The following is a 70,094-nucleotide window of genomic DNA, read 5'->3' as shown; positions in this document are numbered from 1 at the left end:
CTTGTGAATCGAGGTGCTGAGGCCGTGACCTGAGGGTTTGAGCACCAGTATCTCGTGTTTCTGTGTCACAGATAAAAAGCATACTCCTTGGGGCCAGTGCTGTGGCGTAGCAGGTAAAGCCCCCATCTGCGGCACCAGCATCCCATATGAGCACCGGTTCAAGTCCCGGCTGCGCCTCTTCTGATCCAGCTCTCTGCTATGGCCTGGGAAAGCAGTAGAAGATGGCCCAAGCGCTTGAACCCCTGCATCTACATGGAAGACCCGGAAGAAGCTCCTGGCTCCTGGCTTTGGATCGGCGCAGTTCCAGCCGTTGCGGCCATCTGGGGAGTGAACCAGTGGATGGAAAACCTCTCTCTCTGTCTCCCCTTTTCACTGTAACACTACCTCTCAAATAAAATAAATTTTTAAAAAAAAAAGCATACTCCTTTCCACAAAATGTGATTCTAGAACCAGGTCCCTCTGGCACCAGCTGCCGTGTGTCCGAATGAAACCGCAGGATTCCTTACGATGTGCCCAGCGTGTTTCAGCCGGCGCACGTGTGGGAAATTCCACTTCTCTGGGTGAGACGTACACTGAGTCTCTTTAACCCAGGGGGGCTTAGCTCTCCACTCGGAATCTACATCCTCAAGTCCCAGCTCCCCTTCAAGGCCTGCGTCCTGCTCGCGTGCAGCCGGGGCACACTGGTGATCGCTCCAGCGGCCGAGTCCCCGGCTCCCGCGCGGGGCCCTGACTCGCTTCCCAGCTCGCGGCTTCAGCCTGGCCAGCACTGGCTGTTGCGGCCGTTTGGAGAGCGAACCAGCAGATGGACGTTCTCTCTGCCTTCCAAGTCAATATTTGTAAAAGTCTCTTAAAGGCACTCACGCCAACCTCAGTGTTTCCATCTCAGGGTCCCATTTTATCCCGAATGGGGGCGCTGAAGTTTAATTATAAACATTGCCAGTGAAAACACACACACCCAGTGACAATGCAGGTCTGTAACAACGCTCAAACAATGCAGCTCAGGTACAATCCATAGGCACCCATCTCAGCGCTTTGGAAATTGGTGGGGTGACTTTTTTCGTGGAAAAGCCAGTGCGAGCCGAGGTCTTTGTAATAAGCTCGATTCCTCTTTGACAGGGTCCAGCGCAGCAGCAGGGTCCCTGTCATTTTCCTCACGGTTGGGCACGTGACAGCTGACTTGCAGGTAGCCAGGGACACAGCATGATGGGTATGTTGTTTGCATGAGCCATGGCCCTCCCTGGGGAGGGGCACCTTCTTGTCAAGGTCACCCCCAGTCTTCCTGCCCCTCACAATTCCAGCGGCTCCAGGAATGCCCATTCTGAGCCAAAGGCGTCCCTGGAAAAACACCAGTTAAACCCCAGCCAGCTGCTACGGGGCCGTGACGCGACTCAGCACCACAGCACCGCAGCAGGCAAAGCCGAGCCAGGCGGGAGCCGCGGGTGCTGGGACAAAGGCCCCAGGGAGCTGCTCCGCTTCTCAGAGGCCCCTCCTGGCGCACCTCGCACCCTCCTCTTCTCCCTGCACCCACCCTGCGCTCTGCACTCCTGGGATTCTGTTCTCCATTAGGAATGGGATCGAGGGAGGAGGCAGCATTTACTCTAAGGTCAGCCCAGAAAACTCTGGGGAGAGAGCCGGTCGTCACAGGACAGGAGAGCGTGTGTTTTCCGAGGAAGAAATGGATAGCATGCTGGCCAGCCCCTGCACCCTGCCCCACACAGCGCCCTCTGCAGGCTGCTCTGCCTGCCCGCACCACCTTCCCTGTTCCCAGTACACAGCAGGCTGATAACACTGTTGATTTTTCCAAAACTACAGTGGGAAGACAAGCTTGGGCTTTGATGAGATCATTCCCAGCACAGGTAGCCGGAACACTGATAAAGGCGCGCAGTGGACACGCTGTTCTTTGAACTATGGCCCTCGCACAGAAGGCCCGATAGCACTTTAAAGGCACAAGGGTGCCGCTGGACAAGTCCTCGAGAGTGACGGCGTAGTAAACTGTCTCTGTAAGAGGCGTCGGATCGCGACAGCCAGGGCTGGGGGAGGAGAGCCATCTAAGTGTGACAGGTAAGCTGAATGTACGGCATTGGGAAGACGGCGCTTCTGCACGGCTGCTCTAATTACAGCTCAGAAGACGAGCTTGTCAGCTCCACCTTCGTGAACCTGTCTGGAGACGTCTCCATTAATTTTCATGATCGACGCCTCTCCAGGGAGCTCCAGTGCCCTGACATCACCCAGGCCCGCTGTGAGGCCATGGGTGGGGACAGAGCCCACCTGCCCCACAGTGCTCAGTGGCCGGGGAGGGTCTCCAAATGAGGACTGAGGTCAATGGACATCTGCTCAGGCTCAGTGGCTCCACCTCTTGCCTGTGCCAGGCGCCCCATCTGCCCCAGGCCACGTCCGCAGCACTGGGCACCTGGGCACCGATCCCCGACATACATCGCTGTTGAGCAAGAGCCGTCTGACTCACTGATGCCTTTGTCATCTGATGCTTGCAAAGGACTATGTGCAGGGAACATTTGGACACACCTCTCAGAAAAGCCCAATAATACATGCAAATACATCCCCTCTGCCAGGTAGGGCCTGGCCCCACCCTGCCCCGTCCATTGTGGGCTCAGCGAGTGCCCCTCTTCCAAAGGGCAGCGCATGGACAGGGAAGGTAGTGACGTCACAATGGAAACCTGGCAGCCACCCCCAAGCCCAGCAATGTCACCATGACTCCATGGCCCCCTGACCTGATAGAAAGGAACCTACCTTTGTGGTCGTCCTTCCAACAAATCCTCTGAAGCCCAGTGTGCACCAGAGGACGACAACAGAGAAGCAGATGAAGGGCCATTTATAAAGTCTCTACCCAGCATTCCCCCGACCTGCCCAGAGCAGGAGAAATGAACAACAGAGAAGCCAGATGAAGGGCCATTTATGAAGTCTCTACCCAGCATTCCTCCGACCTGCCCAGAGCAGGAGAAACGACAGGACAGAGGAGACCAAGGGGACGCGGGGACGAAACACCTGTGGCACCCCAGACAGGCCTCTATGCCAGACGTCAGCAGGAAAACTGGCGAAATCCCAAGAAAGGCTGGTGTCTGACTGTTGGTGACATCTTAGCTCTGACCTCCGGACCATGGCCGGGTAAGGTATCAACACGCCCGGAAACTGCTGGGAGGGCAACGGAACAGAGCGAGGCGAGCAAGGAGAGCAAGGCATGGAGGGTGCCGCGTAAGGAGGTGCCTCTTTCCAGGATTCTGCCCCCTCCCAGCCCCGCAAGGACCCTGTCACCCTCTTTGGGTACAAAGAAATACCTTCTCGGCAAGAGGAAGAGGGTTGGCCACCTGCTGTCCCGTGAGTGGAGGGGCCGGGCAGGTGCACACAGACCTGCAGGCCAATGCGCAGCTTGCATCATGATGCTGCCTGGGCCCCACATCAGAATCTCGGGTGCAGCTCGAGTAGGAGTTTCCCAGCTAAGGCTCTCATGTTTGAAATCAGCCACAGCGGGAGTCCTGCACTGGAGGTCTTCTGTGCCCAACCAAAGCACCTGGGTATTCAGACTGTATGCACCGCCCCCCCACAGCCCCGGGTGATCACTGTGAGCTCAGGTTACAACTGCCGTTTTCTCCTGCTTCAAGGGGTACCCAAGCCCCACATCAGACACTCAGCACCCAGTCAGGTCCTGATTTGGGAGGCCCACTGGTTTCACGGGGTCTGGGCCGGCTAGGCTGGCACCATTGCTCCCCATGGGACCCCCTGCCTACACAGCGGGACCACCCTCGTGATGCACCAGGCACAGCAGGGCTCTCTCCCTTCTCGCCCCACCTGCTCTTGCATCTTTCTGGGGACAGTGTTGTCCCCTCCACCGTGTCCTGAACACACCGCGAGCAGGCATGGGGCTCGCCGGAGAGGCAGGGAGAGGGGAGGAAGAGGAACCACCTCCTACTTGAATTGAGAGCGAAGACCGAGTTCTCCAGTGTGTGCCACACCACACAACTTCCGGTGCCATGGCACCCAGCACCCACACACGGAAAACACAGCTGCCCGTTCCTCCTCCACGGCCCAGCACTGGGAGCCAGGGCGCCAGTCACCCTGGGAGCAGCAGTGCCAACGTCCACGTGGACTTCACATGAACACAGAAGCGTGTTTGAAAATAGACGAGGTGCAAGAAGACTTTGGGTGGGCAAAGCATGTCTTTGAGAAGCTGGATGTCGGCGAGGAGAAAGAACACTGAATAAACCGAAAATACATCTCAGGAACCCCCCAAAAACGCCAAACGCCTTCCGCGTGACGGCACATCTCTCTCTGCTAGAGCTGCCAGTTTTGAGTTTCTCACTATTTTTATTTTCTTGAGAAATGATCATTTTTATAAATAGCCTTTTAAATGTCAGACTCACTGGTTGAATAATTTCTCCCTACTCCTCATCCTGAGTAACTTAAACCGTGCTTCGTCTTCCGGGTGAAGCGAAAGGTCCGGGGGAGGGGTCTCGGAAGGAAGCACGCGGACTAAAGCGTGTGACACGCCCTCCTGCCGCTGCTGGTCCCCGCTTCCGTGTCCTGTGTCTGCTTGCCTCTGGTCACAGTCCACGGTCGAGGTCAATGCAGACGAAGCACCGGGAAGCGACTCACCAGGGGCCCTGGGAGCCACAGCACGGCCTCAACTCTCACCCCGCAGAGCAGCAGGAGGCACCTCCGGGTGCACCTGCCAAGAGAGTGGTCAGGGCAGATACCTGCCCTCCTGCAGGCTCTGGACGCATTTCTCAGATTCAGCCACGGGCTGAAGGGACCAGGAGGCTTAGGCTGGCCTGGGCCACACCACCGGCATGAGCAGGGACCCTGGGAAAGCGCAGAGTCTCGGGACCCCCTCCAGACCTGGTGGCCACCGGTGACAGAGCAAACCCTCCAGGCAGCTCCAACACACCCCCAAAGGCCAGAACCCCAGGACTGCGTCCCCGGTTCCCAAACTTGGCAGCTCATTAAAACAATGCCATCACCACCATCACCCGAGATTTTGACTCAGTGGATGGGATGTGGTGTGGATGTCCCTGATGGACAACATGAGCCTGACACCTCCCGCAACTCTGAGCCAGGTCCACCCCAGCGCCCACACCTTGCTGACTTCCGGTCTTCTCTCTGAAGGCGCTAGATAAGGTTCACTGCTCTAGCTGTGCCCTGCGCAACCCAGGGAGACTGTCTTGTCTTTTCCGTGGGTGTTTTTAATCCTTATTTCCCGGGTGATCCAAGGTGCCACCACGGGAGCAGTCAGGGTCTCCCCGGTGCCTATTCCCGGGTGGGGAGACGTTCTCCTCTCCCGGCAAGACCCCAGATTATCTCTGAGAATACCCAGGGGTTGCCAGTGCCGCTCGTGGGCTGTCTGGGTCCAGGTCCTCATGGCTGATGTGTCCAGTGAGCCCCTGGCCCCGAGACCTCAGTCCCAGTGAACGGGGCCCTGTGGGGAACCCCTCCAGGCATATGCGGCCTTGACACCCCCCCCCCCCCACGGAAAACTCCCTGCTCTCTCCTAGGGCCTGACTCCTCCACAGCACAGCAGGAGGAGCCTCCGCCCTGTTTGTAAACAGGAACAACCTGGAGGGGGTAATTTTATGAAAATCCTCAAAATAAACAATCCCAGCCAGTTTCACTGTAAGTAAGGGGTCCTGGTAGACGTGGATCACCTAGGGAGAAGTGAGGCCTGCTTAACTTTCTAAAGCAATCATGCACGTTCTTTTTAAATGTTTATTTGAAAAGGAGAGAGAGAGAGAGAGATCTTCCATTCACTGGTTTACTCCCCAGTGACTGAAAGAGCCACGGCTGGGCCAGGCCAAAGTCGGGAGCCAGGAACCCGTCCACATCTGCCCAGTGGGAGACAGGGACGCAAGCCCCTGGGCCGCCCTCCTCTGCTGTCCAGGGCACACCAGCAGGGAGCTGGGCAGAAGCAGAGCAGCCGGTCTCCGACCCAGCACTCTGATTTGCTTAATCTGCGCTGGCCCCGCGAGTCCTTATTTAAAAGCTTCTCAGCCCAGCTCTCACCTCCACCAGGAAGCCCTCCCCAAACTCCAAGTCGATAAAACTTGTGGTGGAAGGCCTCCGGCTCTGGGGGCCTTTCCTCCTGTAGCCTGGAGGCATGGTGACCAGATTCCTCTCTGTCCCAGGGCAGGGTCTGGCCACGTGGCTCCCCGTGTATGGGCAGAGCTTGGCCCAGTGGCAGGCACGGCTGTCATACAAGCAAAGGGCCATGCCTCCTGCCCCCGGGAGAAGGGAGCCTCCCTCCCTTCCCGACAGCTTGCCCTGCGAGGAGGAATGGCTGCACGTGACGCAGGGGAGCGTTCGGCCTCCCCGCGGGAGTTGAACCCAGGACGGCCCTGCACCACGGGGCTGCTGGGGGGTTTGCCCTGCGGGTCACGCTTGCTCAGGATGGCCTGGCACAAGGCAGGGAGCAGCAGTGGGGGCAAGTCAGAGAGAGGCTGGGCGGGAGTGGCCGCGGCCCTCCGGATGGAAACGTGAGTGCTCTCTCTCTCTCAAATAAGTAAGTAAATAAATAAATACTTAAAATTTTTAGGGGTTGGCTCTGTGGCGTAGCCGGTAAAGCTGCCGCCTGCAGTGCCGACATCCCATATGGGCACCAGTTTGAATCCTGGGTGCTCCTCTTCCGATCAATCTCTCTGCTATGGCCTGGGAAAGCAGTAGAAGATGGCCCAAGTCCTTGGGCCCCTGCACCCACATGGGAGACCCGGAAAAAGCTCCTGGCTCCTGGCTTTGGTTCGGTGCAGTTCTGACCGTTACAGCCAACTGGGGAGTGAACCAGTGATGGAAGATCTCTCTCTCTCTCTCTCTCTCTCTCTCTCTCTCTCTATATATATATATATATTTATATACACACCTCTCTCTATAACTCTATCTTTCAAATAAATAAAATAAATATTTTTTAAAAAAATTTTAAATCCTGCTGGTACATCAAAGCTATGGATGGTGGTACTAGCACTTGGGCGCGATTTTCACCTTCTAAATTGATAACTATGGGGGTTGGTGCTGTGGAGCTATGGGTTAAACCGCTGCCTGCAATGCCAGCATCCCATGTCGGAGTGCTGCTCTGAGTCCCGGCCGCCTTGCTTCCGATCCAGCTACGGGCTGGTTAGGTGAGCCCCTCTCCTGAGACTCCTCCATCCGCACACCAAGGCCAGGCCTGGAGCCGCCGCAGTGGTTTCCTGGAGAGTCCGTGGAGGCAGCTCAGAGCCCCGCCTTTGCCTGGGGCAAGCAGACAAGGGAACTCTGCCCCTGGCCCCGCAGCCGCCTGGAGCTCACTGTGTGCACAGCTGTGCTGAGCACCCGAGGAGCTGCCCGTCCCTTTGTCTGTCTTGCCTGGGGGAGAAGCTCTTATTCCTTTGAGAAAACAGGGGCACAAGGCGGACCATGGGGTCTGGCCCTCCTTCCACTGTAACCAGCTGTGGCACCCGGGAGACCCCGAGCTCGTGAGGACAGCCAGTGTGGGGCCTTTCCCCCTGCCTCTTTCCTTCCAGCAGTCACACCGGTGAGGCCGGGGTCAGAGGTCAAAGCCTGGCCCTGGAGTTAAGCTGCTGCAGAGACCTGGGCCCAGGCAGCTCATGGCTCCAGGTCTTCATCTAAAACCCAGCGAAATGCAGATGATGTCCCAGGCCCCTTGGCAAGTGCAGCTCCGGTGCCCGGAGGCCCTTCCCAAGGACCCCCCGGCAGGAGGCTGTCCTTGGGGTCCCTGGACAAGGAAGGCTGGCTCCAGCAGGGAGGGGTGTCTCCCAAGATGCACTTGGGAAAGTGGATCCTGGGGAGGTGGGGGTTCTGCAGGAGGACGGGCACTCATGGCTGCAGAGGGGTCGGCACAGGAAGGCAGCGTGAGTGGGCCACGGAGTTGCTGTCACGCAGGCCAGGTGTCCACAGAGGAGGTGCCCACAGACCCTGCAGCCCTGGCGAGCCTGAAGAGCCACGTTGTGGACGGGACTCGGGTTCTGGGAAATGTCAGGCAGGTTCTCTGACCCCACTGCCCACCTACAGGAAAGCGAAAGGCAGGCACCCTGGGCAAAACAGGCTATTCGAGGATTTGCGCAGCACCCCAATAGTCTCCTTCGGTGGCTCTGGGGGCAAGAGGAAAGGCAGGTGCAGGTGACAAAGCCGTTGGTGGGACCCAAGGCTTAGCTTCTGCATTGTCAGGATGCTTTCAAGCCCCACAAGCGTGGCCCTAGACCCAAGAGGACGCGCTGACGTATTTAAATGATTACCTGGCTGAGTCTGTTTAAAACAAAGTCCGTGGGAGAAAGTAGAAAGGAAGGAAACCAGTAATCATTACCTCTCCAGTCAGCACTCGATAAAATTGGACAATCAATCTTATCACAACGCGGCGTAAATAAAAAATGAGGTCCCCAACAAGAGGAGTGTTCTTCCGACTCCGGCTTGTCACCTTGGCACACCGTGACACGTCTTCCATCAGCAGCCGTGGCGAGAGCCCAGACATTCGCGCGGTAAACACGTCAGCCGATGGAGAGGCCCCTAATTACCCCAGGCAGGAGACCGGGCTGACCAAATTACATGTTTCCCAGCTCTGCATTTTAGAATTTCCTATCCGCTCCTGCGATGGCACACAAGCTCCGCTCTCTGCGGGTTTTTCAGCGACCAGGCTGCACCCAAATTCTCCCCCAAGCTTCGAGACGCCTCGTCTTTTCCTTTTTTTTTTTTTCTTTTTTTCATAGCTCTAGCTAATAAAAATAGAGAGGGAGACAGCGCGGCTGCTGCTGTAAAGGGCACCTTCCCGTGGAATGTTTGCACATCCGCTGGCCTGTGACTGCTGCCACCTTGGCAGGGCTGAGAGCCTTGTGCCAGGCCTGGGCGGGACCCACAGAGAGGACAGCCCGGCTGGGGGTGCACCCCGGAAGCTGCGTCCCAGGTCTGCACTTAGCAGCCATGCCATGGACCTGCAGCGCGGGACTTGAGCATGGTCCTGGGGTCTGGACACTTGAAACCAGGGGTGAGAAGGACCCCGCCCCCTCTCAGGTTCCGAGGGAGCCCCGTAGCCCAGCGTGCAGATGCCTCTGTCCCTGCCTCCTCCTCCCTCGTGTCTGGACACAGTGCACATTCCCCAGTGGAACCCCACGGCACAGGTTAAAAGCGCTCCCATTCGTCTCCAAGGACATGATCGGTCCACACAGCCAGGAGCTGTAGAACTAGGAAAATGGGGCCAGCGCTGTGGCGCAGCGGGTTAACGCCCTGGATTGAAGCACCGGCATCCCATATGGGCGCAGGTTCAAGTCCCAGCTGCTCCACTTCCAATCCAGCTCTCTGTTATGGCCTGGGAAAGCAGTAGAAGATGGCCCAAGTCCTTGGGCCCCTGCACCTGCGTGGGAGACCCAGAAAAAGATCCTGGCTCCTGGCTCCTGGCTCCTGGCTTCGGATCGGTGCAATTCTGGCCATTGCAGCCAACTGGGGAGTGAACCATCGGATGGAAGACCTCTTTCTCTCTGCCTCTCCTCTTTGTGTAACTCTGACTTTCAAATAAAATAAATAAACCTTAAAAAAAAAAAAAAGGAAAAAGACGGCATCTGCCCGATTCTTAAGCTCAAGCCCTTCCCAGCCCAACCTGCGCTTCCTCCTGCTTGGCTTTATCCTGTAATTACAGTAAATCCGCCTTAATTTATCTCTGATAAGCATCTGAGAGCTTCCAAAGCCGGCCAGGAACCCGTAGTGTCACAGATGTGCCTTCCAGAAGCTTCCTTTTTCAGTTTTGCACTTTTAACTTCAGGCCAAGCATTACCTTGAGTTATCTTACTAAATCCCATTAGGACGGGATTAGAGATTCTGTGTCTGATTGTCTTCTGGCTTTGTTAAGGGCAGAATTCCTCGCCTTCGGAGCAGGGGGTGGCGTGGCACTCACTGCTGAATCTCGGGGACTCCCAGGCCTGGGGCAGCCGTGCGGTGCCCGCCCGACTTGGAAGTGCAAACCCCAGATGAAGTCATCGCCTGCTCCCCGCGTGGCTTCTGCTCACCTTGACCCAGTTCCCCTGACCGTCCGAGCAAAACTCCACCTGGAAGACAGACCTGTCCGTGTAGATTCGGTCAGCCACACAACACCACGTGCACACGTGAGACAGCGTGGGATTGGAAACCAGGGCGGGGAGGGCTGGCAGGAGTCGGCGTCTCCGCCCAGCAGAGGGCCTCACTGTCCCCTGAGAGCTCCCTCATGCTGCTCCCCACCCTCCCCTTCCCAGTCCCTCCTCCGCTGGCCACCACGCCAATAAGATTCTTTTATTTCTCTTCCCCTGATGGGTTGAAGTGTGTCCTGTCCCCCTGCCACCCCCACCCTAAAATATATGCTGAAGTCTTAACCCCTGGCACGTGTGTGAACGTGGCCTCCTTTGGGTCTTTGCTGATGACGTCATGTGAAGACAGGGTGGCCTCCAATGCCATGACAAGAAGTCAGGGACACGGGGAAGAAGGTCACGTGGACAGCAGGGCTTGGAATGCAGCAGGTGAAAGAGAGCCGCTGGACCCCGGGGAGCCAGGCTCTGCACCCACCTTGTTCCCGGACTTCCAGTCCCCGGGCCTGGGGGAGGATCCATCCCCACCACCTGTAGGCAGCCCCGGGAGCCTCTCCTGTCTGCCTTGATCACCCTCCATGGCAAGATTCCGCCCCTACAGTGGTGAGGCGCGCAAACCCACTTCCAGGGGAAGGGGCGAGCAGTTCTCTGAGGGGGGAGGTGCCTGCTTTTGTCCTTTCCTGGTCTCTCCCACTGTTGTGATTTTCCACGTGGAGCTGCGATTGGGTGGGGCTCGAGGCCACGTGGTCCCAGGGACAGCCCTCAGGACCTCCATCAACGCCCCTGGCCTGGGAAGACCCCCAGGAGCCACCTGCCCTCAGGGGTAGGAGGTGACAGGGCGTTGTCCCAGGTGACAGGGCCAGGCGGAAACCCTGGATCAGCAGAGATGCAGGGACGCCCGTGCCCAGCCAGGCGCCTCTGGTGGGGGCAGTGTCCACACAGGGACCCCTCAAACCACCCACCCTGATCACGGAGGCCACATCACGGCCACGCAGGAGGCTCATGCGACGTGAGCACGTGCAGGCGTGCGTGTGGAAGGGCTGTGGCTCACTAAACAGGGGCCACGTGGGCTGTGAGAGGCCCTCCCTCGCCCTCCCCTGAGCGCCCGGCCCTCGGCACATCACAGAGGGAGATCTGCTTACTGCCTGTCTCACCAGCCCGGCCCCACTGTCCTCTAAGCCTGGGGACATCTCCCATCACCCATGCCTGAGCCTCACCCGGGAGCTCCTGCTTAACGGGCCCTCAGGGGCCAGGCAGCTCCAAGATGGCCCCACACTTGTGCAGACCCAAGCCCCAGCTCGCGGGAGCAGATGAAAGCCGGCGAGCAGGAGCGAGGGTGTGGAACACGATGCCTGGGAGTGGCGCGGCCAGCGCAGGGGCTGTGGGCCAGGCGCGGTGGGACGGGGTCCTGGCCCTTTCCCACTCTTTGTGCAGGAAGGGTGGTGGCTGGAGGACTTAGGTGTCCAGCGTCACACAATGGCATCTCACGAAATGCACACAGAAAGGACCTTCCTGGGAGCCAGAGAAGTGAGCCTGAAAGGGGTAAGCAGGGAATGAAGGAAGTGAGAGCGGATCGATGAGCTCGGCCGGGAGGCAGCCCCACGCTCCGCTTGGAGGACCCAGCAAGAGCACAGGAGAGGACAGACAGTGCCACTGCGCAAACAGGCCCCCCACTCACCTGAGTTCTCTTACGGAGACAGCAAGGTGGGGCTACCCATCCGTCCTGTTCCTTCACAGAAAGCTACGTATTCAACAATGTTCTTATGGTCAGCTGCTCTCTTTGTTGGAGATACGCTGTAGGTCTACACTATGCGCCACTGGATTAAAATGTCTTCCTTCCTAGTATGTTCTGTGCCCAATGCCATTTTACCTAGAGTGTCTGATCTAAATTATATCATTTGTGATAATATACAATGTGTGTGTGTTATGTAAATAGCCTTGTATATTACAGAACTATGGACACTTAAAGATGTGTAATCTTTGAAGGGTGATCATATTGGGGCTCTAAGTCTGTCTGCACTTGACTAAGACACATTTAGCCTTGGTCTTGTAAAACAGGTCATCCCAGAGGGCCTTGACAGAGGGATGGATGAGTGGGTGGGAGGGTGGGTGGGTGGATGGATGGAATGGATGGAAGGGTGGATGGATGGATGAGTGGATGGATGGGTGGGTGGGTGGGTGGGTGGGTGCAAGGAAAATTACTCCATATTCACAAAAAGCTAACACAGCTAAGAATAAATAAAGCCACAAACAAACAAAAAAATCACAAATAATGTTCCCAATGTCGTTGTCATGGGCAAACAGACTCTCTGGGGGACAGTGATGACCCTGACCTCAAGAACAAACATTCTTTTTTTTTTTTTTTTTTTTTTGACAGGCAGAGTGGACAGTGAGAGAGAGAGACAGAGAGAAAGGTTTTCCTTTACCGTTGGTTCACCCTCCAATGGCTGCTGTGGCCAGCGCGCTGCGGCCGGCGCATCATGCTGATCTGAAGCCAGGAGCCAGGTGCTTTTCCTGGTCTCCCATGGGGTGCAGGGCCCAAGCACTTGGGCCATCCTCCACTGCACTCCTGGGCCACAGCAGAGAGCTGGCCTGGAAGAGGGGCAACCAGGACAGAATCCGGTGCCCCTACCGGGACTAGAACCCAGGGTGCCAGCACCGTCGGTGGAGGATCAGCCTAGTGAGCCGCGATGCCAGCCAAGAACAACCAGTCTTCTGAAACCACCTCCAGAGCAGGTCTGGCCTTACACTCAATAGTCCTATAGTCAATAGTCAATCAATCACTGTCCAGTTAATCTGAAGTTCCGGTTCTTTGGTCAAAAACAAAATTAGGTTGAATGGGTCAATGGGTTTTTCCAGGTTTGGCTGGGGAAAGAAGGGAGGGAGGGAGGGAGGGAGGGAGGGAGGGAGGGAGGGAGGGAGGAAGGGACAGAGGGAGGAAATTAAATTAAGCTGATTGCAGCTGAGTTAATCTAGGGGCGCTAGGACACTGGGCACTCACATCGGGAATAAGTCAGCAAGTCTCCTGCGGCATTTCTGGAAGCCTCCTTCAGACCAGGCACTTTTCCAAGGCTGTCGCCATTATTGCTAGTTCAATGCCATGTTCAAATCGGAATATTCTGATACTTTTCCCAAATGTGCCTATTTATAGACTGCACTGTTTCGTGAAACCCAGCAGATGCTGGGCCTTTAAATGATCAGCCTCCCTTGTGTCCTCACAGCCTGGGACTCGGTGACGGCTGCGCGTCGTCACAAGGTGCATCTTCCTGCTGCACTCGGACTCCGTCTGTGTCACCGCAGAGCTCTTATGCACATCTTTCTAAAATAGCCCACTTGGGTTCCAAGCCTGAGCTGGCTTGTCACTGCGCCTGCATCGCCTTGGAGAGCTTCCCAGGCTGGAGGCAGTGGCGACGTGCAGGGCCCTGCGGCACCCGGCCAGACGGAGCCCACGCGGGCTCAGGGGTGCTGCTGTCGGCCAGGGGACCCGGGCACCGCTTCTGCGGCAGCCTCCCAGGCCGATCTCGGGCCAGAATTGTTCCTTAGGAGCCTTAGATCCAGGCGGCAGGGGTGGGGGGCTCCTCCAGCTGTGAGACGGGGAGCAGCCAGCTCCCAGCCTCAGGGCTGATTCTGCAGGCACAGGAGTTCCCTGTTGAGCACCCATGGGTGCCAGGCACTCTGCTGGGCACTGGGGGGTGCAGGCAGTGCATAGCCCACTTGGGGGCAGAGAAAGAACAACAAAGTAGTTGTTGAACAACGGATGCTGCCGCCCCTTCCCGGGTCCCCTCTCGTGTTGGCCCCACGGCCTGGGACGTGCCCGGGGAAGTTGGCAGCAGCGGCAACCCAACAGAAAGTAGGGCAGCGCCTGAGACGGAGAGAGTGCGCAGAGCAGCCAGGACGCGACTCCACGTCTCCGCGTCTGAAAAGCTGCTGTGCGCAGTCTCGGGCTGTTACGTGTGACAGGACACAGCCGTGAGCTCTCTAACAGACGTTAGAGCTAACCTGGGCGACGCAGCGCTTCGCAAAGTCGGGTCCACCTGTCCTGTGTGCCGTTTGCCACACCAGCCGGGTAGGAAGGCTCCAGGTGTTTGCAGAAGCCTCAGCCGTCCAGAGTTAGCGAGGAGTCCACGTCAAACGCCAAACGCCGCTTGGGTTCAAAGACGCCTTTGGGGGCAGAATGAGTCTGCTCAGGCTGCCACGCAAGTGCCCAGCCTGCGGCTGAGACCTCGGAATTCACCGTCTCGCAGCTCCAGGGGCCGGCGTCCAAGCTCAAGTGTGGACAGGCGGTTCTCCCCCCACCTCTCTCCGGGGCCTGCCTTCTTCCTTGTCCTCACCCGGTCGGCCCTGTGTGTGCCTGTGCCCTAACCCCTCTTACAGGTGTCACAGAGGGGGAGGGTCCAGCTTCAGGACCTGGCTTACCCCCTCAAGGCCCTGTCTGCAGACACAGCCACATTCTGACACAGTGGGCTTTAGGATTTCAGCACATGGAGTCGGGAACATCTATTGCTGCATCTGTGCTGTCCTAACACCTGGCCCTGGACACTTTATAAAGAAAAGAGGCTCCCTCAGCTCCATCCTGGTGGCTTCAAAGTCAAGAGCAGGCAGCCCCTTCTGTTCTGAGGGCCCCTGGCCACGTGACACCATGATGGGGAAGCTGAAATGGAACGGCCGTGTGTGCAAGCTGCTGCGGGGACAGAGGTAGGCAGGGAGGAGATGAGGTGTGCCGTCTCCTTGCTGACCTGCACAACAGCACTGGCTGGTGACTGACGGCTCCAGCCAAGCTGCAGCTGGACAGCTCCTTGCTGGCCCTAGAGACTGGGAGGCTCTGTGATTGACAGCTCAGGCAATTCGCATTTTGACAGCCACAGCTGGACCTGCCACAGGACAGCTGTCGCCCACCCATGCATCACCCAACCTTTCTTCCCTGCCTGGGCACAGGCCAAGCCTCCTTTCTGTGCCCAGGGCAGGCCCAGCCCCCTGCACCAGCTAGCTGTATCCCCTCCCCTTTTCCCAGGAGCAGAAGCCACACATTCCACAATGCTGGGACCGTGGAACCAGCACTAGCTGGAATTATCCAACATGGCTGCGGGATGCATCCCCCACAACCTTTGGGCCATTATAATGTCATTATAATAAAATTACCATGAGGCACACCCACTCCCATCATGCACCTGGTGCCATGACACTTCCTAAAAAGGACACAGATAAGGTTGGTGCTTGAGCCCTGGCCCAGACTCCGCCCCCTTCTCAATATGACCACCAGACTCCGCCCTTTCTCAATATGACCACCAGCTAAGCCTCAGTGGCCACAAAGGGAAGGCCCAAGCTTGTCGGACGTTTTTCCCTGGGGCGTTTGTTTGCCTTTGTGGCTGTTTGCTCTCGCGTGACATGGTTCCTGAGCGTGCACTCTGTTTCGCTCTGAATGAATCCTGCTGTCCTGCACCTCTCTGGGCCTCACCACACACGGAGAGAAGGGCCTGCAGTGACACCCAGCCAGGAGTTCCCAGCCTGCGACAGGGGACCATGGGCATGGGTCCAGCTCCCTGCTAATGTGCCCAGGAAAGCCATGGAAGATGGCCCACGTACCTGGGCCCCTGCCCACCAAGTGGGATGCCCAGATGGTGTTCTGGGCTCCTGTCTTGGGCCTGAGCTAGCACTGGCTATTGCGGCCATTTGGGGAGTGAAACAGTAGGTGGAATCTACCTGTGAACCCTCTGCTGAGGGTTTCTCAGCCCTGAGAGCCCTGGCAGCTCCCACCTCTTACAGCTTCCAGCACACAAAGCTTTAAGGGACACAAGCAAACCACATGCAGACCGCAGCTGTGGGGACACGGCTCATCCCACCACAGGGGAAACTGTGCACACGTGTCTAGTATGTGTGTGTGGGGGGAGAGAGACACATCACCCCACTCCACGCGTGCTCCTTTAAACAGATAACTGGCACTCCTGTAGACCAGAGGAAACCAGGGAAGGCCAGCCAAAGACAACCTGGGGACAGGCGCAGGTCTCGACTTGAGGAATGAGGGGAACATTTGCAAGACCAGAGGACGGGAGCTAGGCAGGGGACAGATAGACAGACAGTGGGGGTGTACGGAGCAGCCCGACAGGAGGGAACAGTGGGGACAAGAGGTGGCAGTGAGGCCTGGGCCCCACACTGCTCCTGGAGCCCAAGTCGGCCCAGGTGTGTAGAGGCAGCAGGCGGCTCACCACGTGCACCGGATGTGAGTACGGAGGTGACCGGGATGGAAAAGGACCCGGCTTCCCACTGGAGACGCTCCTCCACCTCTCAGAGCCCGCCTCTCTGCAAGACGGTGCTCCACACCCCACATTTCTCCCGCTAGAACCAGAGTGCTGTTTACATAATGAGCTGGAAAATAAAAGGAAAATATTAGAAGAGGTTCTTCCTGAATTCTGATCAGGATATTATTCTGTTCCGAGGCACCCTAATTATAAAACCACACAATAAACCTCAATTCCAGCAGAGTTCTTCTCTATCAGGCAGATGGTAATTGCTTTAAAAAAATATATGTGCACAACTCATGTCTTATCTGTTGAAGTTATAGGTTTGGGGAAGTAATATCTATCTTTTTAAATTGCCTAACTTTTTTTTACTCTGCACAGGCTAACTCTGAATAAAATCTCTTTTCAGAAAAATATTGCTGGCCTAGGCAAAAAAGCAGCACTTTAAAAACAAAGGAATATTTTCTCGGAAAAGATGAGATTGCAAAGCACTAAGGCTCAGGGGGAAGTACTGCAAATGTTTGCTCCTCAGCTACTTGAGAAGGCACAGAGCAAAACAGGGCGTCGGGGCCGGCCGGGGCCAGCCGGGGCCAGACGGGGCCGGCCGGGGCCGGCAGGGCGGGCGAGGGAGAGGAATGACGCCCTGTGCCTGTTCCCACTGCGTGACCGGCACCATTCCCTTCCTACGCATCAGAGCCCAGAACGACGCCTTCGTGCCGACACACGGATATTGTGTGATGTGGGGGGGACAGGAGGCTGTTTTTATTGGAGGAAGATGATGCAGTAGGATTTCAACACGGCAGATCACACCCTAATAGAAGGCAGCAAATTACCAAGTCAGCATTTTCTTGAAACTGTGATGTTAGAACACCAGGACTGGATTAGGATAGGACAAATGAAAGAAGCCCAGTGCTTTTTTAAAATTTAATTCATAGTTTTAAATACTGGATTAACATGTAATACTTGTGTATTTTTGTAGGACACAGTGCAAGATTTCAACACTTATACACAGCATAAGCCAGTCCTACCAGACAATTAGCCTTTATGGCAAGTAAAATAAGCTAGACAGTAGGAAGACAAATACCGCGTGTAGAAGCTAAAAAAAAAAAAAAAAAGAATTAGTCCACCTGAACATCAAATAGTGATTCCTAGAGGCTGGGAGGGTGGGTGGGGGCACTGGGGCCAGGCTGGACCCTGGGGATCAGAATGTACCCAGGTGGAAGGGACGGGTCCCAGCGTTCCTCAGTGCAGCAGGGTGACTGCGTCCACAGCGATGCATTCTGTTCCACGTAGCCAGCTGCACAGGGGGAGCTGGCAGGCTCCAACCCGCAGGAAAAGATCAGGAAATCACACAGTGCTGTGCTCGTGGGGAGGGAGGCAGCTGGTGTGAGGCTTTCAGGATCAGATACCGCACTCGGCTGTTCACTCACCCAACGCAGAGGTGGTCAATTTCACCTCCAGGCTGATCTGTGCCAAGACAACGCACACAGGAAGACCTGGAGGGTGGCTTAGAGGAGCAAGCGCCACGTCCCAGGGACCAGGAAGCTCCGTGGGAAGGGACGCGCAGGACCAGAGGGCGAGACACAGAGCCCCTGCTTGGGTGGGTGCAGCAGGAGCAGCAGGCAGGCCAACTCAGCCTTGTTGTTGTCTCGGGAGCTGCTTCCAACAACGAGTGAAGCAAGGATGAAGCAAAGGAAGAAGGAGCAGCGTGGCACCCATGTGCCCTGAAATATGTATCTTTTCAAAACCGGAAATGAGGCATTGCAGCCATTTTCAGAGTCTGCTTACTTTTTCTTTAAGATTTATTTTATTTATTTGAAAGCTGGAGTTACAGAGAGAGAGATCTTCCACCCACTGGTTCACCCCCCAAAAGGCCACAGCAGCTGGTGCTGGTCCAGGTGGAAGCCATGAGCTCCTTCTGGGTCTCCCATGTGGGTGCAGGGACCATCTTCTGCTGCTTTCCCAGGCCATTAGCAGGGAGCTGGATCAAAAGCGGAGCAGCCGGGACTTGAACAGGTGCCCATATGTGATGCCGGCACTGAGGTAGCGGCTTTACCAGCTATACCACCATGCCATCCCCTCGATTCCATTTACTTCTGGTGAAATGCAATTGATTTCTGTTTCCCTGGTGCCTGTGGATGCTACAGCCCACACCCATACTCCTAGAGTCCAAAAATTACATAAAACCCTTGCAGAAAGGTATACAGCTAAAATTCCGACTTCTAACAGAATCAAAGGTGAAATGAAACTCCAATACGGGGGTGCAGAGGTAAAGAGGCAATGGGAGGCCATTCAGCCAACCCAAATCTTTTACTTCTGGGGAAAATGTCTGGGCTCTGCAGCCACCAGCATCCACCAGCCCCAGAGAGCCAGCTTCCACAGTAGAACAGCTACCCTCGCACTTGGGTGAGACAGGAAGAGCCGACAGCCTTAATCATGGCTCTGCGCGCCGCCGGAGTCACAAGCACATTTGATGTGTTCGGCTTTGCGCACATATTCCTCCTTAGTTAACATTTCATCTAGATTAAGCCAGATTTCAGTTTATTGCTCTCCAGCCTCAGCCCTGTCGCTGTATTGGGAAGGATTCAGCGCTGTCCTGCAGGCTGACGTGTCCATCGGAAGCGGCTCTACTGCACCCCAAGGACAAAGCCCTATTCTAGACCCTGTGTCGGGGGCTCTGGGAGAACAGAGCTCGGGAAAGCTGTGACATTGCGAGGTCTTTGGTGCCAAGTGGCAGGCACGGCTCGTTCCACCCCGGGACAATCAGGTGGCTTCCCTGCCCCATACTGCCTGTTAAAGGTCCAGCTGCCTGTGCGGAGACCACAGAGACTCCCTCCCTAGGAAGCCGCTACAGGGGACCGCGTGGGCCTTGCAGCTGAAATGCCAGCCACAGCAAAGCAGGGCTCCAGCAAGTGAGGACTCACACAGGAAAAGCTGCCGACACATCCCCCAAGGTGGTGTCGCCAGTGAGGACGGCTCTGCTCGGGACACAGCAACTTCTCCCCCATACTCATTCCGGGATTAATTCACCCATGCAAGCATTCAACCAGTCATACGCATGTCTCCAGAAATGCTAGGCACTGAAACGGAACAGGCCCAAGTTCACCGCAATCTTTCGCGAAGATATTCACTGTGTACAGGAATACTCTCCCCCGTCCCCCTCTCTCTCCACAGCTTCCTTCCCTGCTGCTCTGGTTAGCGATACTTCCTGGTGCTGTGTCTCCTGTGATCGCAGCCTGCTTCCGAAGGTGGAATTAAATCTGAGCTTACTGTGGTGCACAAACGTGTTGAAATTCGTGCGCTTTTCCCAGAGCACATATTCACGAACTTGTGGCAGACCCGTCCTATTGGACTGTCTGGGAATCTGCCCACAGTGGCTGGAGACTGCTTCTGTGATGGGGGATGGGAAGAGAGAACGGCTACTCCACACCTGGGTGGGAGTGTCCACTCCACAGTGCAGTCTCCAGATGCAGCGCCCCGTCTGTCCACTGTGGGCACAGCAGGCAGCACCTTGGAGACGGCAGTCCCTGTCCTGTCCCTGTCCCTGTCCCGGTCTTTACCCCCACTCGCTCTGGGACAGCCCCGACCTCTCCTGCAGCACACACTCAGGACGGCTGTCTCTGGCTGTCAGCTCCGTCTGCTATTGTCTTCTGGACCCCTTCCAAATGTCAGGTCCACAGGAGGCCCTCTTTCTTGTTTTCATGCAGCTTTGCTGGTGGCAAAAAGAGCGTGGATACTTCTTACAACTTAGAATAAGTGTCCAGCCTTTGATTCAGTCATTCTGCGCCCTAGCACTTATCCAAGGACATACACACGTGTGTCCTGAAAGACTTGCCAGTGAGTGTTCACAGAAGCTCCATGTACAATACCCCAAACCCGACGCCACCCAAATGTCCTTGGATCACCGTGCTTTCATACAATGCACACGACACAAATCAAAGGGCCGACACACCTGGCCACCTGAACCAGAATCACCAGGTGATACATATAAATTCAAAGGCATTGGATATAAAAGAACACACTGTGTCATCACATTTGCGTACAGCTGGAAAACCAGCAAAAACAAATCGTGACAGAAATCAAAACAGAGAGCGCGTGTGGTGGGGGGCTGGGGTGGATTCCACTGGAAAGAAACGTGGGGGAGCTTCCTGGAGGGCTGAAAACATTGCACGCTCCACAGAGGTGTAAGTCAAGTTTTCAAAACCCGCTGAGTGTTTACTTAGGATCTGTGCAGTACACACCACATCAAACTTAAAATAGGCTTAAAAATTGGTACTATTTTTAAGCAGTGAAGTTGCAGAATTTTTTTAAATTACATTTTTCAAAGCTGACATTGGAGCAATAAGACATTTACTGTCATACACTTCTGGTAGGATTAATAGCAAAAAGATTACATTCGAATACCTGGAAAACTCATAATACACACATAATGCATGCTCTCAGTTTCAACTAATTATAATATTTCACTCAGCACCCTTGAGCTGAGCCAGGAAGTAGGATTGACTTTCTCTTGTCAGAACACCACATTTGGACCTATATTTAGACCTAATATTTAAGGCAGCAGTGAATAGAGACACCACCTTGACATACAATATCAGCTGTCATTTCACACTTCCACCCAACCAGAAAGTAACTGTCTTTGCCTCAAGCAAAGATGAAAAGGACAGGAAAAGTGAGATTATTATCTCTGGGAACCTCTTTAGGACCAGGAAGTCTCTTCTTGAGAGAAGAATGGGTGACTCATCTCATCACTCAAGAACTCCTTCAACTGCCAGAGAAAATCTATATTCCAGCATTAGAGCATCCGCCACAGGTCCCTGCTTCTCTGCTCCAATGGCCAAGCACAGCCCAGGAGGAGCCGGCCCACACAGGTCTTCCGGGGGCCCACCACCCCCTCCGCTTGCACGTTCCCGCTAGCTCCTGGCAGCTGGCAGTGAAGCCACTGTGGACTCAAGAGCCCCTGGTGACAACGCCTCTGGGGCTGCCGCGGCGCTGACAATCAGGGGCCGCCTTGCACTCTGGGAGGTCCTGGCGTGAAATCACAATGCACAATGTCCCTCAACCTCCGTCCATCAGCACCTACATTCCACAGTTCTTCTTTGGGGCCCGCTGAAACCCTTCTGTTGAAGCATCCAGCGCATGTCTGTGGTCTTGATTGGACCCTGACTAATCCAGGACTCAGTGCCAGGAGTGGGGTCAACGATTGGGAGGACTGGCTCGTCCACTTCGACCTTGAACCCTGTAATGGTGTCAGTGGAAAAGCTGCAGAGCGGTGGAAAGCGTGAAGCAGCATCCCACCTCCTGCTGTGGCTGCCTGGGAGAAGGACACCCCGAGAGGGAAGCTTGGGGAGAGCAGGCCCTGCTGCTCGTGGTGTTGATCTCGCTGGCAGGAGCCTTGTGTCCTGCGGGGTGGCAGAGTGGAGGATTATTCCTGTGCACAACAGACAATGCCGAATCAAGAGTGCGTCATCTCCAGCCCTTCATGTCACAGCTTGGCTTTCTGAAATCCAGCCACTAAAACAGTCCACCTAGGACAGGCATTTAGCATAGGGGTTAGGATGCCAGTCGAGACGCCAGCATTCCACATCAGGGTGCCTGAGTTTAAATCCTGGCTCTGGGTTCTAACTCCAGCTTCCTGCTAATGTGCCAAGACACAGTGAGTGATGGCTCCAGATCCCACTAAGCCAATCCATCACTACCCCTCACCTTATCTCAGCAACTATTTGTCCCACCTTAGCAACTGTCAACAGAGCTGCTGACGACCCTAAGACTCACCTTACGTGGTACCTGCCACGGCTCGGCCATCAGGTTTGCCCAAACAGCTTGTCTAGACCTCTCTGTCGTAACCTGTCCTTTGTTCTCCGGACATACCAGGAGCTGCCCCAGTCCGTGCACGCATCTCCCCAGTCACCACCTAGTCTTTGTTCCCAAACCAAGTCTCCCATACTGGAAATCCACCTCTCCAGGTCTGTCTGGATTTGGCAGAGGACAGCTTGCTGTGCCCCCCAGTGACCGGAGCCTCCGCTGGCAGCCCCAAAGGCCTGCAGCAGAAACCATCAGAAGTTTTGATCCCTTGTGTGTCTACAGGGTGTCTGCAAAGACCTCAGCTGGGCTGACCGCCAGGACAGGCACACCCGCTACTTGGGCTTCCTCACAACATGGCGTCTGGGCTGCCCTGAGACCAGGCCAGTGGCAGCCATGTCTGTTGTTGACCTAACCTCCCAATGCACAGGGCATTCCAGCACCTCTGTACCCCACTGATCGGGGCAGCAGGAAACCACCCACCTCTCTGAGAGAGGAGTGACACTCAAAGCATTTGGGATCGGATCGATGAGTTGGCGTGGCCACTTTTGGAAAGTACAACCTGCCCCGGGGGTGATTCTCCAAGCACACGAAGGGGGCACTATGATGGGCATGGGCCAGGGGCGGAACAAAGCCCTCCACCATGCAGCCCAGGTTGGCAGCTCTCTCCCACCCTGCCTGGCTTTCCCCTCCCAGACCCTCCTCCCCGCCTCTTCCTGTCCTTCTGCCCTTCACCCCTAGAGGGGGCTCAGGAGCTTGTGCAATTGCTTGGTGGGAACAGCCAGGGGAAAGGCAGCAGGATTCAGGGGCCCAGGCTCCCTCTCCCAAGATCTCTGCACGACTCCAAGAAGGTCACTGACTGCCGCCAGCTCAGAGGCCGGCACTGGGCTTCCAGTTCAGCCAGGGCAGATGCGGGTGTCCGTCCTGAGCAAATGCGGGGTGAGGGGGCACGTGCCCTGCTGTCCGCCAGCTCGTGCTTCAGCGTCTGCAGAGCGATTATCTACAGCACAATTAGAGCGTAATAAAGATGTCCCTCTGGAAGCTCAGCGCCCCGGGGACGCGGCTTCCCTCGCGGAGGTCTCTGCAGGGACTGCCTGCCGGGCTGCTCACGGGGCAACAGTCATAAGCACCACCCGGAGCCGCAGCTCCGCGTTTGAATCTTGACTCTGCAGACTACTCACCCATTGCATTGGACCAGGTCCTTAACTGCTCTGTGCCTCAGCTTACTCGTCCATAAAGTAGGAATAAACAAGAGTGCGTGCTTGACAGCCCTGCTGTGAAAATCAAACAGATGGCACATATAAGATACGGGGAGCGCCATCTAAACGCTAGCTTTGCGGGCGGGGGAATCATGGCACGATAGGCGTGTGACCTGGTGAAATGGACATCACAGAGCCGCGGCTCGCTGCTGCACAGGGAGTTCCCCTGGTAGACAGCGTGGTTCCGTCTCCACGGAGCTTCACACCCTGGGGAAGAGAGGAGGCCAGCATCACGCACGAGTGTGGGGCAGGTACTCAGTGGTGGTGCCGTCCCTGTCTGGGTGACTGCAGATCGGGAGAGGGAACGGAAAAGGTCGGGAGGCAAAGAACAAATGGGAACCCCAGTTCTGTGCCTCTGTGAGAGGTGGCAGCTATTGGCGGCCGGCGCCATTCTCAGGTGTTAGGTACGGTGATGACCTGGGTGATGACCTGGGTCCCTCTCCCTCCTCTCAGGCTGGGCTGGCTCAGGGTCTCCAGCCATTTCCTTACCTTACCCCATCATCGCTGAGAATACAGGAGCCAGAGACTCAAGATTTCCTTAGATTATTTTCTTTAACGCACTCAAACTATCCCAATGTTGCACGCTTAATCTTCAACAATATTTTTTTAAATTTGGTAGCTATTTTTTTTTGCTGTAACTACAATATACTCCTTTTCAGAATGTCTGAATATCACATAAAAGGGGGTGACCCTAACAGCAAAAGGCACCTTCTAGACCGCTACATTCTCCTGGTGAGGGGGACATTCTAGAATCTTCTGGGGGCAGGTTTATAAACCACTCAAGTCCCTCCTCCCACACCTGAACTTACTGTCCCATTATGCATCAATGTTTGGATCCATGGGCTGCAGAGGGTGAGAAAGTGGAGAAAACCAACCTGTGCTAACGCAACAACCAGCACCCTCACAACTCACCTTCCGGTCTTTCTCCTATGTATGCTGTAGTCTCATCTGGTTGTACCTACAGTGTAGACACACTGTAGTCTTGTCTGGTTGTATCTACAGTGCAGACACGCTGTAATCTCATCTGGTTGTATCTACAGCACAGACACACAGTAGTCTTGTCTAGTTGTACCTACAGCATAGACACACTGTAGTCTCATCTGGTTGTACCTACAATGTAGACACACTGTAGTCTGATCTGGTTGTACCTGCAGCGTAGACACACTGTAGTCTGATCTGGTTGTACCTGCAGTGTAGGCACACTGTAGTCTCATCTGGTTGTACCTACAGCATAGACACACTGTAGTCTCATCTGGTTGTACCTACAGTGTAGACACAATTTTGCACTTTGCCTGGTCACTTAAAATTATTATGTGTCTCATAAATATATCCACTTGGCTATAGAATATTCACAAGTATAATGTTATTGCTGCATAATACACTCTCAGGTAGATTTGGCATAATTCACTCAACCCTTGCCCTCTTGTTGTCAATTTAGGTTGTTTCTAATTGAACCTAAAAAATTTTTAAAGCTTTGCATGCTAATTTTGTTTACTTATTTGAGGGGCAGAGAGAAACAGAGTGCCCAGCCTCTGGCTCACTTCCTCAGTGACTGGGCCGTGCTGAAGCTGGGGCTGGGACCCTACTCCAGGTTTCCCACCTGGGTGGCAGAAACCCCACTACTTGCGCCATCTCCACAGCCTCCCAGGGTCTGCATTGGCAGGAAGCTGGAGTCAGTAGCCAGAACTGGGAATCAAACCCAGGCACTCTTATGTGGACGTGGGTATCCCAGGTGGCATCTTAGCTCTAGGCCAAATGGTAGCCCCTGAATCTACTTTGTAACTAACATTTGGCTTTAGCTTTGCCAGCAGTGGAGCCAAATGCTCTAAGTGTGGTGGAAAAAGGACAGGTGAGGCGACCACCATCTCAGGTTGACCTGTTGTCCCAACCGCAGTACTAATCACTGCCTTTTCCCTCTCAAAAACCACACTCACAATCAGATAGTGAGTTATGCAATCACCAACAAAAGCCCCAGCGGCAGCTGCCTGGGGTTTCGGCTAAGCCATTCCCAAGTCGTCTCGGTGGCACCCTGGTCTGTGGCACCCTGCTTCAGGGGAGTGGGCACCATCGCTGCCACAAAAAGCCCCTGGGAGGCACACAGAGTCAGCTGGTCCTGAGACCCAGGTAGCAATGCCCGCAGGCGGGGGCTGACCCTGCACCTGGGGGTCTGAGGCTGGCCTGGCGGCACTGGCCTAGAGGCACAGCAGGGTCCTAGCGAAGGCCTGGACCCCAGCTGGGCCTCCCTTCTGAGCACCGAAGCCCTGGGCCGAGCCTCACTGGAACCAGGCTCTTCGCCAATAAAATGGGTCGGATAACACCTGGGAAGTTAAAAATTTAAACACCGAACCCCAGCCCCTCCTCCTTCAAGGTCAGCGTTCCACCTTCCTAGGCCCACAGCTCCCTGCAGGTAAATGACCCCACGAGGACACAGTGCCACCTCCCTTCTCTGGCTATCTTGAAAAAACAAAACACAGCCAGGCGGACAGAAGCGAACTGCGAGGGCAAACGAGAGACCAGGACAAACATGTCTTCATTCTGCTGCAGCGGGCCCCTGGTCTCCAGCCTGCGGGGTGGGGTGGGAGGAGGCAGGTGCGCGGGCACCTCCTTCTCTTTCCGCACTCGCTTTCCTGCTGGACGACGCCCCCAGACCCAACCCCTGGCCCCCCCGAGGCCTCATGTGAACGTCAATCCCTCATCATCGGGGAAAGTGGAAGTGATAAAAAGATACCAGAAACAAGAGGCCGCCCTGCGCGCGCGCGTCACCGCCAGCCTCAAAGGGCAGCAGCCAGGGGCTCCCCGCGAACGCCGCAGCCTCGCGGCGCCCGGCTCCTTCCAGTCCCTGGGGTCGGGCCTGGCTTTTTACCTGAAATTCCACCAGACTAAAATATGAGAGTTTGCACGGGTAAAGGGAGGAGGGGGTGGGAGATGAGAACTCCCGGCCGAGGGCGACCCCTGCCCTTCCGCTGGCGGTACTCGGGGGCGTGCGTCACCGGGAGGGGTCCGCGGACCGCAGCCCCGGCTGGCGAGGGCGATCGGCGAGCGAAGGGCACCGCATTCAGCCTTCGAGCAGTCATGGCCCCGGAGAGGTCTTGCGGCGGGCTCACTTCCCGCACCCCCTCCGCAAGACGGCCCCGCAGCCAAAAGCTGCCGTGCGGGTACGCTGGGCCCCAACGCGCCCCGAACGAGTTAATCAACAGCCCCCTGGGATTGTCCCAGCGAGGTTAAGTGGGGTCCGGGCCCAGGACCGGGCCGCGCACAGGGGCCCAGCATCTCCAAGCCCCCGCCCCACCACTGGCGCCCGCAGGCACAGCCCGGTCCCTGCCCCGCGTGGCGTGCGGCGCCCCCGCAGCCTCGGCGCCCGGCTGGCCCGGCGCGCGCCGCTGTCTCCCCCCAGCGGCCGAGCGCGGGGCGCCGCGGGAGCCGGGCGGCGGGGGCGGCGCGGCGCAGGCCAGCTCGCGGCTCCGCCCCGCGCGCCCCCCCTCCCGGCCGGCAGGGCCGCCCCCTCCGCGCCGCGCTCGGCTCAGACGGAGCAGCCGCCTCTGCAATGTCAGCAGCTGCAGCGGCCCGGGCCCCGCGGTAGCCGCCGGAGCCGCACGGCCCGGCAGACGCGCCCCGCGCCACACCGCCGCCGCCTCGCTGCCTCCGGGCGCTGCGCGCGGCTCTGCGAGCCCCGGCGCGCCGCTCGGTCTCGGGGCCGGCTCGGCCGCGGCCGCGCACAAAGAACCGCGGACAGCGGCGCTCCCGGGGCTCCGCCGAGGGACCGGCCGGGGACCGGCCGCGCCGCACCGCGCCTCCTCCGCGCCCGTCCTGCCGGGGCGGCCAGAGCCCAAGCGGGCCCCGTCCTAGGACGGCGGCCACGCTGCAGCCGGCGAGCGCGCGTGCTGCCCGCTCCGCTGCGCCACGGCCGCCGGCGGTGGCCCTCGCCGCGCCCCGCTGAGCCGCCGCCGCCCCGCGTCCCTGCCGAGGGGAGCCCCCGGCCGGCGCCGCGCCTAACATGGCCACGCTGCTCCGCAAAATCGGGCTGATCCGCCTGCACAACCGGGACACGGAGGACCCCAAACACCCGCACCACCACCGCGGCGGCGGCGGCCAGCAGAGCGCGTCGCTGCGTTTGGGCAAGGGCGCCAAAAGCGGCGGGCACAAGCCCCCGCCGCAGCCGCAGCAGCAGCCGGGGGGCGCGGGCGACGCGAGCCCCGGGCCCGGCAAGGGCCGGCGCGCGGCGGAGCCGGCCCCGCAGCCGGCGGCGGGCGCGGCGGGCGCGGCGGGCGCGGCGGGCAGCGGGGGCCCCCGGGAGCGCGCGGCGGGCGCCAGGGCGGGGCCGGGCCCCGCGGCGGCGGCGGCGGCGGCCTCGGGCGGCAGCCTGGTGCCCGCCGCGCGCCAGCAGCACTGCACGCAGGTGCGCAGCCGGCGGCTCATGAAGGAGCTGCAGGACATCGCGCGCCTCAGCGACCGCTTCATCTCCGTGGAGCTGGTGGACGAGAGCCTGTTCGACTGGAACGTGAAGCTGCACCAGGTGGACAAGGACTCGGTGCTGTGGCAGGACATGAAAGAGACCAACACCGAGTTCATCCTGCTCAACCTCACCTTCCCCGACAACTTCCCCTTCTCGCCGCCCTTCATGCGGGTGCTCAGCCCGCGCCTCGAGAACGGCTACGTGCTGGACGGCGGCGCCATCTGCATGGAGCTGCTCACGCCGCGCGGCTGGTCCAGCGCCTACACCGTGGAGGCCGTCATGCGCCAGTTCGCCGCCAGCCTGGTCAAGGGCCAGGTAAGGCCGGCGGGCCGCCCAGGGGGCCCCGGGCGCGCGAGGAGCCGGCGCCGCCGCTCCGGGGCCTTTCCCTGCCTCTCCAGCCGGAACCCAGGCGAGCGCGTCTCGCTCTGCCGGCCTCTGGGGTCCCCGGCTTGCCCCCTTCCCGGGTCCAGTTCCCTCTCCGCCTCCTCCCCAGCCTCCTTCCGTCCTATCTCCCCTCTCTCCTCGCCCTGCCCCCTCTCCCCTCTTCTCCACCCCCACACCCCTCCCACCCCGGTTTCTGCCCCTCTCCCTCTCGCCTCCACTGCCTGTCTTGCGTCCCTGGGGTCTCCGTGAAGGCGGAGACTTCCCTCCAGCCTCGGGGCCGAGGGGCGCCACTCAGTGCATCCCTCCCACCCTGGCAGGCACCCTGAGCTCTGCTTCTGGGCCGGGGTGGGCTGCAGCTGGGCGCTGTGCGCGGGGCCCCGCGCTCTCCTCTGAGGCGCACCTGTCCCTTGTCGGTGACATCTCGCTCTTGAGAACTCTCTAGAGGGTCACAGTGTGGTCTCAGTGGCAAGGCCAGACCCTGTCAAGGCGGTGCCTGTTAGCCCTCAGCGCGCACCTCCCTCTGCCTTCCAGACTAACAGGTTTCTTTTTGCCCCCATCTTCCCCTCTTCGGGGGAGTTAAATGCTTTATCGGAGCTAAAAACCCCGCCTGAGCCTTCTCGCCTACTGCACCAGGTGGCGGCACAGAAACCGGGAGCCTGTGAGGGCAGGGCATGGATGCATGGACGCTGTGGTCCCACAGGGCCCTATAAAATCTTCCCCCAGGATACCGCCTTGGCCGTGTTCACGTTCCCTGGTGTTCTAATCAGTGTTAAACGTTACTCACTTATGGGCATCTTCCAGATTTATTTCAGTGTTTTCTGTAGAAGGCCCTGAATGACCTGGGCCAGCAGAGCAGAAGGGGTTGATTCTTCCCTGCCGCCTGCTGGCGTCTCCTACACTGCAGGACGTGGCGGAGGTGGCACCCCCGGGACTCCAGACAGACAGCATCCCAACCTGGCAGAGGAGGCCTTGTCACCCGCGGTCCACCCAGCGCACTTTGCTGGGTTAGGGTTGGGTGGGTGGAACAGCCCTGGAAGACATCTCTGTCTGAGGTTGAAGCCTTGAACACCAGCGGTTCTGCCCTTGACCCTGCAGGGGCACCCTGGCTCCGACGCAAGGTGCCAGTGAGGGGTGGGTGAGGGCTCAGTCGCTTTTCTAACCAGGATTTATGCAAATGAGGAGGGAGGCTGTTGTGTGGAATGTCTTGGTTGCTTGTTTCTTAGGTCACTGCCTAAGCACTGGGTGGCACTGGCTCTTGCTTCACAGGGAAGATGAGTTTGGGGCTGGGGGCTGGGGAGGGTCACTGTGCCTGCCTGTGGAACCACAGAATCATAGCATTTTACACTTGGGGGAGACTCAGGGCGTGCGAGGGGCACAGCCTTTATTGTGAAAGGTGCAGAAATGTAAAGATTTCAAATGAGGAGCGAGGAGATTCCTTTTAAACAGAGAAACACCTTAGTACTTGCGGTGTTCTCTGTATTCGCGTTACTGCTCTGAATCCTAATAGTTCTGCGGGTGTACCTGTGCTTCTGTTCAAACAGGTCCTGGGGTTGCACACTGCTTTTCTTTGTCGTCAAAACTGAGCGTGTGACATAGAGTGTGCACGTCAGGGGCTTCGTTTATCGATTTGATAAAATCTTAATGAAACTCCGTGCCCGCTACCTGGTGTATTGTATTATAGTATCTGCCCAGTATCTGAAATGAAAGTTAAAAAAAAAAAAAAAAAAGTAGCACTTGTTCAAATACCGGTCCAGTCTCTTTGCGTTTTCCGTGCTGGCTTCAACATGCAGCTCTCGAAAAGGAAGCCGTGCATAACGCACATGAAATATTCAACAAGCAGTGAAAGACTTGAAGCAGTGGGCAGCCATGCGCGGTCTAGGGTTCTGTGCGTGGAAGGGCGCTGGTGGTGTTGCAGGTAACCCGAGTGTGATCGTGCCTTTTTGTGTTGTTGTTCAGGGTGCACACGGCACTTATCCAATTATTTCCATAGTTAAAGGTAATATGCTTTGGGCAGGCAATCAAAATGCCTGATTAGACATTCAAAGAGAACTGGCACTGCTACCAAGCCAATAATTGCTTTGAAGGAAACAGTGGCTGTGTTGGAGCTCCGCTCCTCTGTTTATCGGGATTCCTTCGCTGAGATTCCTCTCCTTGAGCCACAAAGCTGGGAAGAGCTGGTTTGGCTCTTGCCTTACAGGGAAGCACTTACTAGCTGGCGTGGCGCTCTGAGTGGGGGGCGCAGTGGGTCTACAGCTTTAGAACACACTAGAGCGGTTTGAGGAGCTGTGTGTGTAATAGCGTGAGAAACCTGTGTGACAGCTTTGGGCACAGCCCATAAAGTTTAGGTTTGTCCCAGGGTAGGACAGATTCGGTCCCTTACTTGGGCTTGTACCAGACTGAACATCTGCCCTTGGTACCAGAATCTCTGGCGTATTATATTATGAATCATGGTTGGTTTAAATTAATATTTAGATTTCTTGCCGAATACAGAGAGGATTAAAAATGGGCGGGGGGTGGTATTAACAGACAACGTGCATGTCCATGAGCTGCTGGACGCCTCTTGTAGTCTATGTAGAACTAGTGGCTCACATCTCTGCCTTATTTGCCTCTTACTACACCCTCTTTTGCTGAAACAGAGGCACTTGGGTGATCCTTTGGGTTCTCTGTAATTGAGTGGAAATTTTCTGTGCTTCAGAAACTAACTGGTTTCACATCATGGTTTGTATGTCTTATCATTCAGCCAAGTGAATGCAGTCTGTAGCTCCAGTGTAGCGTCTGTCTGTCTCTCAGCATTCCAAAGCTGTGACATGTTGCTCTTGAAACCAAAGTAAACCCCTGTGCTGGCACTGTCCCTGGCCAGCGACTACAGAGAACAGACTCTGTGAGTCTTGCTGAGCGGCGTGCTAGCGTGCAGGGCCTAGCCATGGAGAACCTCGGAGCTCACCAGTTTCTGCTCTTGGGTGGAGCCCGAGACGGTTGTAGCTGGTGGAGTCCCTGTTCCTGCAACCCTGTGAGCAGCAGGATCCCCAAAAGCCTTGGTGTGCCCCTTTGAATGACTTGGCCACCGCCAGGGGCAGGGAACCAGACGGCTCCTCCTGCCGCTCAGAGCCCACCACCCAGCTCGGCATGAAAATGACGTTGAAGTACTGACAGCATCAGCAGTTAGCATTTCCTGTTTGCTTGTGCCTAGCGCTGGGCTGGCTGCGCACACGGGATGTGCAGCCTCACTGGGTTCTCTGCGGCCGGCGGTCACTGCACAGATGAGGAAGCTGCCGCTCCCTGCCGTAGGGTTGAACTCACCCTGCACAGCTTCAGGCCTCGCGATAGCCACACCTGCTGGCATGAGGGCGCCAGGCCTGGGGCCACCGAGGCACCCTGCTGTTTCCAGCGGCTGTGGATTCGTCTCGATCTGCACAGAATCGCTTGTGTCTATGCAGAAGGGGTAGAGAAGCAGCCAGGAGCAGGAGACTCACACAGCGGCAGGCTCGTGTCTTCGTGCTTGGTGAGCAGTAGAAGACAGCATGTTTTAGCTGGCGCCGTGGCTCAATGGGCTAATCCTCCACCTTGCAGCGCCGGCACACCGGGTTCTAGTCCCGGTCGGGGCGCCGGATTCTGTCCCGGTTGCCCCTCTTCCAGGCCAGCTCTCTGCTGTGGCCCGGTAAGGCAGTGGAGGATGGCCCAAGTGCTTGGGCCCTGCACCCCATGGGAGACCAGGAGAAGCACCTGGCTCCTGCCTTCGGATCAGCGCGGTGCGCCGGCTGCAGTGCGCCAGCCGTGGCGGCCATTGGAGGGTGAACCAACAGCAAAAGGAAGACCTTTCTCTCTGTCTCTCTCTCACTATCCACTCTGCCTGTCAAAAAAAAAAAAAAAAAAAAAAAAAAAAGACAGCATGTTTGCCCGATAGTGCCAGTTCCTGGGATTTCTTTGATAAAAGATACTGGCCAATGTCACCGCCAGTCTGGGTATAACACAGAAGTGTGGGCTTTTCTGTAGCTTGGCTTGGGTCAATGATACGCATCACTAAGACCCACTCTCGGGCTTCAGGGGTCCACACCATGGCATCCCTGAGATGTACACAAGCACATGTGTGCATGATCATGTGCGCACACACACATACACACACACACACACATGCTTTCACAAGGGTGTCAGTCCAGCCCAACTTCCAAGCAGCTTCCAAAGCCTTAGGCCTAGAAACAGCATTTGACTTATGACTGTCAAATTGCTAGGTCTCACCAGGAAGTGACAGAGATGAGAAGCCCTCTCAGCTCCTGAAACCATGGGTTTCTCACCTACTGTAAAACACAACATGTTTTTTGTTTTGTTTTGTTTGACTGGCAGAGTTAGACAGTGAGAGAGAGAGACAGAGAGAAAAGTCTTCCTTCCGTTGGTTCACCCCCCAAATGGCCACTACGGCGGGCACTGCGCTGATCCAAAGCCAGGAGCCAGGTGCTTCCTCCTGGTCTCCATGCGGGTGCAAGGCCCAAGGACCTGGGCCATCCTCCACTGCACTCCGGGGCCACAGCAGAGAGCTGGACTGGAAGAGGAGCAACCGGGACAGAATCCAGCGCCCCAACCAGGACTAGAACCTGGGGTTCTCTGCCATAGGCAGAGGATTAGCCTAGTGAGCCGTGGCACCGGCCAAAACACAACATTTGTAAAAGCGGGCTGCGCGGTGACGTGTCACGGATGGACTGTCTCGTGGTTCTGGAAGCTGCAGGGCGAAGTTCAAGGTGTCTGAAGCCTTTCTTGCTCCTGCAGCCTCCGTCCTCGGTTTCTGCACATTGCCCTCTCCGGGTGTCCTCCTGGAGTGGTCCCTCTGCCCAGTGGTCCCTGTGTCCCAGTCTCTTACAGACTCACCCATCATGGAGCATTAGGACCCCCCACCCCCACCATGACCTCATTTAAACTTGTCCCTTCCTGGAGGCCCTTTCTCCAAGTAAGGCCACACTCTGGGGTGCTGAGGTTTAGGAGCTCAGCATAGAAACGGGGAGATGGCAGGGACCCCGTTCAACCCATGACAAGCCCAGACAGAGTTATGGACCAGTTCAAAGTTTGTTGGTCTAGAGGTTGCTGGGTTTAGAGCAGCTTAAGCGAAACCACACAGAGGAAGGCACAGGATGACAAAGGTCACCTACAGCTTGAATGGAGAAACAGCCGCTCATTGGAGGGGACCTGGGAGACGCTGGGGCGTAGCCAGTGCTGAGCAGGCAGCATAAGCCATCCGATTCACCAGGGATGGGGTGCAGGGTAGGGTTCCCGCACGTCACCGTGCACTGTGCCCAGGGCTGTGTGGAGGGCACAGAGATAATTAGCACTGGCGATGACGCTGCAGCCAGAGGTATCGATACGCCTGACTGCTCCCAGAAAAAAATAGCTACTTGCCCTTCCACCAAGTAGGACAGGCGGGAGGAGCAGGCAGGACTCTGAGTCCTAAAAATAGCCCCCCAGTGGAGCCCAGCGGCTCTCGCCAGTGAGGGCTGGCGTCCCATGGTCCAGCTGACAGTGCCCAGACTCTGAGCTTGCAAGATGTGGCTGCAAATGGGGTTTTGTTTACTTTTCTGGTCTATGGAGGGGTTTGCTTCCATTTTAAGGTCTGGTGTGGGTTTGCTGCTTCATAGGACGTGCCCAGGTGCCCCGGAAGTTGAAGTTCCTAGGAAAGCCTGGCCCCTACAGTCCCAAGTCTCCCTGCTTTTCCTCGGGGCCAGGCTCAGCTGGCTCCAGATGTAGAAGTGAGGGGAGAGACTAGGAAGCAGCTAGATGGTGGCTCTCTGTGCCACGCTCAGGTCTCTCACTGCCCTAGACACGTCAATCAGGTGGAGGGGAGGGGTGGTGAGGGTGGGCGATGCAGGTGTTAGCCCTGTCCCCTGTGCCAGTGGTTCCCAGTGTTAATTAGGTGCCCTGGGGAGCCTGCCAGTTATCCCAGCACCAGGGCCCTGTGGGCGGAGAGCCAGACTTCACGGCCTAGGGCCCGCCTCTGGCAGGGGCTTATTGGAAAAGCTCCTTGGTGTTCCAGTGGGCAGCCAGGTTGGAAGGGCTGCCCTGTGCCACTCAGGGCACCTTTGTCCTCTGCTCCAGCAGTGCAGGTATAGCCTGACCGCCGGCCCTCCCCCACCTTGACCCCACCCACTGCCCTGGGTGCACCTTGCTCTGCAGCCCAGCTGTCTTTGGTGCAGAAGGCCATCCCGAAACCCAGCCTTCCCGCCTGGGCCACTGTTCCCATGAGAAAGGAAGTGGCCTCAGCCAAGGGGCCGGGCCACCCGGGCTGTCACAGGGCCATCCGTCGCTGAGCTCGGCACAGGGACCCAGGACCCACCCCGCCCAGGACCTTCCTAGGCAGCCATGGTGGGCAGGTGCGGCTGGTAGGACAGCGCACAGCCTGCTCTCATTGGTCTCTGCCTGCTGGGCAGCTCCGCAGTGACGTTCTCGTCACTCCCTGGTGATGTGCTCTTTCCTCGGCTGTCCGTCACCCCAGCAGTTGACAGAGGCCTGGGCGAGCACCGAGAGGACTTGGGTGAGGTGGGGTCCCTCTGCTCCGCGGTGGGCTTCACTCGTCCTCATGGGGGATGGTCAGGTGCTTTTCTGAACAGTGTCACATTGTTAGTGAGAGGACAGGTGTGCCGGCACCCACCACGAAGCTGTCGTGATGGTGGGGGAGTGACCACAGTTTCCCACCTACCGAGTCAGGAAGGAGGACTTCATTAAGCCAGGGCCAGACTGCACGGCACAGTGCTCCCGCGTTGCCCCACAGCTCGGTCACCTGTTCATCCAGCCCCTCCTGTGGGGTCCACCCGTGATCCGAGTGCAGCAGCGCCCCCCTCAGAAAGCCCGTGGCCGTGCTTCCCTGTTCTGGGTCCTGTCCCTCGCCCAGTGGTCAGCTGAGGCCAGAGGGAAACAGGATGAGCGGGAAGACCCAGGCCCCGGAGTGGGAAGGCGGGGGAGGAAGCCGATTTGGGAGCAGCCAGGTGGCAACAGACGGGGAGATGAGGGCGGGTGTGACTGAACAAGAGCAGGGCCAGGTGTGGGGAGGAGCTGGTGTGCACGGAGGCTGTGCCGTGCACGGCCCTCGCCTGGTGTGCACAGAGACTGTGCCATGCACGGCCCTCGCCTGGTGTGCACAGAGACTGTGCCGTGCACGCCCTCGCCTGGTGTGCACGGAGACTGTGCCGTGCATGCCCCTGCCTGGTGTGCACCGAGGCTGTGCCGTGCATGCCCTCGCCTGGTGTGCACAGAGACTGTGCCATGCACCCCCTCGCCTGGTGTGCACAGAGACTGTGCCATGCACGCCCTCACCTGGTGTGCACAGAGACTGTGCCGTGCACGCCCTCGCCTGGTGTGCACAGAGACTGTGCCGTGCACGCCCTCACCTGGTGTGCACAGAGACTGTGCCATGCACGGCCCTCGCCTGGTGTGCACAGAGACTGTGCCATGCACGGCCCTCGCCTGGTGTGCACAGAGACTGTGCCGTGCACGCCCTCACCTGGTGTGCACAGAGACTGTGCCGTGCACACCCTCACCTGGTGTGCACAGAGACTGTGCCGTGCACGCCCTCGCCTGGTGTGCACAGAGACTGTGCCGTGCACACCCTCACCTGGTGTGCACAGAGACTGTGCCGTGCACGCCCTCACCTGGTGTGCACAGAGACTGTGCCGTGCACACCCTCACCTGGTGTGCACAGAGACTGTGCCGTGCACGCCCTCGCCTGGTGTGCACAGAGACTGTGCTGTGCACGTCCCCTGCCTGGTGTGCACAGAGTGTGCCGTGCACGCCCTCGCCTGGTGTGCACAGAGACTGTGCCGTGCACACACACACACACACACCCCCGGCGCTGCCACCTCCCCCTCTGCTGGCCATCTGCCTGGCTTCCAGCAATGCCCTCCCCCAGACCCCCGTCCCTTCCCTGCTGTTCCACTAAAATGCACACCTGGCTTTCTCACACTCCTGACCGTGAGCCGTACAGAGCAGGGCTGTGTACCCCAGCACAGCCCACCCATGACACCCCTCCATCTGCCAGGGCCCCTGCACAGCTCCTCTGCCAGCAGCCCTGCCTGGAAGGCCCTCCCGCTCCTGCTCCCCAGGGCTGGGAGGCCTGGCCATCAATCAGAGCCCTGCCAGGACTCCCAAGCCCTCTGCAAGTGGCCCTCTCCTGCCCCTGTAGCTGGGTCAGCCACTTCCTCCTGGAAGCCCTCCTTCTGTGCATATCCTGCCAGCCTGCATTTACGTGTTAACAACACCATAGCCCCTTCTCTGCACCAGACACAAGATGGGTTTATCTGAGCAGACGCCACTCCCGTTTGCCTTGCCCCTTCCATCAGTGCCGCGTGAGAGTTGGAGGCGTGGATCTGATGCTTACTGTGGGCCAGCAGCTGGGCTGCGAGCTTCGCGCCCATCAGCTGATTCCATCCTTGCAGGAGCCTGGGAGGTGGGTGCTGCCATTACCCCCATTTCTCAGGGAAGGAAACAAGCTCACTGAGGTCGAAACACATGCCAGAGACACACGAGTAGCGAGAAGCCGGGCTGAGCACCACCAAGCAGTCCAGTGCCAGGGCCCCCAGGTCCAGGGAGCTGTCTCGCTGGCAAGTAGAAGCCCCTCCCCACCAACCCCGTCCCCTAACCAAGTGTAGTGCAGCCTGGTTGCTCCCTGCAGGTACCTCTGGGTGTCAGGAGCATCTTGGTGGCCACAGTAGGCGTTCAGGCACCTGGAGAGAGGTCCACATCCATCAAGCCTAATGTGGTGCTCCGTGCTCAGCCAAGCTGGGCAAATGTCTTGGTCCAAACTCAGCACCGGCTCATTGTGTCTGTCGAGTAAAGGAAAGGAGGTTTTAATTCTTTCAGACTGTAGGGGAGGGATAATTATTGCTGTTTTTTTTTCTCCCATACACAAAAGGGAAAAGCATTTTAAAGATTCTGAAAATAACTCGAGAGATAAATGCTTGTTGAGCATAATTATTACATTGGTAGAATCACTCAGATTGAAGAAATTACTACTTTAAAAATAATTTCTGGAAAATAAATACTAGTTCTCCATCACAATATTTGGCAAGCATTGCTGAGGTTTTGTTTTTTTTTTTTTTTTTTTTAATCGAGTCCTTTGATGAAGGAGATAAGGCAATACTGTTTCCTCAAGGACCAGCTTGCTTGGGAATTGAAGGGAACTTTTCCAGGAAGACATTGTAAGGAAGCCTCCCGATTTTTGATCTGGAAAATCGGACATTTCCAAATATTAGGGTATGGAGTATGGGGTTCGTTATTTTCTTGTTACAGTGAAAGGCGGCTGCTAGTACTGGTTTAACGTGGATGTCCAGTGATGCTGGACCTACCCATACTCACACACAGGGGCGGCGTTTGAAGTCAGCCTGGGGCCCTCGCTGCTCCCCAGGAGCTGCCCGTCAGGAATGAGCTGTAATTGTGCTAAATGGATATCATCGCCACAAGGATTCTTCTGTGCTGGGGTCCTCGTGATGGATGCATGCCCTACTCAACTCTGCTTCCCAGGGAGGAAAGAGTAGGATACCACAGGAGAAACGTAACTGGAGTCGAATTTGTTGCAAGCTTCGTGTAATCGGAAGTAGCTGGATACGGCAAGCCTGTAAACTGTTACCTTTTGAGAGTCATGAGAACACTCAGAACACTCAGTGAGTCCCCAGGGTTTGTTTGTTTGTTTGTTTGTTTGTTTTGGACAGGCAGAGTGGACAGTGAGAGAGAGAGACAGAGAGAAAGGTCTTCCTTTGCTGTTAGTTCACCCTCCAATGGCCGCCACGGCTGGTGCGCTGCGGCCGGCGCACCATGCTGATCCGAAGGCAGGAGCCAGGTGCTTATCCTGGTCTCCCATGGGGTGCAGGGCCCAAGTACTTGGGCCATCCTCCACCACACTCCCGGGCCACAGCAGAGAGCTGGCCTGGAAGAGGGGCAACTGGGACAGAATCCGGCGCCCTGACTGGGACTAGAACCCGGTGTGCCGGCGCCGCAGGCGGAAGATTGGCCTAGTGAGCCACGGCGCCGGTCCTTGAGAGTCATGAGAACACTCAGTGAGTGCCCAGGTCTTTAACCTCAGGGTTTGCAGGGAGGACCTTCTTCCTCAAAGTCTTCCCTGTAGCTCAGGTGTGCACCTGCCCCGCCCCTCCTCACCCTCCACCCCCAGGTTGAGTGTGCAGCCAGGAGCCGTGCCCACAGTGGCAGGGCAGGGTCTTCCAGGGAGGACGCCCTCCTGTGATTCCAGCAATGCCTAAAGCCAGCTCAGGCACGCTGCCCAGAGTGGCATCTGTGAGCCTGCCCCTCGGGACCTGCCGCCTGAGCACCTCTGAGCACTTCCAATGCACGTTGTGAAACGTCTGAATCTTAGAGAATGCCTGGGAGATTGTTACTCTAACCGTTGAGGATCAACCAGTGAAATTAGATAAAGCTTAAAAGACATTATCATGATTCATAAATAAAACTAATCCAATAAAAAGTGAGTTTGAACTCTGCTGAATCGAATTAGGGTGATGAGTTTATTAGTAATTTTATTTAAAGGGGGATTCTGGCATCTGCCTTTTCATAAGTTAGAGAGATGGAGAACTGTAGTTATTCTTGGAAGATCAAAGAGCAGTGGGAGCCCCAGGAGCCCCTTCCTGCTCTGTCTGACCCCCATCCGGCCACCCTCCTGGGACCTGGGACACCTGTGGACAACCTCTTCAGAGCAGTGCTTTTAATGCACAAAATACAATGCACAGGACTCCAAAGGAAAGCAATTAGACAAGTTCAGTTATCACATTTCTTAAAATGTGACAAAAAGAAATGTGATCATAAAAACACCTCATTAACACACTAAATGTCGAGATCTAGGATCAAGGCTAACAACTCCCCTGACCTGGCAGTAATGAGCAGCAGTGCCATTTCAGAATGTCTGCCGCTAGGATGTGACTTCCTAAAATCTGGATTCCTACTGGAGACGAAGCCCAGACACTATTAAAACTGCCGTTTGTTGACTCTCAGTCACACTTAAAGGAAGTGCTAAACTGCAGTTGGAGGTGAGTGACAATAAAGACTTTTTTTCCACCCAAATTTACGGTCTCCTGCAGGTGCGTGGGTCCTAGGTTGGGACAGCAGGTGGCGCATGGCTCCGAATGTTGGCGGGTGTCTTGGGAAAGATCTTAAAGCTTATTCTGCGCTCACGGCCAGACCCTCTGGGAATAAGCTCTAGGAGCTCAGTGGGGTCTCGGTTCTGCCGTGTGTCTGATGGGGAGTGCGTGGGGCTGGAGGCAGAAGCAGGGCTCCTGTCCTGTTCCCTCCCCCCGAGCGTGGCTCCCTGCTGGTGCCTCAGCTGAACACGAGGAGCACAGGCCCCACCGCACAGGTGAAGCGTCATGCACAAAGGAAGTGGCATGCGCAGCTTCCTTGCACGGAGGAGCTGCGACAGCTAGTCCTTCCTTTAAAGAAGTGGAACGTTATTGAAATAACCATGTAAGTCCACCTGCAGTGCCGACATCCCACGTGGGTGCCAATTCGAGTCCTGGCTGCTCCTGTTACAAGCCAGCTCCTTGCTAATGGCCTGGGAAAGCAGTAGAAGATGGCCTCAGTGCTTGGACCCCTGCATCCGTGTGAGAGACCCAGATGAAGCTCCTGGCTCCTGGCTTCTGATCAGCCCAGCTCTGGCCATTGTGGCCATTTGGAGAGTGAACCAGTGGATGGAAGACTCTCTCTGACTGTAACTCTGCCTCTTAAATAAATATTTTAAAAATATTTCATTTATTTAAAAAAAGAAATAGCTATAAGGGAGTATGACCCAACCCCCCAACATTACGCTTACAGTCAACAAAGAGCAAAGCGCTCTGTGTGTCTATTAGTATTCCAGGGCCATAATCACATCCGGCTGACTCCAGTTTCTCCGTAATCTTAGATATTCACAAGAAAGCTAGGATGGCCTCCTTTTAACCCGCTCAACGTTGCTGCGTCTCTCCGCGGAGCCTGGGATGCCTCTGCTGGGTTTCCATCGTCCCCTCAGTGTGCATCATCAGGAGTCGGCTTCTGATAACTACCATGATCATGTTAGAATCCTACCAGGCCAGCGCCGTAGCTCACTAGGCTAATCCTCCGCCTTGCGGCGCCGGCACCCTGGGTTCTAGTCCTGGTCGGGGCGCCAGATTCTGTCCCGGTTGCCCCTCTTCCAGGCCAGCTCTCTGCTGTGGCCTGGGAGTGCAGTGGAGGATGGCCCAGGTGCTTGGGCCCTGCACCCCATGGGAGACCAGGAGAAGCACCTGGCTCCTGGCTTCGGATCAGCGCGGTGTGCCAGCCACAGTGCACCGGCCGCGGCGGCCATTGGAGGGTGAACCAATGGCAAAGGAAGACCTTTCTCTCTGTCTCTCTCTCTCACTGTCCACTCTGCCTGTCAAAAAAAAAAAAAGAAAAAAAGCATCCTACCACAGATGGATTGTGGATGCTCCACTTTCTCAGCATTGGTCTCTTAATCCCGTTTTATTCAGGCCATCTTGAAAGTAGCTTGATTTCCTTTGCTGGTTTAACGTAGAAAACTACGTAACACACTGTTGTTACTTCAAACATTTACCTCTGTCATCTGTAAATTCATGCCAAATATCCTTGTTATCTGTTAAACGTTGTTGTAATTTCTTTTCTTTTTTTTTTTTCTTTTTTTTTTTTTTTTTTTTTTTTGACAGGCAGAGTGGACAGTGAGAGAGAGAGACAGAGAGAAAGGTCTTCCTTTTGCCGTTGGTTCACCCTCCAATGGCCGCCGCGGCCAGTGCGCTGCGGCCGGCGCACCGCGCTGATCCGATGGCAGGAGCCAGGAGCCAGGTGCTTATCCTGGTCTCCCATGGGGTGCAGGGCCCAAGCACCTGGGCCATCCTCCACTGCACTCCCGGGCCACAGCAGAGAGCTGGCCTGGAAGAGGGGCAACCAGAACAGAATCCGGCACCCCAACCGGGACTAGAACCCGGTGTGCCGGCGCCACTAGGCGGAGGATTAGCCTAGAGAGCCGCGGCGCCGGCTGTTGTAATTTCTTCTTCACAGAATACGACATCCACTTGAATACGTTTTCACTACCATTTGTTTCAAGGTTAAAACCAACTCATACATCAATTTTTTAAAGATTTATTTATTTGAAAGAGTTGGAGAGAGGGAGAGGGGGCAGAGAGAGAGAGATTCCATCCACTGGTTCACTCCCCAGATAAGTGCAACAGCCGGGGCTGGGCTGACCCAAAGCCAGGAGCCAGAAGCATCTTCCAGGTCTCCCACGTGGGTGCAGGAGCCCAAGGACTTGGACCATCTTCCACTGCTTTCCTGGTACATTAGCATAGAGCTAGATTGGAAGTGCAGCAGCCAGGACTTGAACCGGCACCCACGTGGGATGCCGGCATCACAGGCCATGGCTGTACCCACCACACCACAACACTGGCCCCCTACATCATAGTTAAAAATCTGTAAAAAGTTGTGGATTCCGGGAATCACCACAGGTCACACGGAACACATATGAGTTGCCACGGTACAGTTGAAGGACTGTCGCTGCCAACAGTTCCGTTTTACCATTCTGGTACTTTTAGAAAGCATGCTTTCTGGAGTGGAATGCAAGGGAACTCCTGGAATTGTGGACTTCCCTCAGAAATGCCCGTGAGGTTCTAGACGCTACAGTGGCAGGCCGAGGCTCATTGCAATGAGATAGCCAGGCCTGCCTCACTGCCCCTGGGAGCTGGGGCCCTGCAGGCTGGCCCAAGTCTCGGGTTAGGCTCCCGCACTGGGGACGTTGACCCTGACTCGAGCATTGCCCCCAGCTTGCTGGCCAGGCAGGTGCAGCCATCCGTCTCACAGGACAGGAGTTGGAGGACACTGACTCAGCCCGGTTCTCCAACGTGTGGCCACACTGCAGCTCCCTCAGCCGAGGTTCCTGCGGGCACGGGGCACCCTCTCATCCCCAGCGCTGCTCAGCCTGCCCACGCACCCTTCTAAGAGGGGACAGTATCTTTCATGTGCAAATAGAGCCTACCACAAACTCTACATCAGCTGATGCGGCCGGAGTGCTGTTGCCATAGCTACTGCTGGTTTTGGCCTCTCGGTTGGCCAGTAGACATGGTCACACCCAGCAGCTCGACTGTCTCATCGTCACGTTTGTCCCTTTCCGCTGTGTCAAATACGTTGTTTGCTGTCATCCAAGCTCTTTGCTGAGAACCTTCACTGGCTCATCCTAAGACAGATCTTGAAGGTCCTCCTCCCCACCTTGACCCCTGACCACAACACACCTTGGGGACGAGGACTCTGTGCCACGCACGGCTGCCCGGCTCCACCAGGTGCCCCATCCATGTCAGCCACGGGGCTGCCCAACCCCCAGCTCTCCCAAGCTGTGTTCAAAGGGGAAAGCTACTGGTTTCATGGCCACTAGAACTGGGCTTTATTACTGCTGGGGGCCAGGAGGCTGGGCACGCAGAAGCAGGGGTAACGTGGTCTAACCCTTCCAGGCTGTCAGACGAGCCACACCAACTCTGTGGCCAGGAGGTGCTCAGGGACTTCAGAACCGGGTCTTGGTCAGCTCCCAACTGGGACAGACACCCACACTCCAGGACCTAAAACCCAGTTGTGGGAGGTGGTGTGTGAAGGATGCAGCTGACCGGCTTGCCAAACCCGTGCATCTGGCCTCAAAGGAGTGCGGACTTGGCCAGCAGGTGGGGGCGGAGCAGAAGAGGCCCCTTAACCCCCGAGTCTGTGTTCAGCTTTGGGGCTTAGAAAGCACATGTGGCCCTCTGGAAGGCTTGGCAGTCAGGAGGGGCCAGGCAAGCAGCATGTTTTCTGGTGACCAAGTGACTACGTCTCGGGTAGCTCCCAGGGGCCTGGCTTGCTCTCCTTTCTGCCTGGTGTGAGTTTCGGGGGATCGTCTTCCCTCTGCGCCGTCTCACGTTGAGGCATCAACCAGCAGGAACTGCCAAGGCTCGGCCTTAGCGAGGTGACCAGTTAGAAGACAGTGCGGTGTGGGACCCAGTGAACCTCTGAGAGGACTCGGCCGTGAAAGACCACCCCTCGCTGAGCGTGCAGAATTCCCGGGGGTCTCAACAGAGACTCCTCCCTTAGCGTTGAACGAAGCTGCCCATAGGTTGAGGGTGATGTTAAGATCTGTGCGGCACGGCTATTCCAGCGTTCCCGGCTCCTGACCCACCATGAAAGGCTCTTGAGTCTTGTGTTTGTTCTCAACTGAAAGTAATTAGCAGCAGCCGGCACTGTGGCAAAGCCGGTAAAGCCGCTGCCTGTAGTGCCGGCATCCCATATGGGCACAGGTTCTAGTCCCGGCTGTTCCACTTCCAATCCAGCTCTCTGCTATGGCCTGGGAAAGCAGTAGAAGATGGCCCAAGTCCTTGGACCCCTGCACCCCCGTGAGAGACCCAGAAGGAGCTCTTGGCTCTTGGCTTCTGATCAGCACAGCTCCGGCCATTGTGTGGCCAATTGGAGGAGTGAACCAGCGAATGGAAGACCTCTCTCTCTCTCTCTCTCTCTCTCTGCTTCTCCTTCTCTCTGTGTGTAACTCTGACTTTCAAATAAATAAATAAATCTTAAAAAAAAAAGAACGTAATGCAGTAATGTTGATGCCTGCTCCAAGTGGAGCCCCGCTGGGTGAATGACAAGAGGATGGGAGCCTTTGAGTTCTTCAAGGTCAGACCCTGGGTCAGGCCAGCCCGTCAGCTGCATCCGCCACATCCGGATCACTCACCGCTGTGCTATTGAACGTTCTCCTTCCCTTTTCGTGTTTTCTCAACATGCAGACTTTGCACCGAGTTTCATTCTCTTCATCTCTCTTCAGTCTCATTTAGTTACTATTTCCAATATTTACAGATTGCCAGTGTTTTAGAAAACATTTCTAAATATTCCAGAAGGTTCTAAAAGTCACATCATGCAAACCTTGAGAACACACTGGGTTTTCAATACAGAAGACAGTCCGGGGCAGACCACACGTTCGGGGGACAGCGGCTGGAAGCCAGAAGATGGTGAGTGGGTTTCCTCAGAACATGGCCTCCATGGGCAGTGCCCTGGCGGCTTCTGCTCTTCGAGGGTCAGTGGATGACTGTGTGGCCATGAGCACTGGGCACCAGGACCCAGGCTTTGATCCGAAAATCTTCCAAAGCCCACTTCGGCTTAGTATTTGTGCTCTGAGTTTATACGGAATTTTTGATCCAGAGTATTCTAAGGCTGCTTTTGAAAACACGTAGTTGAGCAGAGTGGGAAAGGCAGGCGTGGCGACCCAGGGTGCTGTGTGCCAGGCCTGCGGCACCTGTTGAGCTGTGAGGACATTGGTACTTTCTCCTGCCAGTACAGTAGTCTTCAAACTCTGCTGTAGCTGACACCGTGGAAGATCTGTAATCCCACTTCAGACCAAATTCCAGATTCAGGGTGGCAGGATGCTGTCGCTGAAGGAGCAGGAGCGGGGGGTGGCTCCCAGTCAGGGCCAGCAGTGGGGTCACACACCCCTCCTGCTGTAGCCTGGCCCTGTCTCCCAGCTAGCAGGGGACTTGGACGACAGGGCGGGGCAGAGAGGAAGCGAGGAGACTGCTTGGGCTGCCAGCTCCCCCTCGTGAGCCCCACACTGGGACGTCACGGCCGGAAGGTGCATGTAGGTGGTGGGGAGGGCCGGTGGCCTTGGCATTGAGCACCACTGGGGGTTCCCAGCATGCCTCAGGGCACCCCCGAGGAGTCTGAACACCTGAATACTGGTCCGAGACAGATTCATTTGGACCTGGGGGAGCAGCTGCTGCAGCTTCAGACACTTGAAGCTTGCAAGCATGGCCTTTGTGGCTGTGAGGGACATCTGTCCCATGCGGGGTGAGGAGCCGTGACCTCTGCTGTTTTCCCAGACTCTTAATGAGTGCTCACCTTGCAATTTCAGAGCTGAGTGAGGAAACTGGGTGGTGATGACACAATGAACAGAAAGCCAGCCAAGGCTCGAGAGCAGAATTCTCACCGAGCTGCTAGCTCGGGCCCCGCCACCCAGTGCCTGCGGCTGCCCTGCCCCGTGGCAGCACAGCGGCTGTGTGCCGGGCTCTCGGTGATGGTCCACGGTGCCCCTCCCCTGCCCTCCTGCCCCTTCCTGTGCACCCTGGCCCCTGAACGGTGCAGAGCGGCGTGTGGGCAGGGAGCTTGCACAGCTGGCTTGGGCCTCTGGCGGTGCCACCCACGATGTCTTAGCTGAACAACAGTGCACCTCCAGCCCCGGGGAGGCCCAAGGTCCTGTGTGGGAGGACTTAGCTCAGCACTCAGCACGTGGGAGCTGCTTACTCCCCACTTCAGCCACACACAGGTGTCGCGTGGGAGCATCCACCCATCCACCCAGGCCCATTCCCACACCCCTCCCTCTGTCCCCACTCCAGCCGAGCCAGCTGTCCCTTCCAGCCCCTGGAGCGCCCTGCTTCCGGCTGTGTGGGGGCACCTGCACTTCCTCGGGGAGCTGTGCCAGGTGTCCCCGCGGTAGGAGAAGGGCAGTGTGGCTCCCGGCAGGTGAGTGCGGGCCCAGCCCTTCACAGTGGAGTGAAGCCAAGGCCGTGCCCTCCACGCCCGGTGAGATCGCGAATCATCAAGGGCAGATGAAAGGTGTTGAGTACCTCGTAATTACAGCCTCAGAAAATGGACATTTTTAGCAACGAAGAGACACCAGTGCAAAGGCGTCTTGGGGTTGACACGCGCACACAGCAATTCCGCCCCCACACCGTGTGCGGTCCCGGTGGGTGGAAGCTTCTGTTTCCCTCTGAACGTCAGATTTAGCAGCCGTGGTGTTTGGTTTTATGGGGGTTTGGTTTCAGCCGTGTGCCCTTGAAGTGTCGTCACACTGTTTGTCTGAAAACACAGCAGGTGGGTGGTGGGTGCAGGCCGCATCTGGAGCCCGCAGGCCAGCAGTGCCCTCAGCCGCGGGTTCTGGTGGCCCTCCAGGGAGCAGTTTGGTGTGGAGGGTGTTGTTACTTAAAGAACTTCCCTGAAGACACCTTTGGTTTCGTGTCCGCGGTCCCTTGCTGATCTGAGATGCTACTGTGTGGCTTCCTCCTCCTCTGCCTCCCCCCTCCCTCTTTTTCTGTCCCCACCCCTCCCCTCCCCTCCCTCCCCTCCCATCCTCTCCCCTCCCTCCCCGCCCCTCCCCTCCTGTCCCCTCCCTGCCCCTCCCCTCCTCTCCCCTCCCCTCCCCACCCCTCCCCTCCTGTCCCCTATCCTCTCCTCCCCTCCCATCCTCTCCCCTCCCCTCCCCACCCCTCCCCTCCTGTCCCCTTTTCAACTCAGCTGTGACTCTGTTATTGGAGCCTGTGTAATTAGCGGAGGGCTCGTGAACACAGTGCACAGAAATCTTATCTCCATTCTGGAGGCTGAAGTTCAAGCTCAAGGTGTGGGCAGAGTTCACTGCCCAAGAGGCCTCTCTCCCTGGCCTGCAGATACCGTCTTCTCCCTGTGCCTCCACAGGGCCTTCTGGCTGTGTGTCTGTGTCCTGGTTCCCTTTCTGACTGGAGCACCAGTCACAGTAGGTTAGGGCCCTAAGGACCCCTGTGCACGTAGTCACTTCTATAAAGACCCCATCTACAAAAACGCAGTCCCTTTCTGTCATGCTGGGGCTTGGGTCTTCAACTCCCAGGGTCCACAGAGGGTGGCAGCCTGTGGTGCCATCGCCATGGCTGCCACGTCCTGTCACGTGATTTCTGTGTGGAGGGGTGCGCAGCTGGGCCAGAGGCACAAAGCCTCGTCTCCGCTCTCGGTGGCCACGGCTGGTTCCCGGAGCACAGGGATTTTCTGTGCACTCCACAAACGTGGAATTATCATTAGGGCGGCGTCCTTCCTGTCTGTCTAATGCCAGGGTTCATGTGCAGTGAAAATGCGTGTTTAAGTATTCAGGTGAATTTTTATACCCTTAGATGGTTATGTTTTCATCGCAGAATGACGTCCCCAGCTTTTACAATATCACGCTTGAAATGATCTCTAGGCTTTTTATCTCCCTCCACATGCACTGAACACACACACACACACACACACACACACACAAGCAAATTAAATGAGAAGTAATACAAATGGATTTTCTGTGCCTGCTGACTTTGATCTGCCCCTACGCTAATAGCAATTTGTTAGAGACGTGGATTGCTCTGTTTCGGTTCAAGTTCACAAGCAGTGTCAGGTTGGAATCAGATGTCCTTCTCCGAGCAGGGTGGACATAAGAGGTGTTTTAGGACACACTCAGGACGCTGTCCTGGTCTAGGGAGATTAAAGACCAAGAGCAGGGTGACTGAGCCGCATGTGCAGGCATCACAAGGAAGTCCTGTGTGCGTGGGCCAGTGCCAAGCACAGAACTCCTGCAAAGAGTCACAGCTGTCTCTATGACTTTGACCTGGGAATGAAGGCCCAGAGGACCTGTGCTTCCCAGAGGGCAGTGCTGGGTGTGTGTCCCTTCCCGTCCACGCCGGCGGTGAGTCGATCCCTTCTTGACATGGCTGTGATTTTTGCTGTCCCATGACCCCTGCCAGGCACCGCCTGTGCCTTGGTGTTTCGTGAACAAGCAGGGAAAAGCATCATGGGTGTGATCATGTGCAAACTGCCCTGTGCGAGGCTGTCCCCCTTCCAACACCCTCAAGTCTTCTCTGCTCATGGGGCACGCCTGTTGCACAGCACATATGCAGTACCAGAAGGTACGAGGCAGACAGGACCAGCTCCACGGTCCATCGCCAGAGGTAAGGGCTGCCTCCCTGGACATGTGAGTGCATGCGTGCACATGCGTGCGCACACACACACCCATACACACTGACCCAGGTGTCAGCAACTTTGTCCAGTAGCAGGATCTTGCTCTGTGTCATAGCCCAAAGTGCATGCGACTTTCTCTACAAGTACACTGCTTTCAGGTCCACTAACTCTTTTTTTTTTTTCAAAAAAGATTTATTTTATTTATTTGAAAGATAGAATTACAGAGAGGTAGAGACAGAGAGAGAGGTCTTCCATCCAGTGGTTCACTCCCCAGTTGGCAGGAACGGCCGGAGCTGCACTGATCTGAAACCAGGAGCCAGGAGCTTCTTCCGGGTCTCCCACATGGGTGCAGGGGCCCAAGGACTTGGGCCATCTTCTACTGCTTTCCCAGGCCATAGCAGAGAGCTGGATTGGAAGAGGAGCAGCCAGGACTAGAACCAGCGCCCATATGGGATGCCAGTGCTTCAGGCCAGGGCTTTAACCACTGTGCCACAGCGCCGGCCCCCACTAACTCTTTAGAAGCCTGCCAAGCCCCCTGAATCCTTCTCACTTGCGGGTTTGCCTCACTGAGGGTTAGCAGGTGGGTTTCTGATGTGGTTTGGGGAGGGGTTGCCTCTGGAGTTTATTTCGTTCCTTTCCCATTTGTTGCTGGGTGGTTCCTTTACTTTCTTAGCTTTAGGAACATTCTCTGTCCAGCTGCTTCCGGGGCCTCTGTATTGGTTTCCCAGCACTTCATGACAAACTGCCCCCAAATGCAGTGACCTAAATCAACCAACATTGGGCCAGTGCCATGGCTCGCTTGGTTAATCTTCCGCCTGTGGCACCGGCATCCCATGGGGGTGCCAGGTTCTGGTCCTGGTTGCTCCTCTTCCAGGCCAGCTCTCTGCTGTGGCCTGGGAGTGCAGTGGAGGATGGCCCAAGTGCTTGGGCCCCTGCACCCGCATGGGAGACCAGAAGAAGTACCTGGCTCCTGGCTTCAGGTAGGCACAGCACCGGCCGTAGCAGTCATTTGGGGAGTAAACCAATGGAAGGAAGACCTTTCTTTCTGTCTCTCTCTCTCTCACTGTCTAACTCTGTAAAGTAAAAATTAAAAATAAATAAATAGATCAACCGACACCTCCCATCTCACAGCTTCCGTAGTTGGGAGGCTGAGCACACCTGGCTGGGAACCTCGGGCTCTGGGTCTGTCGTGACGCTGCACTTGAACCCTGGGCTGGGGCTGCTGTCTCATCTGACGGTTTGGCTGAGGGGCGTCCACTTCTGGGTCATTCTGGTGGAGACCAGCAGGGTTGGTTTCTGGCTGGAGGCTCTTGGGCCCTCCCAGGGCAGCTCACAGCAGGGCGGCTGCTCCCTCCCGAGTGAGACTGTGAGAGAATGGCAGGAGCAGCTAAAATGGAGAACACCCCCTCTGTCTCAGAAGGGACACCCAGTGCCCCGTCTGTTCTCTGGTCCTGCCCACACGGGAGTATGGTATCCCACAGGGATCTGTGACCACCGGGCCACTTAGAGGTGTCCAACACAGATGACCTGCGAGTGAGATCTTCTTTTTAAAAAATAAAGTTTTATTTAATTGAAAATCAGAGTTACAGAGAGAGAGACAGAGAGAGATCTTCCATCCACTGGTTCATACACTAAATGGTCTCAACTGCCAGGACAGAGCCAGGACAAAGCCAGGAGCCAGGAGCTTCATCCAGGTCTCTCACATGGGTGCAGGGGCCCAAGCACTTGGGCCATCTTTTGCTGCTTTCCCAGGAGCATTAGCAGGGAGATGGATCAGAAGTGGAGCAGCCGAGACTCGAACCAGCGCCCATGTGGGATGCCGCTGTCACTGATGGCGGCTTCTGTGCCTCAGCACTGGCCCCAATGAGTGTCATCTTTTTTTTTTCAAAGGTTTATTTATTTATTGAAAGGCAGAGTTGCAGAAAAGCAGGGGGGGGGGGGAGACAGAGAGGTCTTCCATCTGCTGGTTCACTCCCCAAATGAGAGAGAGAGAGGTCTTCCATCTGCTGGTTCACTCCCCAAATGACCACAATGACCACAATGGCTGGTGCTGAGTGGATCCAAAACCGGGAGCTTCTTTCAGGACTCCCACGCAGGTGCAGGGGCCCAAGCACTCAGGCCATCTTCTCCTGCTTTCCCAGGCCACAGCAGAGAGCTGGATCAGAAATGGGGCAGCCGGGATTCGAACTGGCGACCACATGGGATGCCGGCACTGAAGGGGGTGGCCTTCCCCACTATGCCATAGCACCGGCCCCATTGAGTGACATCATCTTTACATAACATGTCCTAACCTGTTACTGTGAAGACTAAACGATCAGACTTCCCAAAGGCGTAGGAAGCGTCTGTAGATAAATTGAAATAAAGCCGACTCGCGTCATGACTGCGACTGCGGGTGTGAATCGGGTGCAGCAGAGTTGATGAGCAGCACTCATGGTGGTCTGTGCAGGGCTCTTCCCGCCCAGGAGAGCCCGCCGGGTTCCTCCAGGTGTTCTGATGTGGGCAGCCACCTGGTAGCACACACAGCTTGTCACTCTGCGCGTGTGGGCCTTTCGCTGGAGGGATGGTCTTGTACCTGTGCCACGCTCTGAGTCTTGGTTAAGACACCCGGCACTGGGTCCCGTGAGCAGCACACCTGCTTCTTGATGAGGTCAGACACATTCTGCTCATCGCTTCCCTCGCCGGGAGCCCCAGAACGCCCCATCTCCCTGTTGTCACACAAACACAGTAGCTCAAGTCCACAGCAGGTCTTCAAAACACGCATGCAAGCCTCCGGCCTGCATGCACGGAGGCCCTGCCCACCAATCTGCACACATTTGCAATCTTTAGAGTTCACTTGGGTGCAAGCAAAAATCTGAAATATAAACATAGGAGGCATCATTAACAAGTTCAAGGACAACGTTATGAAAAATTATACTTGGACATCAAAGAATTTTGCACCAAAATAAACTTTCTTCAATTCCATTTTTTGTTTTCCATAAGCTTTTTTTTTAATTTGAGAGGCACAGAGACAAAGACACAGAGAGGAAGAGCTTCCATCCCGTGGTGTCCGTAACGGCCGAGCCTGATTTGGAACCAGGAGCTGGAAACTCAATGCAGGCCTGCCACTTGCACGGCAGGAACCCAACTGCTTGAGCCACTGCTGCTGCCTCCCAGGGTCGGCGTTAGCAGGAAGTGGAGTTCAGGAGTTGGAGTCAAGAACAAAGCCAGGCGTTCTGAGGCAGGACACAGGTCACCAGGAAACTAAAAGCCCACTCACTCCTTGAACTTCTTGTAGATCATAGAATCGCCTGTCAGAAAATCCTGAAGGCCCAGCTCTGTTTGAAGAACTGGACCTGTTAGAGAGCTCCATAAATACTCCGTGCATAGCCTTGTTTTAATGTGCATTAGTTGCTGTTTAGAGTTCTAGACAGTGAGAGAGGGAGGCAGAGAGAAAGGTCTTCCTTCCGTTGGTTCACTCCCCAAATGGCCGCTATGGCAGGCGCTGTGCTGATCTGGAGCCAGGTGCTTCTTCCTGGTCTCCCATGGGGTGCAGGGCCAAGCACTTGGGCCATCCTCCACTGTACTCCCTGGCCACAGCAGAGAGCTGGACTGGAAGAGGAGCAACCGGGACCAGAACCCAGTGCCCATATGGGATGCCAGCACCCCAGACAGAGGATTAACCAAGTGAGCCTCGGCGCCGGCCCCCAATTTTCTCTTCTTCAAACGTCCAGTTCAACTCATCTCCCTGCATTACAATGCTTGGCTTTTTCCTGTCGATTTTCAGGAATTCGGTTCTGCAGAGAACAGTTCCCTGTGTGGGTTTTAGAAATGTCAAGTTCCTGCTCCCAGAGTTTTCTCCTTCTTGTCCCTTCCCTTTCTCATCTTCACTAGGACAAAACAAAACAAAACAAAACAGAACAAAACCTTCCTGATTTGGAAGTCGTTTTCGGCCGTTTTCTGATCGTCCCCACACAGAGGTGTGTGGGGAGCAACTGAGACTAGACTAAATTACCGGAATTGCTAAGACTAATTCTATGCATCTGATCTCCCACAATATGGCGCTGAGAGAGAGCAAACAACTTCCACACAGCTGCCTCGCCAATTCAACTAACAAGCTGCAGGAGCTGATCCTGCTCCTGATTGGAGGAGAGCAGCATACTCGGCATGTGGGCAGCAGAGTTGGGATTGGTGGAAGAGGACTATAAAGGAGGAGAGAGACAACATGCACCAGGAACATCTGAGGAACCCCCGAGAGAGCCAGCCGGCGGTGTGCCGCTCCTCCGTGGAAGCGGGGAAAGCGGCGGGGTTGCCGCCCCTCTGCGGAGGCAGGGGGGCCGGCAGCAAACCCGGGAAGGGTCGGACAAAAAGAACAGCGCAGGGTCCAGTGTCGTTCCTCCGCGAGTGGGGGAGCGACGGAGGTGCACCTGTGCTTTCTCCCGCCAGCTTTCTGGATTCGTCCTCTGCATTTAGCGTCCGCCCCGGGACCCCTCCTTGGTGCTTGCTGCTGGGTGGGAGCTCCCGTCATTTCTCTGCCTGCAGTGAGCAACTTCCCCCAGCCCCATCTACCGGGCCACCCGGCCCTTCTCCGCGGCTGCGGGGTGCCCGTTTCATTCCATGACAGTCCCACATAAATATTCTCTCTTCCGTCCTGCTCACCTGCTTTCATGCGCCATACAAGTGTTCCACGTGTGTGGGATACGGCTTCCTTGTCAAATATCCAGCAGGCCAGGGCCCTGTCTTGATACTTGCTTTCCAGAACCATCTTAGCTTTGCTGGATCATGACAATTTATCAATTAGCTGTCAAGCCTTTTACTCAGGAGTGATGAACCCTAGTTTCCACGGATGATCTTGCCTGCCTTGGAATCCCAATGGTTTAGCCCAGTAGGTGTGTGTTTCACGCACGTGGGATGCAGGTTGGTGCCTCCAAGGTCACAGCAAAAGGGGATGAGAATGGGGTGGCAGTGCTTCAGCTCTAAACAGCCCCCACTAGAACAGATGCCCATCGCTTCAGCTTCCTGTCCATGCCTCACAGCCACGGTCTGGGTGCAAAAGAGACAGAAGTGTAAGGAAACCCAAGGCTAGTTATGGGGTATTTATGGAGCTCTCTATCAGCTCAAGTTCTGCAAAGACAGCCGAGCCTCTAGGATTGTCTGTGCAGGCGATTCTACCATCTGCACATCACGAGGGCAACAGAACACTGCATGCATTGCAGTGATGCAGAAAACCCCCACCCCACGAGGGAGCAGACAGAGCCGGAGCAAAGCCACTTCCACTATAAAGACAGAGCAGGCATGATTTTTATTATCTTTGGATCATCATACAAGTCAGCACACATATCACAGAAACAAAGCAAAGAAACTTAATTCATGAAATTGTTTGTATGCCGTTCAAAATACCTGTGCAAGATCCACCCAGGGCTAGCTTCTCCATTCCTTGGGAAAGGGCCGTCTCAGTGAGTTACTCCGCGATGTCTACGTCAGCGTCCTCCCCGGTAGATCCTTTGCAGCGTTGTTGCTGCAAGCCTAACGTGTGACACCGTCAGTCACCTTGAAAGGTGGCACTTTGGAAATCCAGTGTTCTGAGCATGCGTGCTTCGTAAAGGACGCTCACTGGGAAGCTGGGACCGGAGTGTGGGTGCTGGCCGAAGGCTTGAGCCCCTAATGCTGAAATGATGTCTGCCACGACCATGGGATCTCACTGCCCTCATCTCTCACTTCACGTGGCTTCCTGATCCCACACGGGGCACTGGCTTCTGGGTTGTTCATTAGGACAAGCGTGGGAGTGGGGCATTCCCGGTCTTGTAAGGGTGGGAAGTCCCAGCCGTTGAGAAGGTGCCGAGAAGTCCTGGGCGCCAACAGCTGCTACCGCATCCTGAGCTGTCGGGCATCAGAAGGTCCGACTCCGATTCCAGGTTGCAGCTCGGTTGCCAAGGAGCTCTGCCAGTATGGCCGCGGCCACCGAGGAGTCTCGTGTCTCTCGATTCTCCATGTGATGCTTTGTAGAACTGTCAGTGTGCCGACCTCCTGGGTGCCATGTGTGTGCAATAGCGTGTGGGAGGCATTCTGGAAGATGGCACCGCATGCCGCCATCCTTTCTTTGGAATTCTGAGGCGTGAATGCCAGGGGTGACAACTGCGCAAGATGCATCATTCATTCTTCAGTGAGCATGGGCTCCCACAGAGCTCCAGGCGGCAGGTGGGCGATGCAGGCAGTGGGACCTGAGAACTCAAGATAGGCGTGGAGGTGCCTAGGCTGGGGTCTCGCTGTCACTTGTCATGAGAAGGGGCCAGGAGCAAGGACCCAGGAACCAGCTTTGCAAGTTCAGGTCCCACTCTGCCACCTACCAGCTGTGAGACCTTGTGTGACTTCAGTCTGTGCCTCAGTTTCCCCCCTCATAAGGTGAGGCTGTGACAGCCTTGCCTTGGAGAGGATTGAGCAAAATTAAAGTCCTCAGCACAGAGGCTGGCACAGTCTTTCCCAATATTCTGCTGTGTAGTGTGTATTAACTGAAGATTTCCGGCAATGCTGTGAAACTCACCGATGGCATCCTTTTCTCTTATTGTAATTCGCACTCAGAAAGCAAAGATCATGTTGCAACGGTCTTCTATGCAAATTAGGGAATTAAAATCAGAACATCACCCAAAGTAATGACCTACAAGTAATAATAGCCACCCTAGTTGCTTGTAGAAAGTCTCTCCTCAGTTTTATTAGGTCAAACAAAATCAGCCCCTGAGCCTTCTAAGCTCTCCAACGAGAGACTGGAAATTCGACTTCGGAATCAGCTTCCTGTCCGGCTCAGAAACGTAATGCTCTCTCCTGGTATGAGAGCCCCACCTTTGCACCAAGACCCCAACTTGCCTCGCCCACCGGGAGTTGGCTGCCCCGTGCCACTTCTCTGCCCCAGGCTTTGATGCAGTCAGAAGGGCTGTGCTCTGGGTTCGTCTACACTGGCAGCGTAGCGCAGAGCTGGGGGTGGAATGACGGCACAGGACCCTGCAGAGGTTTGGATCCTTCCCCTTTCTCTAGGACTTGTCGCGCCCTGCCAGGTGGGCTCTCACATGTTAGAAAGGAGGTGGAGGGGGGCGGGGGTGGGAGTGAGAGGGAACTGGAGGAGGCAGGGACACCACAGGGCCCCCGGAAGCGACTGCTTGATTGGCGCCTGCGTTGGGAGAGGCAAGTCTGGCAGCCAGTGAGAGCAGCAGGCGCTCAGGGAGCAGGAATGCTCAGGCCTCCCAGTGCCGGCCCTGCCAGTGGGCACTGGTTTTACCACGAGACCCGGCAGAAAGCGCCCTTTATCAAAGATCTCACTTCTTAGTCACCTGCGTTGGGGTTACTTGTGTTGACTTCGTTGTGCCTAGTGCAGTGGGGCAAAGCATGCTGGGACACTGGAAACCAAGACAGCAGGTGGCTTCTGGACATGGCCCTGGCTTCTCTCCCTCCCAGTGGGTGGAGTCTGCAGCTGGAGCCCAGTCCTGACCCTCCACTAGGGCTTCACTCGCAGCTGCTGCACGGACAACCAAAATGGTCTTCTCAGGCAGTGCACTGAGCCTGGTTCAAGTTCATTGTGAGGGGGTTGGTTGGTAAGTCTCCCAGCACCTGGAGGGCTAGGTGTCCCCAGGGGGCACGCTCCATCGCCTCTGGGTCCTGCTTGGTGAGAACCTCCTGAAGGGAGCAGTCTGGGGGCCAGGTACAGGTGCCTGCTCCTCGGCTTAGGAAATAGTATTTGTAAAAGTGCTGCAGAGGGACCAGAGCGCCCCGTGAGTGCGTTACGTGCACGTGTGCTCATCCTCTGTAACATCTGCGCATCACGTTCAGCGCCGTTAGGGCAACAGTGCCTGCTGGCGTTTTGCTTCCTGGGCAGGAGAAGGCAGTTGGTGCTTACAGAAGCAACCTGCAGCTGTCTTCAGTGGACAGGAGTTGCCACCCACAACCACTGGTCATTCGCAGGGGCACGTGTGAAAAACAGCGACCCTACCTCCAGGGGTCCAGAATGCCCACTCCACGGGAGACATCATGCCTGAGCCTGGGGGTGCAGACCCATGGCCACGTGAGGGGCCGCAGTCCCAGGGGAGGAGACCACCCTATGGGTGGGGGACAGGACAGCAGGCGGATGCTCCATCCACCCCCACCCATGTGAGCCACCCACAGCCCTCAGGGTGCAGTGACTGATACTTTCTGATCCTACAGCACCTCATCCACGGGCTGTCCCCCCTCACCTCCACGTGCCGACCACACCCTCTGTGTGCCCACTGCATCCAGGAACCAACTCTCTCTCCACGTCTGCCACAGCCTCCATGCAGCCACAGCAGCCCCATGAGCCCAGGGCAGCCTCCAGATACCCCCACGCCAGCCTCCACACACCCACCCCAGCCTCCAAGAACTTACCCCAGCCTCCACACACCCTCACCAGCCTGCACACACCCACCCCAGCCTCCACGCACCCACACCAGCCTGCACACACCCCCAGCCTCCATGCACCCACCCCAGCCACACATCCGCCCCAATCCTGGAACCCATTCTGGCTCGTGGGGCCCCACAGATGGAGCTAGGCCCCAGTGCGGCTTCCCCTCAGTCACACTGGAGTGTTAGACCTATTTGTGGTCTCCAGCACACTGAGGACTCCAGGCAAATCCACCAGGGCCCACCCCTTGCGCTGGAGCCAGCCTGCCGGATGTGCCATGGTTGAGACTCCCGGAGGCCACCTCACTCCCCCAGCCACAAGCAGCTGTGGCTGGAGTCCCTGCTGGTCACTTCCTGGCTGAGGCTCAGGGTTCTTGCTGGCATCACAGACCACAGGGCAATGGTCACTACAGTTTGCTGGGCTTTGCCACAAAAGGGAGTGGAAGTCAGTATTAGCTACTAACTCTCAGCACCATCCACGTGGAGAAAGGGTGGCTGGCGTGGCCCCCGTGTCCAGTGGGAGGTGGGGCTGAGGTATTAATGGCAGCATCACCCGTGGCTTCTGTGGACCAGAGACCACGGAGACCCTCGCTGGGATCCGTGTGGCTCTGTGGGGTCAGGCTGAGTGCCAGGGCTCCCCTGGCAGGCTTCATCCTTGTCCCCAAAGCACGAGTCCCAGCACCCGTCTGACTCAAGGCAGGCCCTGGTCCACCAGCACCATGTCCTTGGCTGGGACGAGGACCGCGGCCCGGCTGCTGGCTGTCTGAGCGCCGTTCCTCTCTGGAAAGTTCAGACGAGCAGGTGACGCACCCATGCAGTCTCATCACTGCTGTGTTGCTGCAGCTCAACGGCCTGTCCTAAACAACAGGCTGTATTTCACATTATCTGTGTCTGAATCGTAACATTTTCACACGCAGCTTTTTCCAGAAACCGTATCTCAAGACTCCCGATCATCACAAAGCCTCAGTAGCCCTGTTTGTTAAAGCTGTAGGCTTTGCTTTTGCATTGTAAGACTGGCGCTCGCTGTGCGACGTGGGCTGTCTCCATCATTAGGAGGCCGTGGCTTGGGAAACAGCGGAGCCGTGAAACTCACCGTCAGGTGCAAAGATGGCGGGGGGCGGGGGGTGTAGCACCAGGAGCGCCTCACCTCGGTTGCCTGGGAAAAGCCCATCTTCCCTTTGATGCGACTTTTCCAGAACAAGTGGGGGTTATTTTGTCAAGCTCTGCAGGGGCTAAGCGAGCAACGTGGGCCCTCTCTCTGACACACGAATTCCCGGTGCTCATCCCTGTCCCATTTTCTGGTGACATTCTCAGCCTCCCTCATTTCTCCAAGGTGTCCCGCAAAGCCGTGGCCAGGACTGTGATCTGTGCTAAGAGAACTGTCGCCACAGCAACACTGAGAGACGGGAGTCCTGAAACAAACAAAGCGGTGTCCGCTTAGCTGAGCATGGAGGGCAGAGGGTCAGCCACACACTGCCAGCGAGGGCTGAGGGCCGCGGGCTGGGCGGTGGGAAATGGGGGACGCTGGGAGACTTGAGCACCACTCATCTCCAGGCACCATGATCTCAACCGCTGCTCCCCGGCCGTGCAGGGCCTTTGTCCACTCCCGGAGCGAGTGAGGCTTGCCCTCTTCCCCAGAGCTACCCCTTGGCTGCAGCCCTTTTATCATGGTCAGGTGCAGCATCAAGGGGGCAGGGGACCCCAGGCCTCATCCGCCAATCAGGGCTGCCCAGTGGACGCAGCTGTGTGCGTCGTAGGGTGCAGCAGGTGGACGGCCACAGGTTAGCATGAGAGGAATCGCACCCCAGGGCAGGTGAGCAGCAGTGGGAATTAAGTGGCAAGATGAGTGGGCCAGCAGCTCCTGGGGCACTGGGGGAGAACCTTGATTCTCTTCCTTTGCAAAAAGTGTTCTGACAGGCCGGCGCCGCGGCTCACTAAGCAAATCCTCCACCTGTGGTGCCGGCACCCCAGGTTCTAGTCCCGGTTGCTCCTCTTCCAGGCCAGCTCTCTGCTGTGGCCCGGGAAGGCAGTGAGGATGGCCCAAGTACTTGGGCCCTGCACCCACATGGGAGACCAGGAGAAGCACCTGGCTCCTGGCTTCGGATCGGTGCAGTGCTGGCCATAGTGTGCCGGCCGTAGCGGCCATTTGGGGAGTGAACCAATGGAAGGAAGACCTTTCTCTCTGTCTGTCTCTCTCACTGTCTAACTCTGCCTGTCAAAAAAAAAAAAAGTGTTCCGAGGGGCCAGCGTTGTGGCACAGCAGGTTGAGCTGCTGCCTGCAATCCTGGCACCCCCTTTTGGAGCACAAGTTCGAGTCCTGGCTGCTCCACTTCTGATCCAGCTCCCCGCTGATGTGCCTGGGAAGCAGCAGACGATGGCCCAAGAACCTGGGCCCTTGCCCCCCGTGTGGGAGACCTGAACAGAGTTCCTGACTCCTGGCAGCCTGTCCCAGCCTTGGCTGTTGTGGCCACTTGGAGAGTGAGCCAGCAAATGAAGATTCTCTCTCTCCCTCTCCCTTTCTTTCTGCCATTCTGCCTTTCAAATAAATAGCTCTTTTTTAAAGAGAGACAAGTTCCTAGAAGGTGAAGCATGGTGCCCTGAGGAAGATCAGGTGTGTAGGGAAGAGGGTGGGGCTGGATCCTGAGCCACGGTCAGGTTCGGTAGGAAAACATCATCATTTCTTGCAAATCCCTTCTAAGTTAGGAGCAAAGAGGGTCATCTTCCGTTTGGGGTTGCAGATGCAAATTCTGTGAACCCAAACCTAAATGCAGCCAGGGCCACAGAAGAGGCCGCGCTGTCTGCAGCATGTAATGTGTTCACCGACGGGGAGCCTGCAGGTGGACAGAATAATGCAGACATGAGAGCGTCCCACAAAAGCCGGGCTGTAGGCCGGTGCCGCGGCTCAATAGGCTAATCCTCCGCCTGCAGCGCCTGCACACCAGGTTCTAGTCCCGGTCGGGGCGCCGGATTCTGTCCCGGTTGCCCCCCTTCCAGGCCAGCTCTCTGCTGTGGCCCGGGAGTGCAGTGGAGGATGGCCCAAGTGCTTGGGCCCTGCACCCCATGGGAGACCAGGAGAAGCACCTGGCTCCTGCCATCGGATCAGCACAGTGCGCCGGCCACAGAGGCCATTGGGGGGTGAACCCATGGAAGGAAGACCTTTCTCTCTGTCTCTCTCTCTCTCTCTCTCTCTGTCCACTCTGCCTGTCAAACAAAAAAAAGAAAGAAAAAAAAAAAGCCGGGCTGCGGTTCTGGGGAAGCGGAAGGGGCTTGGATCTGCCAATGCCATTCACTCATTCACTCGTTCCCTCATCCACGCATCCATTCACTCGACCAAAGCCCCGCCACCCGCAGGTATGGCTCCTGTGTGCTAATTCAGGGCTGCAGCCTTGAAACTGGAGCACAGCATCCTTGGCTTGACCCGGAGAAGCCGCTCCCTTTTCGGTCTACATCTCATGGACATGAGAGGCACAGAGTTGCCTGTTCTCTTGGAGCAGGGAATGCGCAAGAAAGCCACCCCCCCCCCACCCCGCCGGGGCAGGCACACCTGTGCATCTCCTGAGGGAGCTCGGGTGCCGGGCCATGAGGGCAAGGGCAGGGGCAGGGCCTGGCCAGGCTCATGGTTGACAGGACTATGGTATCCACTGGGAGGCAGGCGTATGCTCCCAGCATTGGAGAGGGGACAGCCAGGGTCCAGTGCTGAGGACGGTCGTGCATCCAGGGTTGGCAGAGCCAGAGCGGCCACCATCTCAGCAGTGCACTTGCCTCCTGGTCAACCTGTGCCCTGTCCGTGTCTGTGGGGTCCACAGCATGACCTCCAAAGCCAGGGACTTCTGCACGGGCACCCAGGCCTGCAGCCACTGCCCACCTGGGTGGTGGCAGCACCTCGTCACCTCTTCTTGCCCCTGTTTCCTTACTGGTGACATAGGGCTGTTGCCACAGAGCTCCCTGTGAGGTCTGATGGGAGCATCTGTCCCATCCCAAGACGGGGGCCCGGAACAGCCTCTGTGACTGCCCACACTTCCCTGTCATCAGGTGCATGAGGCTGGTCAGCAGGAGGTGGGATGCCCCCTTCTAGGACACAGCGGCAGAAGCAGCTTGGTGACGCAGCAGCGACCGCAGTGCCCGTGGTGGCTTTCAAGCCCAGCCTTTCACTGGGCAGTATTTCCACAGCCGACTGAGAGGACGGAGGTCTGTCCTTGTGGGTGTAAGACACGGCACACGAGACTGCAGCCCGACGTGGAGAGTTACACACAGGAGCACTGGCCCTCCGGCTGCTGAGCGGACCGAGGCCTGGGCTTCGTAGCCCTCTCAGGGAAGAACAGGCCACAGAAGAGGGCCTGTTCCCTTGGGCTGTGTTGGTTGTTTCTTGCAGCAATAGAGACTTTTACAAAGAATGGCCAAGTGCATGTCCACACCAGAAGCGATAGATTGCCCAATGTTATTATGAGCCAGTATTTGCCTAGCTACTTCTAGTTTAGAATTCCCAACTCAGACCATGAATCTTCAGTGTTGGAAGAATGATGGAGATGGTTAAGCATGCATCTCTTCCAAAAGCTGCAGCCCTTGGCACCTGCATAGACTGATGCCCACATCTCTGCAAAGATGCATTTGTTTAAGGGAATGACTTTGGCCTTTGGTCTCAACCCATGGTGACGATGTGGATAAATGTATCCGCTCTTGAGAGTCCCTTCGACACCACATAAGCCCAGTACGAGGTTAAAAATTGTAAGCAGGAGTCGTGTCCTGGTGAGGCGTGGGGAAGTTTCTAGAAGTCAGTAAATGGTTCTTTCAGTCCTCTCTGCCAGTTGTCTTTGAGCCACTGCAGCCCATCTGATGCGAGCCCAGCGGGCGTCACTGCCCTTGATTGCACGTGGGAAAGCTAAGCCACAGAGGGTCTGGAGGAGGCAGGGCCCCATCACCCTGGATTTCTGACCCCCCCGCAATGAGGGAATGATCTGTTAAATTCTGAATTTAAAGGTGCAAAATGGTCCCCAGCCCCAGGTTCTGTGGGTTGGGTGCCACCTGCCCAGTGGGCATGCAGCCAGTGCAGCTGTCTTCCCACTGGAGTTAACAGGGGTTATCAGAGAGTGCTGAGATGGGGGAACCTTGCCCAGCTATGGCCACAGAGACCTGGGCAGCTTCTGCCCTCCCTGCTGGCCCAAGAGAGAGGCTGTGGTGTGGTGTGCGAGAGCACTGGGCGGGAGGCCTGCTCCCAGGTCAACTCACAGTTGAGCTATGGCAAAAACAGCACAGTCGGGAGTGGAGCAGGCCTGTTCAGAGCGAATCAACTGTCAGGAGCCGTGGCCGCAGGAGAGAGGCGGTTGTAGCGTGTGCACCTGCCAATAGGTAAAACTCAGCCAGTCTTTGGGGGTGCTTCTGCCCCCTCCACACAACACTCAGGGAGTGCTCAGGAAGACAAGTGGGCATTGCTGGAGAGTCTGCAGGCGGTGACGCGTGAGTGACTGCCCACAGGACCAGGGTGCCCCGCAGGGGACCTCTGGAGATAAGCTTCAGGAAGGAGAGCCTTTGAGGTGGGACTAGTGAGACTAAAAGCTGACGCAGCCGAGGCCCAGCCTCGCAGCCCGTGACGGCCATCCACCTGCCGGGACCCTCTGATGCCAAATGAACCACGTTGCCCAGGGCCTCCAGGTCACCGTCAGGCCAGCAGTGACACCTGCCTCCTCCTTTCTCATGGTCTCGAAGGGGTGGGGAACCTTTCTTCTGCCAAGGGCCTTTGCATGTTCCTAAGCTCCTTCGCAGGCCCTGCAGAACTATCAACTCAAAAATTAGCCGGCTGGCGGTGGACTCTCCAGTCCTGCCTGTGGTCGCCTTGGGGCACAGACCTGTGGGCCTGTGATGGGACCGGGCCTCCGTTCCCCTGCCTTGGGCTAGAACCTCCTCTTGCCCTCTGAAGGTGGGCCATTCCTTCCTGTCCTCTGTCCCTCAGGCCAGCCCACAGCCCAGGTGGTCACTGCGAGGGGGCAGCCCCGGGTCCTGGCCCTCTCCCCCTGAGCTGGTGCAACCGTGCCCCAGCCCTGACCCCGGCCCCTCCCTCAGGATGCCAGGACAGCCCTCCTCTGTGGAGACACCTGCGTCATCTTGAGATGGCCGTGCAGTGACACAGGTCCCCGGAATCCACGGAGAGTTAAGTGTGTGCACGCGCACAGATCCCTGTGTCAGCGTCCTCGTGTCTGTCCACTGTTCTCAGACAGGAGTTGTTAGACTCACAGGTATCTTCTGTGGGAGGGAAGGAGTTGGATCCACCGAATGCATCAGACAAGCTGGCCCTTCCGCGGGTCTTGGGTGCGCGGGCAAGGGCTGACTCTCCACACCTGTACCCAGCTGGTGCTGGGGGCTGGGAAGGGAGCCGCCCCGAACCCTTGACCCCAGCGCCCTGCCTCACTCTCGGCAGGTTTTCCAGCCCCTGGCTCCTGCCTCACTTCTGCTCGGGTCAGCTGTGCAAGGATACGCACCCCGGCTGGCCCTGGCACGCGGAGACAAACAGGGGCGCCAGCCAAGAGCTCACCTGGCTTTGCTTTTCCTCTCCCGCAGGGACGGATCTGCAGGAAAGCCGGCAAATCCAAAAAGTCCTTCAGCCGCAAGGAAGCCGAAGCCACCTTCAAGAGCCTGGTGAAGACACACGAGAAGTACGGCTGGGTCACCCCGCCCGTGTCTGACGGCTGACGCCGGCGCCCTGCCCGCGCGCCGGGGCCGCCCGCCCTCCGCTCCCTGGCACCTCCTCCTCCACGCTGCGCATCCTCCATCCTTTTTTACTCCAGCCAGGACTGCATCCGGAATGCGAAGGAGCTGTTTCAGTTATTTAGGGACAGACGTGTTGACAGAGAGAGAGAGAGGCAGCCGCCGCTGCCGGGCTTCTGCTCCGGTTAGGAGCCAGTGAGCATCCCCAAGTCGCTTCAGAACCAGAGTTGCGGTGGTGACGCTTCCCGGCCTGCACGCCCGTCCGCCAGCCCGGTCCCATTGCCCTCGCTTCTCTCCATGGCAACACTCCCAGGAGCCAGCAGGAGCCCCACCCTTGCTCGCTCCAGGTCCACGCCAGCGGCGGCCGCTCGCTGCGCCTTTCTCTCTTTCTCTTCCCGGCAGGTCACCGTAACTCGACATCGTGTCTTTCCGTGGCGCGTGGTCCATAGGGACTTCATTCATGCTCTGACTTTCGGCTCATGAAAACACAGATTTAACACCGCCGGGTTCTACAACCCGTGCTCCACGTGCTGATTTTGTGGTGTGCTGCTGTCCCCAGGGGAGCCAGTGCCACTGGACACAAGGCAGGGCTGCTGTGGCCTCCCGGGCAGGCAAGGGTGCAGACGCCAGGTGCACGCCCCGGGGCTCAGAGCCACGGACAGCCAGGTGCGAGCAAGCTTTTCCGAGGACAGCGCGTTTGTGTTCGTGTCTTCTCCCCACCGCTGGAAGTCAAAGACCACCTCCCATTCCCTGCAGGGTCCTCTGCCTCAGCCTGTCCCCGAGTGCTAGCGACAGGGAATGCCCGAGCTGCCAAAGTACAGCGCGTGATCCTCCGAGGATTTGCATGACCGGGGCCATTGCTCCGCCCGGAAGTCCCTGTGTGTCCCAAGGCCGAGTCGCGTGAGCCCCGTGCTGTGATGTCCACTTCCTGTTATTTAATCTCCCCCCACGATTTCGTTTGTCTCTTCTGTTAAGTTGCTTGGAACTTTCTGAGAAACTCCGTGCGATGAGGACATACGGTTTATAACATGATGCGGAAAGAGGTCAAATGTCATTGCCAGTGAGAACCCTGATTGGACACATTTTAAATAAAATCATGCATTACTTGATACGCTGCCTCAAGAATCCAGTCACTGCGGGCCATCTTCCACCCAGAGTATCGCGCCTGTATGTGAAACTTGAGTTCCCAACAGGACACAGGGGCAGCGTCCGACAGCCGGGTGCAGGAGAGGGTCTTAGGACCCTGTGCCCTCGCAGTACCCCGTAGGTGAGGACGGTCCGGAAGCAGCCAGGAGAGGGAGTTGGAGGTGTTTGGCAGCGCTCAGGAGCACCAGCTGTGTTTGCCTCTATGAAACCAGAGCGAGCGTCCAGCCGACTACAGGTGGTTCTCGGTCTGCGGCTTCCCAGTGGCCTGTGCTTTGTCCAGGGGTTTGCAGAGACCTCAAAGGACAGGGATCAGCTCCTCCCTTCTGTGTCGCTTTCCTTTTTTGCCGCTTGCCCTTTGTCCCCAACACACAGTGCAGCTCCACTTGGCCAGATCACCCAGTGATGGGGTGTCCTGCAGGGCATGATGGTGGAGTAGAGTGAGCTCCCAGCTCTCACCCACCGGGTGGTCATCCGAGGCGGAGTCTGCATCCCCGAAGCCCAGCGTGTCGCTCCTGGGCTGCAGACCCTGGGCTTTGGCTGTGCTGGAATGTCACTGTGGCTGTCCAGGGGCTGGGGCAGAAAGACCTTCCCGGGGGGAGCACCTGAGGTGGCCGCCTTCCAGATCTTTCCTGTTCTAATGCAGAAGCTACGGCAATGTCTTTTTCTAGGAAATAGATTAAGCTGATCCACTCATGGGTTGTTTAGTGGCCGATTAGCAAGCGTGTCCACAGCTGCCTCAGGGGACAGCTGTGCCAGAAGATGTGGGTGGCAGAGCTGTAACGACCCCGGGGGGGGGGGACAGGTCACGGCCAGCAGCCAGGTGGGGAGACTCAGCGCCACTGCACCCTGTGTATGCCCACACGTGGATACTTCTTGCGTGGCATTTCCATCCGGTTTGTTAGAAACCTGTAGAAGAAACTGACTCTCTAGTCCAAGAAATGCCATTGTTTTCACTTAGATTGCTAAGAATTTAAAAATGTACAAGCAGAGGGAAATCGTTTAGATTATGACCGCTACTTGACTCATTCACAGGCAAGAATTCTCTGCCTCCAAGGCCACTGCAAGCCTCATTCCCCCCGCTCTGAAGCAGACACCTGCCTGCGGAGCCCAGTGCTAGGAGGCTGGAGCCGGGGGCCCCATTCAGACAGACAGCAAAGGGACACGTGATTGGACAGGGAGCGCTCCAGGCTCCACCCCACTTGTCAGTGGGAACTTACATCAAGCCAGAGGCTGCAGCGCCAAAGCAATAGAAAAATGGAAGCTCCTTGCACTTCTCCATGCAAAATCCTTTCCCCCAATAGTTCTCCCAGCCTGAGTGTCCACTTCTCCCTGGGCACTGCGGGCTTGCCAAGCCTGTGGGTGAGATCTGCACGTGGCTTAACAGCCGTCTTGCTAGGAGGTTGGAAATTACTTAGTTGTAGGAAGTCCCACATGAGCAACAAAATTATCAGCCCGTTTCCTGTCATGTATGCACGTGCACCCTCACACACACACACACACACACACACACTACCCCCAGTGAAGAACCACAGCTCTCAGATTCATTACTCAGAAAAACCAGGGTTTAAGACTAAATTTTTCAGCTCCGAAGTTCATTCCATCAACCAAATTTGACCTTTGGCCTCATGGTTTGAGATGAAAACGTGTGGGTGAATGAAAAAAGACACAGGATTGAAATGCAGAAGTCCACATAGGCTGGGTGATCCGGCGATTGCTTCAGCTCCAGAGCTCAGCTCCCTCTCGCTGCGTAGCTGTGAGAATGGACCCGAATGATGGAGGGAAAGCACTCTGGGAGCCAGGACGGCTGTATGAACCTGACACGTCAGGAAATTACACGCAACCACAGGCGTCAGAACCCACGCGGACGCTGGCTCAGAATTCCATGCTTAAATGCAAGTACCTTACTTGCAGCCATACCCTTAGTTTCTGTTCCCAGTCCCCTGCACGAAGTCCACTAACTGCACTCCTGGGCCATCTGTGCGCCCACTCAGCGTCTTTCTCTTGGATGCCAGGAGTGCCGATGTTTCCTTCCCAGGGGAGGAACTCAGAGATGAACCTGCAGCGAGTGAGACACGTGCCAGGCTGCACTGCAGAAGTCAGACACGGTGCAAGTCCAGACTGGGAAGGAGCCATAGAGTAAATGAGGCTTGAGCTATGGCTGGGCACGGGGAGAAGAAAGGCAGAAATGAAAGAGGCAGAGGACACCCCACGGAGGGCCCAGAAGGGGAGAGGTGGCCCCGTCCCTAGGGCTGATGTCAGAAGGCAGGACGCAGCCTAGCCCCACTGGAGTGGCGTGTGGGTCTCACCCCACGCATAGGCATTATGTCTCAGCATTTTAACTTAACCCTTTTACAACACAGAAATGTTAAGGATTCACTCCCTTGAGAAGCAGAACTGGCTTCCTGTCTGTCTGAGGGTGGCGCCGTCACGTCTAGGGGGCCCCTTGGCCTGACTTCATACCTACTGGAGTGAAGGAGTCTGTGCAGCTTGTCCAGGGTCAGCTGGGGCGGGGGAGCCGAGGCCACTGACCCTTCCTGGTGCTTCTCTCGAGGACATTAGACAAGGCGCAGGACCCTACCCTAGCACACACTTCTCACCTCCCCGGGGAGTCCCAACAGCCAAGGGTCTTCCAAGGTCCTGGGAGACACCCAGGGTCACCCACTTTGTGCCAAAATCAAGGCGGTGCCAAGGGCAGAGGCTTATTCACATTGCTGTGGACGCCTTGGCCTCAGCCTGTGTGATCACGGTCAGCACTCTCTACATTTCTCTCCAGAGGCGTTGGAACAGCATGGAGCTGCATGCTACGCTCCCCTGTATCTCTCATTTTGTGCAGCCTCCAGTTCACGTAGTATTGCGTATCCCTCAACCCCAGGGTTCACCTGACCCACAGAATGTGGCCAACCAACTGGAAAGGCCAAACAAGCACTGTTGACATTCAGGAAGGCCGTCGGTAATGTCAGCGTGGTTCCAGAAGAAACACAGGGGCAAGGTGTGCTGGCCAAACAGAAATCACCGAAGCCCAGTGCAGGTCCAAAGGGAAGTGAGATATTATTTCAGGATTGCACTGGACTTTGACAAGTAGCAGCATGGAGTGAGAGGAGGGGCACGGGCCAGTCTTGGGTTGCTAGGGCAGTGTGCCACGAGGGAACAGCTCCATGCGCTGCCTAACTTGCAGCCACGGAATCATCTTGTACCTCTAGATCGTGGGCAATCCCTGGTCATGATATCAACGGGGCTGAGATAGGAGCTGCCACAACCCAGCTGCTTGGTCTCACTGCCGCTTGCCTTCTCCAAGCGTGATCTGGCTTCGTGACCATGTTTGCCGTGATGACAATGGTAGGATGTGCTGCTGCGTGGGGTTACTGTAAACTTGCGAACCATCACCACAATTCGCGTGGAGACTTTGGTGTGTTCTCTTCCCAAAGCTGTCCTGTTCTGTGATCCTCAAAAGGAGAGAGAAAATGCATGTGCCGTGAACTTAACGGGTAGGAAATGTTTGCTGTCGGAACGTGGTGAATGCATGTGTCCTGTCACCTGGAGGCGCTGCCCTCACGGGGAGCAATCATTCTGGAAAGCAAGACTTTAAAACCAATAAACGTCTTTACGTGCACGGCTCGTGTGTCTTGGCATGGTCTGTGTTGAGTAACCGGGTGCCCCTCATGTGTGGCCTCTGTGGTCCCTTGTGATGGCTGGCTGGCTTGTCTGTGGCTTGTCCCACAGTTCACGCGTATTCTCTGTGAACGTCAATGAGATGTAAGAGAGCCAGATCTAGTTAAGCATCACCGTGAGTTAGATTCCCCCTCTAGCCACCGTTGGCACTGTAAAGATTGACGTCTGCGGAAGATTCCTGTAACATCCCTTAACACAACGGAACTAGCGTGCCGGCACAACACCGTCCCCTAACCACCGCGGAATCACAGACTTAGTTACTAGGAGCACTTACAGAGTAGCGGTGCTGGAAAGCGGGGGTTTTCAAATACCCTGGCACAACCCCCTGAACGGGCACATCCGCTCACGTTCCCACTGCGTGAAAGCTGGCTTCCGGTGCTCGCGTCGGAGGAGCGGCTCAGTCTGCATCAACATTGAGCTCATTTTCTTATCAGGACCGTGTCTTTCTTTCAAACCCCACATGTGTGGCTGTTTGCACATTGAATCAGCATTGGCTTAGGCATCAGACAGCTCTGCATTCCTCTGCCTCCCGACACACGTAGGTGAGGCACTGAGGCTCATTCTTGCTTCCTCCTTCCCAAGCTAAAATCCTGAAACGGGTGTCCACTGTCGCGCACTGGCTGCTGGGCCCAGACAGGCAGCGCGTGGGATGCAGGCAGGGCAGAGCCTGCAGTGCCTCTGGACTCAGCAGAAACTCAGTGAGCTCCACGCGAAGCAGTCAAGTTCACAGCCTGAGTGGGCTGTGGGGACGTACTGCCGGGTGGCCGTACCCTCCCAGGTGAGTCTGTACCCTTTCCTGGGGAGGAAGGGGGGGGAGATCCGCCAGCGACAGGGCACGGGCTCTGGACTCAGGGCGATGGAGGCAGGAGCTTGCAACTCACCCGCTCTCCCCGGAGCAGATCCAGCGGCGGCTGTGTCTGAGAGTTCCCAGGCAGTGGCCCGGGTCATCTGTGTCCAGAATTTTCTTCAGATAGGAGACCCAACAGGGCTGAACCTGGACTCTGACAGTGACCAACTCAAGGTGCATTGCCTACATCAGGGACGGGAGCAGGTCAAAACCATGTCAAGTGCACGCCCTCAAGTCTTTTTTGTGTCCCGCTTAAGTGTTCGTCTTGAAGAGGTCTCTACCATGCCAGAGTAAGAGTGATTGCAAACACTTGCACCTGCACACAGAGAAAGGATGGAGCTAGGAAGGGAGACGACACACAAGCTGTTGTCGAAGCGGGAGTTTAAGCAGATGGTGTTTCGCTTGCTCAACCTTCAGGTGAGGGGCCACGTGTAACTCAGTGTACAGTGATGCCGCCACAGGGGCCCCACGGCCGGAGCCTCCTGAGTTCTGAATGTAGCTTGTTTCCAAGCCTGCCTGAGAGCATTTGAAAAAGATCACTTGGGTCATTAAAAGTTGCCTGATAGGGCCGGTGCTGCGGCTTGCTAGGCTAATCCTCTGCCTGCGGCGCCGGTACTCTGCGTTCTAGTCCCAGTTGGGGCGCCAGATTCTGTCCTAGTTGCTCCTCTTCCAGGCCAGCTCTCTGCTGTGGCCCGGGAGTGCAGTGGAGGATGGCCCAAGTGCTTGGGCCCTGCACCCCATGGGAGACCAGGAGGAAGCGTCTGGCTCCTGGCTTCGGATCCGTGCAGCACGACGGCCGTAGTGTCCATTTGGGGGGTGAACCAACGGAAGGAAGACCTTTCTCTCTGTCTCTCTCTCTCTCTCTCACACACTGTCTAACTCTGACTGTCAAAAAAAAAAGTTGCCTGATAAAAAGTTTTGAAGGTGACATTCAATCGATAGCTGAACGACACAAATAAACTTTCCCATTGGAAAACATCCCGGTTTTTCCCTTTTCCTGCCTTTGCGAAGTTTCCCATTTCTCACAGGCCTTTAGGAACCAGCTTCTCACCCCCCTCCCCGGGCAGACCTCAAGGCAGGCGCACGCAGCGGGGAGCGGGAGCAGGCATCAAGGGGAATTGATTTTTCTTATCTGATTTTACTTAAACATGGTCAATGAATTTCCTGTGTCACTAAAACATTGCATTAAGTCAGTTCTAAGGCAACGTTTTAATCTCTCACTTCAAGAGACACTTGCAGCAATAACCTCACAAAGTCCACCCTCTTCAAATGAGGCAGAAAACGTCGTGTTAAGCAGCACATCTAACTTTTGCCTGACTGTGTGTGCACACACACTCACACCGGAGTTATGCAACAGTGTTGCTTCATGAGTCTTCTTTTCACTGTTCTCTAGTTTCTATGTCGTGTGCTGTTGCTTTTCCATAAAGTAAACATGGAAAATATAAAGTAAGTATAGAAATGTTAATTTCCAATACAGCATGCCATTTCCCGCAATGCTGCCTCGTCCTC

The 70,094-nt window shown here is 56.5% G+C and overlaps 1 protein-coding gene across 1 annotated transcript; it reads left to right on the top strand.

Annotated features, from left to right (window-relative positions):
• The first annotated feature begins 26,844 nt into the window (after nt 1–26,844).
• UBE2QL1 (ubiquitin conjugating enzyme E2 QL1) lies at nt 26,845–64,032 on the top strand. The gene is made up of 2 exons (XM_008248835.3): nt 26,845–28,102; nt 62,777–64,032. The coding sequence occupies exons 1-2, from the start codon at nt 27,329–27,331 to the stop codon at nt 62,906–62,908; spliced, it is 906 nt and encodes a 301-aa protein (XP_008247057.3). The 5' UTR covers nt 26,845–27,328; the 3' UTR covers nt 62,909–64,032.
• The last annotated feature ends 6,062 nt before the right edge of the window (nt 64,033–70,094 follow it).

Source organism: Oryctolagus cuniculus, chromosome 14 (genome assembly GCF_964237555.1).
Source record: "Oryctolagus cuniculus chromosome 14, mOryCun1.1, whole genome shotgun sequence".
Classification (NCBI taxonomy): Eukaryota; Metazoa; Chordata; class Mammalia; order Lagomorpha; family Leporidae; genus Oryctolagus; species Oryctolagus cuniculus.
The sequence above is the reverse complement of the archived record's forward strand: the minus strand, read 5'-3'. Positions and strand labels throughout refer to the sequence as shown.

Bases quoted from the DNA above. Each gene is read 5' to 3' on its own strand.
- UBE2QL1 (XM_008248835.3), top strand. From the start codon at position 27,329: ATGGCCACGCTGCTCCGCAAAATCGGGCTGATCCGCCTGCACAACCGG. The intron at 28,103-62,776 runs GTAAGGCCGGCG...CCTCTCCCGCAG, and splicing joins CCAGCCTGGTCAAGGGCCAG to GGACGGATCTGCAGGAAAGC.